Source organism: Cydia amplana, chromosome 21, assembly GCF_948474715.1.
Source record: "Cydia amplana chromosome 21, ilCydAmpl1.1, whole genome shotgun sequence".
NCBI lineage: Eukaryota > Metazoa > Arthropoda > Insecta > Lepidoptera > Tortricidae > Cydia > Cydia amplana.
In genome coordinates, this window is record NC_086089.1 from 11,996,976 (window position 1) to 12,053,410 (window position 56,435).

Sequence of the window (56,435 nt, forward strand, 5' to 3'; positions counted from 1 at the left end):
TTACTTTTTTTTTATCAGTGGGGCCCCTTATTAATAATGTTTAATAAGAAAATTAGCTTTCAAATACTTCATAGCCCTTAACTTACTCACAGTACAGACATTCATGAACCAAATAGTTGTGTATAACGTACAAGTTAATCGCGATTGACGTTCAAGTGATTGATTGTACCACAGAGAAAAAAATACATAGATTGCTCACTCCATATATCAGGTTTGCCACCAAAAAGACTATTAATTTCAGTGTCTACATCCAGCATCGAGTAGCGGAACTATCAGTACTGCTACTTGACAATAGATGTAGCACCAACCGGAAAGTCTTATCTCAACAGCATAAGACTTTCCGGTCGGTGCTACATCTATTGTCAAGTAGCAGTACTGATAGAAGAGATGCACCAGATATCCGGTTACTATCCGGTATCCGGCCTATCCGGCCGTTATTTTAGTATCCGACCTACTATCCGGCCAGATACCGGATAGTAAAATAAACACAATTTGGGGTAAAAAATGGAATCTAAAAAACAGTCACGGTCATAGTGCTAACGACACAGTAGATAGAAATGAATACGTAACCAATGTCACACAATATACTTATTTGTTTACACAAAAATACGCGCGCGCACTTGTAACCATAAACGAACTTACTACGTAATGACATGATAAAACTCGCTACGATCCTAGAAATGTGTCCGCGCGTACGTTCACTACTTACAAAACAGGTCGAAACCTGCACGACGCGCACCTGCAAAACTCAAAATATAGGTATAGTTCCGCCGGCCGAATATCCGGCGGCCGGATACCGGATATTCGGCCAGTATCCAGGCCGGATATCCGGTATCCGGCCAAACAACTATCCGTTGCATCTCTAACTGATAGTTCCGCTACTCGATGCTAGATGTAGACACTGAAATAGTCTTTTTGGTACTAAAACTGATGTATGGAGTGAGCACTCTTGTCTTACTATATTTCTCTATGATTGAACGATTAGTTGGTCGATTGATCGCGAGATTAAGGCGAGTTCTCGTCGTCCACTTCCGCGATGGCCGTGTCGGCCTCCCAGCGCGCGCGTTCAGCCACCAGCGCCTGCAGAGTCTGCCGACAGATAAGATATAGATAAGATAAAGATAAGATAAAGATAAGATAAAGATAAGATAAAGATAAGATAAAGATAAGATAAAGATAAGATAAAGATAAGATAAAGATAAGATAAAGATAAGATAACGATAAGATAAAGATAAGATAAAGATAAGATAAAGATAAGATAAAGATAAGATAAAGATAAGATAAAGATAAGATAAAGATAAGATAAAGATAAGATAAAGATAAGATAAAGATAAGATAAAGATAAGATAAAGATAAGATAAAGATAAGGATAAGATAAGGATAAGATAAGGATAAGATAAGGATAAGATAAGGATAAGATAAGGATAAGATAAGGATAAGATAAAGATAAGATAAAGATAAGATAAAGATAAGATAAAGATAAGATAAGGATAAGATAAAGATAAGATAAAGATAAGATAAAGATAAGATAAAGATAAGATAAAGATAAGATAAAGATAAGATAAAGATAAGATAAAGATAAGATAAAGATAAGATAAAGATAAGATAAAGATAAGATAAAGATAAGATAAAGATAAGATAAAGATAAGATAAAGATAAGATAAAGATAAGATAAAGATAAGATAAAGATAAGATAAAGATAAGATAAAGATAAGATAAAGATAAGATAAAGATAAGATAAAGATAAGATAAAGATAAGATAAAGATAAGATAAAGATAAGATAAAGATAAGATAAAGATAAGATAAAGATAAGATAAAGATAAGATAAAGATAAGATAAAGATAAGATAAAGATAAGATAAAGATAAGATAAAGATAAGATAAAGATAAGATAAAGATAAGATAAAGATAAGATAAAGATAAGATAAAGATAAGATAAAGATAAGATAAAGATAAGATAAAGATAAGATAAAGATAAGATAAAGATAAGATTAAGATAAGATTAAGATAAGATTAAGATAAGATTAAGATAAGATAAAGATAAGATAAAGATAAGATAAAGATAAGATAAAGATAAGATAAAGATAAGATAAAGATAAGATAAAGATAAGATAAAGATAAGATAAAGATAAGATAAAGATAAGATAAAGATAAGATAAAGATAAGGTAAATATAAGATAAAGATAAGATAAAGATAAGATAAAGATGAGATAAAGATGAGATAAAGATAAGATAAAGATAAGATAAAGATAAGATAAAGATAAGATAAAGACAAGATAAAGATAAGATAAAGACAAGATAAAGATAAGATAAAGATAAGGATAAGATAAAGATAAGATAAAGATAAGATAAGATAAAATAAATTGAGCCTATATACGTCCCACTGCTGGGCACAGGCCTCCTCTCATGCGCGAGAGGGCTCGGGCTATAGTCCCCACGCTAGCCCAATGCGGATTGGGGACTTCACATACACCTTTGAATTTCTTCGCAGATGTATGCAGGTTTCCTCACGATGTTTTCCTTCACCGAAAAGCTAGTGGTAAATATCGAATGATATTTCGTACATAAGTTCCGAATAACTCATTGGTACGAGCCAGGATTTGAACCCGCGACCTCCGGATTGAAAGTCGGACGTCATATCCACTCGGCCACCACCGCTTAAAGATAAGATAAAAGATAAATTTATTGGGGCGTTATCTATGAAAAGGGACTGTTCAGCGGTGCGGAGTTTCTGTTTTTCTACCTCTACGAACCAGCTACAACCACCGCACCGGACCTCATTGTCGATGGCGCTTACGCCGCACGGCGTCGCGTGGCCGCGTATTTATATCGGAGCTTCGTTATGTATGACGTAAGCGCCATCGATAATAAGGTCCCTTTTCATAGATAACGTCACAATTTTGTAAGCAGAAACGTCTGCGAACGATGCTATTAAGCTTCGAAATAAATTGTGTCTCCCTCCGCGATTTCGTCGCTTTGCTACAGGTAGCTAAAAGTACATCCGTTCCACACCAATTTTGTGGCTAGCCATAAGCCGCACATGGCGCTGTCGCCACCTAGCGGCCATATCTGTCCTGATCGTAACAGACGCGTTTTGTTAGAGAGTGAGTCTTCTGTACCTAGTACTATTATTTATTCTGTGGTCAAGGGGACCCTAGCGACATCTACCGTAAGAGGGCGTTTTTTTTTGTTGTCCCAAACACTTTTTTTTTTCAAATTTGGGATTTTTTATGTTATTTCTACTCAGAATCACGAGCTCTTTCTATCCTAATAGGAGAAAAAAAGTGTCCCAAAATTTCCATACATTTTTCGATCTTTCCATTACGCGACCGCCATACAAAGTCTATGAAAAATGGTGACGGAATGGAAAAAAAAATCTTAGGACACTTTTTTTCTCCTATTAGGATAGAAAGAGCTCGTGATTCTGAGTAGAAATAACATAAAAAATCCCAAATTTGAAAAAAAAGTGTTCGGGACATTAAAAAAAAACGCCTAGCTATTAATGTTTACCTCGGGTTTGTCGATGAGTATGATCCTGTTCTCTATTTTGGGCGCGAGCTCGCACGACTGCTGTTCTAAGTCGTCGAGCGACGCGCGACGAGTCAACCTGCGCAGTAAGTTGACAATTTATATCAAGCAGACATGTTTGTAAGCGTTAATAATACAAATATAAGGTCAATGTAAATTCTAGAATGTTCATAACTTTGGGAACAAACCAAATTATTTTAGTAAATATTTAGATTTGTGTTTTTTTAAGTCGTCACACGTCACACTACTATACTTATATAAATTATAAACTGAAATAGATGTCATATATTAAAGAAAAAGTGTCGAAGCCCTCCAGTGGTGAAGGCCAGATTCGAACCGGCGTCTTTAGCAATCCGGGCTAACGGCTTAAATATAAACGGAAAACGAACGGCGGAAATTGGGACGGATTCCACCGTGGCGGGGTGGCCAAGGGGTTTAAGGCGTTAGTCCGGATTGCTAAAGACGCCGGTTCGAATCCGGCCTTCACCACTGGAGGGCTTCGACACTTTTTTAGGGTTCCGTACCCAAAGGGTAAAAACGGGACCCTATTACTAAGACTCCGCTGTCCGTCCGTCCGTCTGTCACCAGGCTGTATCTCACGAACTGTGATAGCTAGACAGTTGAAATTTTCACAGATGATGTATTTTTGTTGCCGCTATAACAACAAATACTAAAAACAGAATAAAATAAAGATTTAAGTGGGGATGCCATACAACATGCCCTATGGCTAAACATAGTGATACCTTATATATACAATTGTGTGATCTATGAAAACCTATGTTTACAAATAAATATATGATTTATGATTTATTTATGAACAAACGTGATTTTTGACTGTAGTTAAGCAACGTCGGGCGGGGTCAGTACTTGGATGGGTGACCGTTTTTTTGCTTGTTTTGCTCTATTTTTTGTTGATGGTGCGGAACCCTCCGTGCGCGAGTCCGACTCGCAAATGGCCGGTTTTTTTTTTAAATAGTACCTACGTAGCTCGTAGCTGGCATGTGTACCGCCGGCGGGACGAGATTCGTAGGCATAAATCCGAGCTCGCGCGGAGAGTTCATAGGCCTGGTTTTACTAAGTTACTCACTAGGCTCTAGACGCTTAAGCTTTGGATTCCTCCGAAAACGGTGCCGTAATATGACGGCCGTCATATAGCGGCCGCAAAAGACGGCCGTCTTTACGGTGGCGACATGTGGAAAGTACCACGGCGTCATAACACACCGTCAGCCACCAAAGTCAAAGCGGCAAATTTGAAAAATGTAGGCGCGAAGGGATAACGTCCCTTCCTACTGACAAGATTTGCTTGATCATCTATAATTTACTTGGAGGATGAAATATCATCAGAAGAGGAAAATAATCGTAGTACGGAATCATTTATTCAAATCTCGTGTCATTTATTCAAAATGGCGTCACCGCTATCTAATAAAACGTTCACGAAACTATCGACACCGTCATGACGGCCGTCATCTTACGTTACGTTGACAGTCAACGTAACGTAACGCCGTCTAGGAAACCGCGCCATCTTGTTTACATAGACAACGTTCTAGTGACGTCAGTCAACGCTATACAGTGTGTAAGTCCAATACGGGCAATAAATTAAACCAGATATAAGAATTTACCCGTCTAATCATTAATTAAGAAGTTTTTTAAAGTTACACTTAATACGACTCCGTAATTAATTTTTTTCACATGTACCAAGCAGCAATGTACTGCAAACATTAAGAAACAGAAGATGACATGACATTACGAGATACGAGCTTTTTATTGTAACTGCTAACAAACGTTGACAGTTACTTTAAAAAGCTCGTATCCCGTAACGTGTGGTGTATTACATTGCGGGCCGAATTATTTTGTATGGTTAAAATTTTCATTGCATTTCTAACTAAAATGTATCTCAATATACTTTTTAGGTCCTATGCTAACCACCGTTTAAATATTCGCCCGTATTGGATTTACACACTGTATAGCGGCCGTAATATGACGGCACCGTTTTCGGAGGAATCCAAAGCTTTACCGGTGGTGCGGGTGCGGGTGCGGGGGCGGCTCGGCGGCGGAGGAGGCGCGGCGCAGCGGCGGCGGCCCGTCCAGCTCCGACACGTCCAGCATCTTCACCAGGCTGTGTCTGCGGTACAATATATATTGGTCAAACCAAACCTTACTAGTGGCTCTGTGAGCTGTAGACCTCGCGAGCAGAGCTTAAAACTGAATAAATGTATGGCAAAAATATTTATTAAAATATAGGTATAGTACATGTAATATAAACAAAAAATTAAAAACTACATAAAGCTACAAACAAAAATTAAACGAATACGCTTAACCCGCGCTTGATAAATAAAAAATACAAGATTTTTAATTTTTTCAAAATAAAAAAATTCAATAAAAAACAACTATACGAAATTTAAGTATAAAAAAGCGGCCAAGTGCGAGTCGGACTCGTCCATGAAGGGTTCCGTATTTAGGCGATTTATGACGTATAAAAAAAAACTACTTACTAGATCTCGTTCAAACCAATTTTCGGTGGAAGTTTACATGGTAATGTACATCATATATTTTTTTTAGTTTTATCATTCTCTTATTTTAGAAGTTAGGGGGGGGGGACACACATTTTACCACTTTGGAAGTGTCTCTCGCGCAAACTATTCAGTTTAGAAAAAAATGATATTAGGAACCTCAATATCATTTTTGAAGACCTATCCATAGATATCCCACACGTATGGGTTTGATGAAAAAAAAAATTTTGAGTTTCAGTTCGAAGTATGGGGAACCCCAAAAATTAATTGTTTTTTTTCTATTTTTGTGTGAAAATCTTAATGCGGTTCACAGAATACATCTACTTACCAAGTTTCAACAGTATAGTTCTTATAGTTTCGGAGAAAAGTGGCTGTGACATACGGACGGACAGACAGACGGACAGACAGACGGACAGACAGACAGACAGACAGACATGACGAATCTATAAGGGTTCCGTTTTTTGCCATTTGGCTACGGAACCCTAAAAAATACAAAAAGTTATGTAGCAGTATACAGTTACTGGGGATGGAACCAGGGACCTCCCGATGCAAACAAAATAAGCGAACGTTTGCAAAATACGCCATTATAGTTCTTACTAAAGCTGACGAAATTTAGCTACTCATTCTCAAGTAAAAACTAAATATCGAAATATCGCCAAAACCAGCGATACAAATTTTCTGAATTTTTGGCCATTTAATCTATAAACATATCTCAAAAAGAAAAAACTCTTATGATACCGATACGACTATTTGTTTAGGCGGGAGCTATCACGACTCCGCCATTTTGAAAAATTTCCAAAAACCGGATCGACAAAAAAAAATTATTTAGTCATAGAATTCGGTCACAAAATTTCACGAAAATCGGTTAAGAATTGCGACCTGTAGAGGAGAACATCCGGACATACAAAAGCAAAATGCCCGAGTCAAAACGTAGACCTTCGCTTCGCTTCGGTCAATCAGTAAAAAAAGGCGCGAAATTCAAATATTCTATGGGACGATATCCCTTCGCGCCTACATTTTTCAAATTTGCCGCCTTTTTCTAGTGTCAAGATCTGGTTGACCGAGTATATTTCATTTCTCATGCTCTGAAAGAGGGTCATTGTTGTTCTAAAAGATGTGCAGAAAGTGATACGTTTCTGCACTAGAGCATTTAACTTTCCAATTACGATTTTTTAAGATAAACAATTGAAAGTTGGTTTTAAATGGATTTGTTATAAAATCTCCATTCTAATTTTTTACTCCCCATTCCATAAATAACGATTATTTTACCTAAATTGTTAATTGGAATGAAAGTCCCCTCGAATACGCATGCACTTTTGCAGTCATGTGTACACGACGTACCTGCGGCTGAAAGTGACTACAGTTCGTTTTTAGCATTAGAAAGAACTTGAAAGAAAATAAGCGATTTTGACATATCTTTTAATTGAAAAACACTTTTTAAACAAATTAATAACTATTACTTATTAAAGCAGAAGACTATAAAAGATCGTATTAGATTCATAATTGTTACATATTTACCGTTACTTATTTTTAAAATGTGTTTTTCAATTAAAAGACACATCAAGATTGTTTACCTTATTTCTAATGCTAAAAAACGAACTATAGCGACTGCCGATGCTTAGAAGCCCTCGCTCAGCGTAAGCAACGTTTTTAGCTAATATAAGACTTCTAGTACCTAATTGTCTTATTAAAAGTTACTTTTAATACCAACGACTAATTAAGAGTACAGCGAGCTGCAAAAATTAATTATATTCATAATGTGGGTATGCACTTTTGCAGCCATGTTAGGGTTGCCAGATGGTCGGGATTTGGCGGGATTCTCCCGATTTTTAGCATGTGTTCCCGATTCCCGACCAAGTGCAAATTGTCCCGAAAAACAGGTTCACGTTATAAAACAATGATTTCAAGTTCCGAACTGTCGTCGAGCGAGCGCGCGGGGCGTACGTGGCGAGAGATTATGCGGTGAGGGAGCGATGGTATTTTTTTCCCGACTTAAGTCCCAAAATCCCGAAAAAATTATATTTTTTCCCGATAATAGCGCCTTATGATCTGGCAACCCTAAGCCATGTGTACACGACGTACCTGCGGCTGAGGGTGACTAGCGACTGGCGGTGCTTAGAAGCCCTCGCTCGCCCGGAGCGCACGTTGATGGCTGCGAAGTGGTTCTGCACCGCCAGCCCGATCTCCGGGCACAGGTCTTCTGATACCTGTCAATAGTAGCAAAGAGAATAGAGTGACGACCGGTATGGCCTAGTGGGTAGTGACCACAGAACAAGTAGAATGGCGATGCGAGCAGGGTACGTGTCGCCGCCGGTTATGAGCAAACGCTCGCATGCTAGTACTCGCCCGCGCTGACCGAAAAACGTAAACATGCCTTTTGCGCCACAATAACGTTCAGATTAAGAAGCCAGACATCAAATCTGTCTAAAGGAGGCGTAACCATTCACCAGGTACACAAGTTTTTACTACCGTTGCGCGAGAAATGTGGAGAGGAACGAGCGGCGACACCGGTTCCGATACTAACTGCGCGCGATAGCCGTTCTAACCTCTTTAATATGTTCTGTGGTAGTGACCCTGCCTGTGAAGCCACGGTCCTGGGTTCGAATCCCGGTAAGTGCATTTATTTGTGTGATGAACACACATATTTGTTCTTGAGTCATGGCTGTTTTCTATGTATTTAAGTATTTGTATATTATATATATCGTTGTCTGAGTACCCAAGCCTTCTTGAGCTTACCGTGGGGCTTAGTCATTTTGTGTAAAAAATGTCCTATAATATTTATTTATTTTATAGAGAGTTACTGTCACAGTACATTTACTCCCATCTTTCGACAGAATATTAAAACTGTTAGAATAGAACGCTATTTGACTATGATCCTTATTCTTTCACTAATATGTGTCAATTTGTTAAATGTCAAAAATTATAAATATAAAGTCGATTAGCAATGTTTGTGTCAGGGGGGTGTCACTCCGCAGTTTAGGTACATTTGGCCGGCGCGCCCATCGGACAGGCGTATGGCAGTGGGCTGCCGCTCGGCGCGCACGATAGTCGTGTCACGCGGCGCTCGCGCAAAATTGAAAATACACAATGGCTTCGAAACTTACTTCCGTGAGAATCAGACATGCTATCTTCGGATAAAAAATGTATGTTTACATAATCAACGTTTGTAATTCCTACATATTTATCTTAAAAACAATAAATCAGTGGGTATAGGTATAAAAACTTGTCAAGTGATAACCCCGTGCCGACACTCACCACTCGGTCATAAAACTGCGGCGCGCAAAGGAGATTCACGGTTCGTGCGCGGTTATAAGTTTCAATTTTGCTCGCAGGCGGCGATATAGGTGTAATTTTATACCTCAACCTGACTTTTGTGAAGGAGTGAATTTTCTGTACGGTAGTACTATTAGTTATTCTGTGGTTTGGCTACGTATTACTTGGTTGTATAGTTCGTTTTTTTAGCATTAGAAAGAACTTGAAAGAAGGTAAGCGATCTTGACATGTCTTTTAATTGAAAAACGCTTTTTAAAAATCAGTAACTATTACTTATGAAAGCAGAAGAATATAAATGATCGTATTAGATTCATAATTGTTACATATTTACCGTAACTTATATTTAAAATGTGTTTTTCAATTAAAAGACACATCAAGATTGTTTACCTTATTTCTAATGTTAAAAAAAACGAACTATAACGGAATAATAAAGTTGCGTAGAAAGTAGCGCCATCTATTGGCGTATTGTTGAACTAAGATATCAGGTAGAAGGCTTTGGAAGGTCAAGAGGTTTATCTTGGGTGAACGTAGGCACGAGTTGGCATTTTTGTTGTTATGATGGTAGACTTGTCGAGCAGGTTTGCCAACTGGACTTCGAGGCGGGAGCGGTAAGGCTCCCCCGGCTGAGTTGAACAGACCGCGCTAGAGATCGGACCTGTGAAGTAATACATCGAGGTACTACGCCCACCCGCCATCGCTCATGCCTCCGTCATATATTATCTTATGTTAATTATTGTGTAATTTGTGATTAATTGTATACTGTTTTCTTTTTCTTATAATATTCTGTGTAAGTTAGCAGTGGTTTGATATTTATACTGTTATGCTGTATAACTTGTTTTAAATTAAAAATTAAGAACGGGTCACACGCAGTGGCGGATTTGCAGTCTTTGCCGCCCTAGGCTCAGACTCTGTAGCCGCCTCTTCAGCATCAGCACCCATCATATTGACTACATTTAGGTCAGGCAACGAAAAGGTGTAGAGGGAAATGCTTCTGACACACTTTTAACTTAGTAACTTTGTTTGGACTCGTTAGAAGGTGAAAATATCAAAAGTCCCCGGCCGTAGCCCTTGAGCGGGGGTGTTTGATTTGAAGGTTCCATTTTTCGGTTTTTCGCGTATAATATCTTAGAAACTATCTATGCGTCGTTGTGACATGATCATTACACAAAATGAAAGTTGATTAAATTTGCTACAAGTTTTATACAGTCGAGTTTTTCGATAGGTATCTTGTTTAGTTTTTGAGATAGCCGCTCTTGAATGTCTATAATTTTGCATTAAATTTCCATCAATAATACTCACGGTGCTCACGAGTCACCCGAAACCCGAAAGATTTTAACAGTGTAGCAGATCTGCGAAATCGACTCCACATTCGCGTTCGCGGCTTCGCGCTGCGATTCGCGCACGAGTGTGGAGGGCCCTATACAAGCCCCCCTCCAGACTATTGTGCGTGAATCGCGGCGCGACTTCGTCGAGCGAACATATCGCGACGTTGACGTATGACTCCACACTCGCAAACTTCTCGGTGATTTCGCAGTTTAGTTCGGGCCAAGATGGCTGAAAAGCATTAGCTGATCGAGTTTAACTGTTATTTATCTAAGGCATCATACTTGCTGTAGCTATTTTTCCATTTTGTTTTGTTGTAAAACCGTAAAATATAGCCGCTATATATAATAGAATTAATATTTATCTTGCAACTGATGAGCCAAAATAGTGTGTATTGTGGAGTCTTGAAGTTCGCGCTTCGCGCCTCCTTTGACGCTGGCCGAAAAACCGACAAAAAACGGGGAACAAGGCGCGAAGGCGTGAACAATCTGTGAAATCGACGCCACACTTGCGTTCGCGGCTTCGCGCCGCGATTCGCGCACAACTGTGCAGAGCCCTCAAGATATCGAAAAACTGTACTAAATAAGACTTGTAGCAAATTTAATCAGCTTTCATTTTGTACAATGATCAGTCGTTAGAACGCATAGTTTCCGAGATATAAGCTAAAAACCGAAAAATAGGACCTTCAAACCTCCCTCTGCCCCCGGCTCAAGGGCTACGGCCGGGGACTTTTGATATGTTCACCTCCTAACTAGTTGAAACAAAGTTACGAAGTCAAAAATTGTGTTCCAAGCATTTCCCTCTACTTATACCTTTTTTTGAGAATTCGTTGCCTGGCCTAATTTTAAGTTATTTTCACCTCAGCAGCTCGAACAAGGGTACTTTGATTCTTAAAAACAGTGAGCAAAATGCGATTTTGCTCACTGAGTGAGACAAAATGACATTCAAGTGACATTTATTGTCAAATGTCATTTCAACATGCGGGGTCTAATAAAAGTTCGAAATACTTGGGTTCTATTATCTCTGTCCCTTTCACACTGTTAGCAAAAAGAAACAGACAAAAAAAAGTTAAAACGACATTCAACAGTATATTCACGGTTTATAATAGACCCCCGAAAAACTTCAGACCGCATCGTTCCAAACCACGTACGAGTATGAATTCTTAATAATTAATAAATAAAAATAAAGTTTAAGATTTGATAAAAACTGATAAAATACTATATTTTAGGTATTTTATTGTACAATTCAAATAATGAACTCAAAAAATACACAGATCATCACGCAAAAATAATTATTTTACTTTTAAGAATTTCTACCATAGTTGACAAATAGTACGTATCCGCAATTCGGACCGTATCTTATAAAGATTTTTTTTACAAAAAAAAGTTTGAAGTGTCAGTTAATGTTTGTTATTTCTATATTATTTTAATGGAATTTATTATTACGTTTTGTTTTTGTGTTCCATTGCGGTAATTAAACTTAATTGTTTGTATATCTTAAGAAAACATGAGTGCAGGTATTAAGTGATGAACAAGGATTACATTTTTCAAGTTGTCTAATAGGTATGTTCTCACTGCGCTGAGGTGAAAAATGTTGTGTACTACACGAGATCAAAGTTATTTACATCTCGTGCGCTTTTGAGTCCCTTACTACGCTCAAGATTCTAAATTAGATTCACTCGCTACGCTCGTGAATCTATTATAGAATCTTTCGCTTGCACGGGACTCAAATTAAGCACTCGAAGAAATATCAAACTTTGATCACTTGTTGTACAAATAACTATTCTTGTTATCATCAGCGATTTTTTTGTCACAATTTGCCGCCCCTAATATCTCGCCGCCCTAGGCTCGTGCCTACTGTGCCTTATGGGAAATCCGCCACTGGTCACACGTATTTAAGTCTTACCAGTAGCCTGCAGCCGGGTAGCATGTTAAACCCATCGTTTCCCCTGTACAGGTAGTCTTTGACGGCGAGTCTGTATCGCTGTTCCCTCTGTAAGTACTCATCTCCGATCTTAACGACTTGCTCGGCGACGCGCGCGCCGGCGGGTTTAGTCGGGTCGAACGCGAACGATATGCCCGCCACCTGCAACACAGGTCAACACAGGCTGTAACATGTTACGACACAACACGCAACCATAGAGAAAAAAATACATAGATTGCTCACTCCATACATCAGTTTTAGTACCAAAAAGACTATTAGCATCTGGCATCGAGTAGCGGAACTATCAGTACTGCTACTTGACAATAGATGTAGCATGGACCGGAAAGTTTTATGCTGTTGAGATAAGACTTTCCGGTCGGTGCTACATCTATTGTCAAGTAGCAGTACTGATAGTTCGGCTACTCGATGCTAGATGTAGACACCGAAATTAATAGTTTGGATGATGTATGGAGTGAGCACTCTTGTCTTATTATATTTCTCTATGACGCAACACACATAGCAACATGCAACAATATGCGGTTAAACCGTTAACCCATTGCCAAAATGTACCGGTAACCATGGTAACTTCAGATTTAATCGGTTAACCCCGGGTTACTGGAATGGTGCAAGTGGGAATAAGTAATATGTATAATGCCAATTATTTAGCATGTTAGGTTTAGCTGTTAGTGCTGATTAATTTAAATAAATAAATGAAATGAAAAATATTCCCCCCAAATAAAAAAACACGGGTACTAACAGCATATCAGTGATAAAAACTAACCTGCCTTTTACACTCGGCTTTTGTGTTAATTTTTTTTTTATTTGATTAAGAATAAGAATAATTTATTAAGAAAACCTTATTGCTAATGTTACATAATGCGTGAACTTTTACATATTACGTACATTGTTACATGCGCCTGAACTAGGAATATAATCCTGTATCTCAGGCAAAGAGATAATATACTAATTTAATGATCAATATAGCAAATTAAAATCATGAACAAGAGACATAAATAGGTATTGAGATATCTTACACTTTGTAACCAAGTATTGCTGTGTCAGTGTCTATAATATATTGGATTAAAACAAATTCATTTTTATTGTTATCGATTTAAACAAATAATACTTCAATTATTTTATACAGGGGTGGCAATACAACTAATGTAGCCGTTATTTTGCATCTAAAAAAAGAAGTAATCATGCCTATAATTATTTCCTTTAGCTATAAATTGATAAGTTTCCATGAATAGATTCCTGAAACTGACCCTTAAGGAAAATCAAATTAAAACAATTAATGTTTACAATGCCAATCGATGTTATAGATTAACTTACTTGTGGAAACCGACCCTCCAGGCTCAGGTACTGGCCGACTGAGTTCTCTAAGGCTTGAAGTATGACAGCCCCTGTTGCCTCCACGACCACTATCGGGTCCCGCATGGGGATAATGGACCCCAGGTCTCTCAGGGTGCACCTAGTGCACAACTAACTTACTTGTGGAAACCGACCCTCCAGGCTCGGGTACTGGCTGACTGAGTTCTCTAAGGCTTGAAGTATGACAGCCCCTGTTGCCTCCACGACCACTATCGGGTCCCGCATGGGGATAATGGACCCCAGGTCTCTCAGGGTGCACCTAGTGCACAACTAACTTACTTGTGGAAACCGACCCTCCAGGCTCGGGTACTGGCTGACTGAGTTCTCTAAGGCTTGAAGTATGACAGCCCCTGTTGCCTCTACGACCACTATCGGGTCCCGCATAGGGATGATAGACCCCAGGTCTCTCAGGGTGCACCTAGTGCACAACTAACTTACTTGTGGAAACCGACCCTCCAGGCTCGGGTACTGGCTGACTGAGTTCTCTAAGGCTTGCAGTATGACAGCCCCTGTTGCCTCTACGACCACTATCGGGTCCCGCATGGGGATAATGGACCCCAGGTCTCTCAGGGTGCACCTAGAGCACAACTAACTTACTTGTGGAAACCGACCCTCCAGGCTCGGGTACTGGCTGACTGAGTTCTCTAAGGCTTGAAGTATGACAGCCCCTGTTGCCTCTACGACCACTATCGGGTCCCGCATGGGGATAATGGACCCCAGGTCTCTCAGGGTGCACCTAGAGCACAACTAACTTACTTGTGGAAACCGACCCTCCAGGCTCGGGTACTGGCTGACTGAGTTCTCTAAGGCTTGAAGTATGACAGCCCCTGTTGCCTCTACGACCACTATCGGGTCCCGCATGGGGATAATGGACCCCAGGTCTCTCAGGGTGCACCTAGTGCACAACTAACTTACTTGCGGAAACCGACCCTCCAGGCTCGGGTACTGGCTGACTGAGTTCTCTAAGGCTTGAAGTATGACAGCTCCTGTTGCCTCTACGACCACTATCGGGTCCCGCATAGGGATGATAGACCCCAGGTCTCTCAGGGTGCACCTAGTGCACAACTAACTTACTTGTGGAAACCGACCCTCCAGGCTCGGGTACTGGCTGACTGAGTTCTCTAAGGCTTGCAGTATGACGGCCCCTGTCGCCTCCACTAGCGGGTCCATGGGGATAATGGACCCCAGGTCTCTCAGAGTGCACCTAGTGCACAACTAACTTACTTGTGGAAACCGACCCTCCAGGCTCGGGTACTGGCTGACTGAGTTCACCAAGGCTTGCAGTATGACCCGTCGCCTCCACTAGCGGGTCCATGGGGATAATGGACCCCAGGTCTCTCAAGGTGCACCTAGTGCACAACTAACTTACTTGTGGAAACCGACCCTCCAGGCTCGGGTACTGGCTGACTGAGTTCTCTAAGGCTTGCAGTATGACCCGTCGCCTCCACTAGCGGGTCCATGGGGATAATGGACCCCAGGTCTCTCAGGGTGCACCTAGTGCACAACTAACTTACTTGTGGAAACCGCCCCTCCAGGCTCGGGTACTGGCTGACTGAGTTCTCTAAGGCTTGCAGTATGACCCGTCGCCTCCACTATCGGGTCCCGCATGGGGATAATGGACCCCAGGTCTCTCAGGGTGCACCTAGTGCACAACTAACTTACTTGCGGAAACCGACCCTCCAGGCTCGGGTACTGGCTGACTGAGTTCTCTAAGGCTTGCAGTATGACCCGTCGCCTCCACTAGCGGGTCCATGGGGATAATGGACCCCAGGTCTCTCAGGGTGCACCTAGTGCACAACTAACTTACTTGTGGAAACCGACCCTCCAGGCTCGGGTACTGGCTGAGTTCTCTAAGGCTTGCAGTATGACCCGTCGCCTCCACTAGCGGGTCCATGGGGATAATGGACCCCAGGTCTCTCAGGGTGCACCTAGTGCACAACTAACTTACTTGTGGAAACCGACCCTCCAGGCTCGGGTACTGGCTGACTGAGTTCTCTAAGGCTTGCAGTATGACCCGTCGCCTCCACTAGCGGGTCCATGGGGATAATGGACCCCAGGTCTCTCAGGGTGCACCTAGTGCACAACTAACTTACTTGTGGAAACCGACCCTCCAGGCTCGGGTACTGGCTGACTGAGTTCTCTAAGGCTTGCAGTATGACCCGTCGCCTCCACTAGCGGGTCCATGGGGATAATGGACCCCAGGTCTCTCAGGGTGCACCTAGTGCACAACTAACTTACTTGTGGAAACCGACCCTCCAGGCTCGGGTACTGGCCGACTGAGTTCTCTAAGGCTTGAAGTATGACAGCCCCTGTTGCCTCTACGACCACTATCGGGTCCCGCATGGGGATAATGGACCCCAGGTCTCTCAGGGTGCACCTAGTGCACAACTAACTTGCGGAAACCGACCCTCCAGGCTCGGGTACTGGCTGACTGAGTTCTCTAAGGCTTGCAGTATGACAGCCCCTGTCGCCTCAACGACCACTATCGGGTCCCGCATGGGGATAATGGACCCCAGGTCTCTCAGGGTGCACCTAGTGCACAACTAACTTACTTGTGGAAACCGACCCTCCAGGCTCGGGTACTGGCTGACTGAGTTCTCTAAGGCTTGAAGTATGACGGCCCCTGTTGCCTCTACGACCACTATCGGGTCCCGCATGGGGATAATGGACCCCAGGTCTCTCAGGGTGCACCTAGTGCACAACTAACTTACTTGTGGAAACCGACCCTCCAGGCTCGGGTACTGGCTGACTGAGTTCTCTAAGGCTTGCAGTATGACCCGTCGCCTCCACTAGCGGGTCCATGGGGATAATGGACCCCAGGTCTCTCAGGGTGCACCTAGTGCACAACTAACTTACTTGTGGAAACCGACCCTCCAGGCTCGGGTACTGGCTGACTGAGTTCTCTAAGGCTTGCAGTATGACCCGTCGCCTCCACTAGCGGGTCCATGGGGATAATGGACCCCAGGTCTCTCAGGGTGCACCTAGTGCACAACTAACTTACTTGTGGAAACCGACCCTCCAGGCTCGGGTACTGCCTGACTGAGTTCTCTAAGGCTTGCAGTATGACCCGTCGCCTCCACTAGCGGGTCCATGGGGATAATGGACCCCAGGTCTCTCAGGGTGCACCTAGTGCACAACTAACTTACTTGTGGAAACCGACCCTCCAGGCTCGGGTACTGGCTGACTGAGTCTCTAAGGCTTGCAGTATGACCCGTCGCCTCCACTAGCGGGTCCATGGGGATAATGGACCCCAGGTCTCTCAGGGTGCACCTAGTGCACAACTAACTTACTTGTGGAAACCGACCCTCCAGGCTCGGGTACTGGCTAACTGAGTTCTCTAAGGCTTGAAGTATGACAGCCCCTGTTGCCTCCACGACCACTATCGGGTCCCGCATGGGGATAATGGACCCCAGGTCTCTCAGGGTGCACCTAGTGCACAACTAACTTACTTGTGGAAACCGACCCTCCAGGCTCGGGTACTGGCTGACTGAGTTCTCTAAGGCTTGAAGTATGACAGCCCCTGTTGCCTCTACGACCACTATCGGGTCCCGCATGGGGATAATGGACCCCAGGTCTCTCAGGGTGCACCTAGTGCACAACTAACTTACTTGTGGAAACCGACCCTCCAGGCTCGGGTACTGGCTGACTGAGTTCTCTAAGGCTTGCAGTATGACCCGTCGCCTCCACTAGCGGGTCCATGGGGATAATGGACCCCAGGTCTCTCAGGGTGCACCTAGTGCACAACTAACTTACTTGTGGAAACCGACCCTCCAGGCTCGGGTACTGGCTGACTGAGTTCTCTAAGGCTTGCAGTATGACAGCCCCTGTTGCCTCTACGACCACTATCGGGTCCCGCATGGGGATAATGGACCCCAGGTCTCGCAGGGTAAAGTCTCCTGCCGGGTGCACCTAGAGAAGGAAAAACTTTTGGTAACTAACATAGCCCGGTTTTTCGAGGCCGAAAACTATTATTTACTAGCGACCCGCCCTGGCTTCGCACGGGTAAACCTTAAGAAACTATACACCTAAACCTTCCTCAAGAATCACTCTATTGATAGGTGAAAACCGCATGAAAATCGGTTCAGTAGTTTTTGAGTTTATGTATGTATGTATGTAAACACTTTACATAAAACAGGTTAAGATACAATTAAAAGTATACAATGTACAAAGGCGAACTTATCCCTATAAGAGATCTCTTCCAGTCAACCTTTGAGCAATTGAGAGTAGACAAATGAAAGTTTATCGCGGACAAACATACAAACAGACACGCGGCGGTGGACTTTGTTTTATAAGGTGTGACATGACATGAATAGACTGTAATATGTGACGTTATCTATGAAAAGGGACCTTATCGTCGATGGCGCTTACGCCATTATTAACGATATAAATACAATGCCGCGCGACGCTGTGCGGCGTAAGCGCCATCGACAATAAGGTCCCTTTTCATAGATAATGCCCCATATTCGCATGCTCAATTTTATGTCACAATCTACATATATGCCATGTATTCTGGGAAATAAATAATTGTATTAAGCTTCGAATAAATTTAACAATGTATAATTTTTTGGCAAAAAATCATTTTTGGTACAAGCTTTTATCGCTGACCGTATTTTTCTTTCCACAGGCAACTAATACTCATCGAGACAATTCTAAAAACCCCAAACACAATTAGGTTGCGTTGTTTTATCACAGAGTTCCTATGGCCACCCTCTGTCTCCATCATCAGATCAGCTCGATGGTACCAAAATATTGCATTGTCACCCGACTTACATATGTATGCAAATTTTCAGCTTCATTAGAAGTCAGGAAGTGGGTCAAATTTAACTTGTAAGATTTGACCCGTACAAACATATTACATAAGTACATATGTAGTTACATAAAGTCATGGACTAACCTATAGGTTAGTCCATGATAAAGTCTATTTTTTTATTCGGTAGACTGAAATGACAGTTAATAGTATGAACATGAAATGTTATTTCATACTATTAACTGTCATTTCGGTCTACCGAATAAAAAAATAGACTTTAGGTACATTGCAAGTTAATAATAAAACCGGACATGTGCGAGTCGGACTCGCCCACCGAGGGTTCCGTATTTGTTGTTACAGCGGCAACAGAAATACATCATCTGTGAAAATTACAACTGTTTAGCTATGACGGGTCATGAGACTCATGAGATACAGCTGGTGACAGACAAAATCAAAATCAAAAAATCAAAAATATCTTTATTTGCTAGAATATGGTACAAGGCAAAATCTTATGGTTAAGTTTACGTCCATGCATATTCAACCTGCATGCAGGCGTGCAAATTATTTACACCTTCATTATTATTCAATAACATGTCACTACAAATTCTAAACTAAAATATAATATTAAAATGACAAACAACTACATACGAATACTGGATAAAATATTAATCTAAATTACGAACAATTACAATTTCACTATTATCTAAATTTCACATGTCAAATACTCTTTAACGCTATAAAAACATTTGTCTTGTAGCCATTTTGATAATTTAGTTTTAAATGAAGTATTATTTTCTAATTTTAAGTGTTCCGGCAGGCTATTGTAAAGGACTATACACATGTAGTAGCAGTTTTTTTTATAAATGGCTGTTTGGCAGGAAGGTTGATGTAAAAGGTTTTGATATTGTGCCCGTGTATGTCTTGTACTAAAATCGCAACGATTGACAAAGTGAGAGGGGTTGTTCTTAACGTGGAGACATGCGTCTCTGATATAGAGACACGGAAGTGGAAGAATATTAAATTTCTTAAATAGAGGTCTGCAGCTCTCTAGAAACCATGCGTTATCTAGCGCTCTTATACATCGTTTTTGAATTATAAATGCCCGGTCGGAGTCCACGGAATTTCCCCATAACAGTAATCCATAGTTCAACACCGAGGAGACGTAACCATGATATGCTATTATGGCCGCATCAACTGACACCGTTTGCCTTAGTTTTTTGAGCGCAAAGATAAATCGGTCTAGTTTTTTGCAAACTTGATCAACATGAATTTTCCAGTTTAAATGAGTATCGATATTAAAACCCAAAAACGTAACCCTGTCGACCATCTCTATAATTAAATTATCATATTTGATTTGTAACGGCAATGGACTTGAATTATAAGAACAGAAATTCATGGCTTGAGTTTTTGTTATATTAATTTTAAGATTGTTCTTTTCAAACCATTGAATTGCATCTGCTAATGTATTGTTCGCTATTGATTCAAGACTGGTATGATTCTTGCTATCGTCTTTTATTATAAGAGTAGTGTCGTCAGCGAAAATTATGCAATCTTGTATTATGGCCTTTGGGAAATCATTAATTGCTATTAAGAATAGCAGCGGTCCGAGAATGCTTCCTTGAGGGACACCAGTTTTGTTCATCAATACACCGGACCTATATTTTTTTCTTATAAGGGTGGTATCATTTATTCTAGCTATTTTTTCAATTTCCGTGTATTGCGTTCTTCCCCTTACATAACTTTCTATCCAGTCAAGCGCTTTACCTCTTATTCCGCATGTTTCTAACTTTTTTGTAAGTATTGAATGGTCAACAATATCGAACGCTTTACTTAGATCTAAAAAAAGAGCCATTATTGGGTGTTTGCTATTTAAACATTCTGTAACAGTTTTTACTAAATTAAACCCGGCCAGTGTAGTTGATTTTCCTTTCCGGAACCCGAATTGCTTTGATGTTAAAATGTTGTATTTGTCAAGAAATTCATTTAGTCTATTTAATATACATTTTTCAAATACTTTGGACAAAATAGGTATCATGGTTATGGGTCTATAATTGGCTGGGTCTGACTTGTCCCCCTTCTTAAACAGTGGCTTCACTATCGATAGTTTTAATTCAGCGGGAAAGACTCCATCCGTAAAAGATAAATTAATTACATGTGATAGCGGTCGGCAGATTGTGTCAGCACATAACTTAAGAACCATTGTTGTAATCTCATCATGACCTGTTGTTCTGGTGTTCTTTAAGGACATAATAATTTTATAAACTTCCTGCTCTTTTGTAGGCCTCAAGAAGATCGTTTTTGTGTTGTACAAGGAGCTATCCAGTTTTACATCAGATGGTTTTGACCGTTTAATATCTGTTTGATCTATGAGATATTTGTTAAAGCAGTTACATATTTCACCCGGATCTCTGTGAGATTTATTTTCAAAATTTATGTGATTAATTTCGTGTTTGAAAAGGTCATTTGATATGGACGTTGAAATTGTTTTCCAAGTTGCGCGACATTTATTTTTGTTACTTTGTATGAACTTATTATTGCAAATCTGCTGTGCTCTACGTTTACACGATTTAAACACACGATTGTAATGGTCAAACTTAAGTTTGCTTGTTTTATTGCTACTCCCAGATGTTCTATATTTGAAATATAAGTTCCGTTTGGTTTTACTAGACTTTTTTAAACCTGGCGTTAACCACTTAATTTTCCTAGGTCGATTATTTATTTTTACTTTGATAATTGGAAAGCATAATTTGTAAAATAAAATGAAGATATCGTAGAAATTTTTAAATGCTTCTGGAGCCGATTGTGACTTGTAAACATCATTAAAAGATAACATTGAGATATAATTGGAAAACTTTTGCAGATTATCCTTACTGTAGTCTCTTTTATATTCGAACCATGTGGTTATTGCCCTTTGTTTATATGCATTCACTTCTAATATTTGCGCTGTTTCATGGTCTGATAATCCTAGGTATGCTAGTTCTGAGTCTGCATTTTTAATATTACACGCTATTTGGTCTATACACGAGTTTTGTCTGGTTGGAGACTTTATGTGTGTTTTAAAATCATAACTGTGCAATATACCTAATAGTTCTTTTGTAGTTAGATCATCTTTCAGTATGTCCAAATTCCAATCACCGCAAATTATAATTTTTTTTCGTTTATATTTTTCCGTAGTAAAGTGAAGTAATTTTTCCAAACTATTCATAAATAATTGTATATGCGATTTATCTCTATAAGGTACTCTGTATATACAAAAAACTAGGATATTTAGGCCAGTTACTTCTACGCCACAGCATTCAAAATTGAATTTCATTGCTAACTCTGTTGGAATAGGTACTGGTTTGAAATTGAACATTTTGTGGACTAAAATACAAGTTCCCCCTCTACTATTTTCCCTACCAAAAGATGCAGCCAATTGATAGTTGCTCAATTTAATATTGCTTTCGGACCCTTTCTTAACAAAAGTCTCGCTAAAACATATGATATCGACCTCTTTGCCCTTGTTGGATAACTCTTTTAAAGCTAATTCAATTGTGTCCAATTTATTACAAAGACCTGCAATGTTTTGATGTAAAGTTCTAATTGTACTTAAAATTACGCTAGATTTAAGAGTCCTGTCAGTTTCATTACTATCATTAGTGTCTAGAAAACTATTGGCTACGAAATAAACTATTTGAATTTTCCGTCAGACAGACGGACAGTGGATTCTTAGTATGTAATAGGGTATGGAACCCTAAAAAGCTTGTAATAAAAAGTTAAGTATCTACACTCACGCTCCGCAATTGTTACGCCATATAGGGTTCTAGCTAAATTGGACACTCCATAGCGTAAGTATGGTACAACCAATTTAGATAGGACCCTACTGTAGTTTACACCAGGGATGTTGCGGATGCCGATTTTTTGACATCCGCGGATGCGGATGCGGATTTTTAAAGGCTCACATCCGCGGATGCGGATGCGGATGTCAAGATAGGTACATAAAAAACGTCAAATATTACATTTTAGTCATTTTTATTTCAAAAAACCGGCCAAGTGCGAGTCGGACTCGCGTTCCAAGGGTTCCGTACATTAAGTCCCACTCACGCTTGACTGCTAATTTCTAATAGGTTTTTTTGGCTAATGACTAAATTACCTAGCAGTCTAGCACTTACGCCTATGCTAAGACGTTCCTGTACCGAACTGTTCCACATCCGCATCCGCATTAAATCCGCATCGATTTTATGCGGATGCGGATGTTGAAAATAATGCGGAAGTTCCGCGGTTGCGGATGCGGATGCGGATATTCGCAACATCCCTGGTTTACACGGTTAAAATTAAATAATACCTGATCAGATCTAAAAGTGCCCGAGTTAAGCAGCACCAGGTCGGCTCCCGTGGCCGCCAGCAGCACGTCGCAGATCCAGTTGCCGAGGTTGCACTCCTGCCGTCGGATGCAGGAGAACCTTCCTTCTAGAGGGACGCAGAACTTGCCCAGAACTTCGTCCATTTTGCCTTCGATCATTGCTGCGAAATTCAACGTATTATAATAGTTATTTGTACAAGAAGAGATCAAAGTTTGATATTTCTTCGAGTGCTTATTTTGAGTCCCGTGCAAGCGAAAGATTCTATACTTCTAATTTAGAATCTTGAGCGTAGTAAGGGACTCAAAAGCGCACGAGATGGAAATAACTTTGATCTCGTGTAGTTCACAAAACTTTTCACCTCAGCAGTGAGAACATATTAGAGAACCCGAAAAATGTATTCCTTCTTCATCACTTACCTCTATTCACTCATGTTTTCTTAAGATATACCAACAATTACATTTTCACCTCAGCAGCTCGAACAAGGGTACTTTGCTACTTAAAAACAGTGAGCAAAATCGCATTTTGCTCACTGAGTGAGCAAAATTGCATTTTGCTCATTTTGTCTCACTCAGTGAGCAAAATGCGATTTTGCTCACTGTTTTTAAGTAGCAAAGTACCCTTGTTCGAGCTGCTGAGGTGAAAAATGTATTCCTCCTCTATTCACTCATGTTTTCTTAAGATATACCAACAATTAAGTTTTCACCTCAGCAGCTCGAACCCCTGGTACTTTGCTACTTAAAAACAGTGAGCAAAATCGCATTTTGCTCATTTTGTCTCACTCAGTGAGCAAAATGCGATTTTGCTCACTGTTTTTAAGTAGCAAAGTACCCTTGTTCGAGCTGCTGAGGTGAAAAATAATTTAACTTATAATAGTGTAGGGTAGGGTAGGGGGGGTAGGGGAGCGTTCAAGTATTACGTAACGCAATTTTTGGGCATTTTTGATGAAGTTTTGTCTAAAAATAACTGCTGTTTACGTTTCTCTATTAATCTTCTGGTGCTTTATTTCTTGCATGGTGTAAAATAATTTCTTTTAAATACAGTCAAATACCCGATTCTTTTTGGTATTAAAAAACTCGTCTTTGACTTGGGTTAACGGTTTACCGCTTAACCCCGGGTCAGTGGGATGGTGCAAGCGGCGCTTACCTGAGTACTTGTCTGTCTTGGCCTTAAGCACGGGGTCCTCGGGGAATGCGCTCGTGACATGGACATCGGCAATGTCGACACGGGTCGAATCGGGCCCGAAGCTGATATTAATCTTAGAGAACTGGCGGAAGTCTGTGCCACTCTTGACTATGTATTTGTTGTTTACCTGATGTGGGTAAAAATAAGTTAAATATTAATGCAATTTTCTGCCGCCAGAGTGCAGCACTAGCACCCTTCGTAAACCATAGCCTCCTAAGGCCCAATTACAGTACTTCTTCAGTTCGATGTAATTTAAACCATGTTAATTGGAACAGAGTCGCTTTTGCTTTGTTTCGTTTAATTTTCCAAATGAAACGAATACGTACGTACGGGCCACGTGAAATGTATGCGTAACGTAAAAATAGCCATGTCAGATAAACATCAGTCCATACCATAGACTAGGAATCCTCTAGACGGAGTTTAGAGCAATTATTTCATGAAACCGATGCTGCCAAAAATACGGGGGTGCGGGGGACGAGGTGAGCGAGTTCAAGTTCAAACACACGGGCCAATCACGGCACGGGATTCTGACACTTTGACTCGAAGATGGAGTAAAACTACCGTATATAGTGGCAGAGGGGGTAGCGTTACTATGCTCAGTCTAGAGGATGTCTTGTCTGTGGTCCATACATTGTGTATGACCATTGGCCGCCTATTTTCGACAGAGTTTAATGGCTACTCCGTTTGGTTGTACCCTCTAACCCCTTTATTCATAAACGCGCTACAAACCCCAATTAGCTAATAATCGTTTGTCCTTATCTGTCATTCTGACTAATGTATTTATAAGAAAGGGATAAACATAATTTAACTAAATCAGGCCCTTAAAGTTTAGTCTATTACGGCGGTTAGTCTATTACCAATAAAGAATGAGTATGAGTATGAGAGATGACATTAAATAATATCGTCTCACCTCAATAACCTCATAAAAGTGGTCGTGCCCGCCCAGTATGAGGTCTATCTCAGTGTTGCGTAAATAGCTTCATTATCTAACCTCAATAACCTCATAAACGTGGTCGTGCCCGCCCAGTATGAGGTCTATCTCAGTGTTGCGTAAATAGCTTCATTATCTAACCTCAATAACCTCATAAACGTGGTCGTGCCCGCCCAGTATGAGGTCTATCTCAGTGTTGCGTAAATAGCTTCATTATCTCACCTCAATAACCTAATAAACGTGGCCGTGACCTCCCAGTATGAGGTCTATCTCAGTGTTGCGTAAATAGCTTCATTATCTCACCTCAATAACCTCATAAACGTGGTCGTGCCCGCCCAGTATGGGGTCTATCTCAGTGTTGCGTAAATAGCTTCATTATCTCACCTCAATAACCTCATAAACGTGGTCGTTCCCGCCCAGTATGAGGTCTATCTCAGTGTTGCATAAATAGCTTCATTATCTCACCTCAATAACCTCATAAACGTGGTCGTGCCCGCCCAGTATGAGGTATATCTCCGTGTTGCATAAATAGCTTCGTTATCTCACCTCAATAACCTCATAAACGTGGTCGTGCCCGCCCAGTATGAGGTCTAGCTCAGTGTTGCGTAAATAGCTTCATTATCTCACCTCAATAACCTCATAAACGTGGTCGTGCCCGCCCAGTATGAGGTCTATCTCAGTGTTGCCCTCCGCCAGTTTTATATCGTTCGGGGTCCGCATGTGTGTGAGGGCTATCACGTACTCGCAACCCTGTGGACAAAAAAAAAACTTTTATTAAAATATCTGGGAGACTCAACTTTGCTTGGAAAACATATTAAAACTTACAAATGCGCGTTTTCCCAGTGATAAGACCTAGCTAGATCGATTTCTCGCCCCCGAAACCCCCCATATAGCAAAGCAAAGTTCATCGAAATCTTTAGGGCCCGGCCACATGTGCGCGGTGCGGCGCCGCCGCCGCCTCGCGGCGCGGCACCGCAGAAATCTGCGGCGCCGCAAACCGCTCTGCGGCGACGCCCGCCGCAACGCAAAATTTTGCGGTGCCGCGCCGCGGCGCCGCAAAGCGGTGCGCGTCGCCGCGCGCGGTGCCGCGCGCGGTGCCGCAGCGCGGTGCGCGGCGCCGCGCGCGGTGCCGCAAAGCGGTGAGTTTCGCCGCGCGCGGTGCCGCCAAGCGGCGTGCGGCGCCGCGTGCGATGCCACGCTGCATAGTAAAGAATAAAATTCGACTACCAGTTGTTTAATCAGACATGGATCCCTTCACACGTGTTCTGCTCTTGCTGTTGTTATAGCGATAGCGGTTCGCCAAAAAACGCTGTAAATGGTGTTAAAGGTATCAAAATCGGTACGATTGATCTTTAGGACATTTGAAACAATTTGACCCGAAGCACCAACAAATAAAAAAACGAGAGGAGTTATGACGTCATCTTTTTTTGTATGAAATTAAAAAAAAATTGTTTAGAAACCTATCGTGTGTAGTATTAAACGAAAGGGCTTTCTAAGACGATTCCAAAAATATATCACATCATTACATTTGAGTAATTTTTTTTTAATTATAATAAAAATATTTTTTAAAACATACCAAGTTTGGGTTTCTCCAGATACAATACCGTTAAAAATTTTTTTGTTAAATATACCTCAAATTATACCTAATATCCTCATATCTAATTCTAATAAAGCAATTTTGAAAATATTTACATTTAGTATATTTGTTTTAATTTTTTCTACTCCCGTACCTTTATTTGTCATTTAAAAGGTCATCTCATACACCTTTAAACCCCTATGTTATAGTTGTCAAGACAAGTCTTTAGTCTATTCCCCAAAAAAGTATTTGTGCATACACGCAGTATCTTTTTGGTACTTTTACGATACTTCGTGTAATCACCACTTAAAAAATATTGTATTAAATACATTGTTGCCAACCTAATTTTAATTGATTGATGAGTACTAAGTGCATTGCTGCTAATTTACAAAATATTCATTAGGTTCTATAGTAGAAACAATAAAATTCCTTCAGAAGTCAGAAACGCGCATGTGACACCCGTAATATAGCAAGATCCATAGACTACGAACACCGCTTAGCGTTGCTTGTTAGTCTCCATAGGCTACTGTGGCCAAAATCGAGAAAAAAAAACTATCCAAAATTGTAATTTAACTAAGAGCAAGTACCAGGGCCTCACGAGTTACTAGAAGGTGTCGCTGACCATCCGGCCGTGGGGCGCGGGGCGCGGTGGCCGGGTCGCGTATCTTAGCTGTATACTTTTGGTTTGTTTACCTACATATATGTCCTATATGATTCCACTTGTTTAAAGTATTATTTTTGTTGAATGAAAAATATTTGTTAAATTTACAATTTTTAATATTTAAAGGTGAGATTTTTCAGTTAATTCTTACATAAATAATTTTTACTACGAATTATAGATTCCGAGATATAAGCGACTTTCTGGAAAACCGTTATACTTATATTAATTTTATGCTTTCTATTTAAATATTTAATTGAGAAATTCATAGATCACACTTTGTAAAATTGAAAAATTAAAAAAAAGTACTTCATGTAATTATTTTCAAAATTGCTTTCTTAGTGTTAGATACCTAATATCCTCGTAGGATATTAGGTATAATTTGAGGTATATTTTACAAAAAAATATTGAACGGTATTGTATCTGGAGAAGCCCAAACTTGGTATGTTTTGAAAATTATTTTTATTATAATTAAAAAAAAGCGGCCAAGTGCGAGCCGGACTCGCCCATGAAGGGTTCCGTATTTAGGCGATTTATGACGTATTAAAAAAAACTACTTGCTAGATCTCGTTCAAACCAATTTTCGGTTGAAGTTTACATGGTAATGTACATCATATATTTTTTTTAGTTTTATCATTCTCTTATTTTAGAAGTTAGGGGGGGGGGGGGGACACACATTTTACCACTTTGGAAGTGTCTCTCGCGCAAACTATTCAGTTTAGAAAAAAATGATATTAGAAACCTCAATATCATTTTTGAAGACCTATCCATAGATACCCCACACGTATGGGTTTGATGAAAAAAAAAATTTTTGAGTTTCAGTTCGAAGTATGGGGAACCCCAAAAATTTATTGTGCTTTTTCTATTTTTGTGTGAAAATCTTAATGCGGTTCACAGAATACATCTACTTACCAAGTTTCAACAGTATAGTTCTTATAGTTTCGGAGAAAAGTGGCTGTGACATACGGACGGACAGACAGACGGACAGACAGACAGACAGACAGACAGACATGACGAATCTATAAGGCTTCCGTTTTTTGCCATTTGGCTACGGAACCCTAAAAACCGGCCAAGTGCGAGTCGGACTCGCGTTCCAAGGGTTCCGCGCATTACACAATTTTTAACAATATGTTTTGTTTAATGAAAAGTCAGTAAAATGTCTTTAAAAAACCCGTAGGGGCCGGATCAAAAACTAAGTACTTAAGTCCGACTCACGCTTGACTGCATATTTCTAATAGGTTTTCCTGTCATTTATAGGTAAAGAACTATTTAGTGTATTTTTTCAATATTGTAGACCCAGTACCTAGTTTCAGAGATAAGGGGGGGAAAGGGTCATTTTTTGCCTATTTTCTTGAATAACTGCTAAACTATTTATCTTAAAATGATCATTCCAAAGTTTAATTAATAATTAAATTAATAAACTTTATTTTGAAACACTTTTAGGTACAGAAATTTACAAACTTTTCTCAAAATGAGCTCTTTCATTTGATATGTAACACGATATCTTAGTTTGAAAAACTTTATTTTTTAATTTGCTCTTTTACCTCCCAAAAGTGGCCTACATATTTAAAATTCATTTGTTTACGTTACATATATGTCCGTCTTTGGGTCACAAACTTACATAGGTATGTGTGCCAAATTTTAACTTCATTAAAAGTGAGTAAAATGTCTTTAAAAACCCCGTAGGGGTCGGATCAAAATCTAAGTACTTAAGTCCGACTCACGCTCGACTGCACATTTCTAATAGGTTTTCCTGTCATCTATAGGTAAAGAACTATTTAGTGTAATTTTTTCAAAATTTTAGTCCAGTACTTTCAGAGATAAAGGGGAGGAATGGTAATTTTTTGCCTATTTTCTTGAATAACTGCTAAACTATTTATCTTAAAATTATAAAAAAAATATATTTGAGATTCTCAAAATGAGCTCTTTCATTTGATACACACACGATATATTTTGAATAACTTTATTTTTTTATTTGCTCTTTTACCCCCAAAAAGTGGCCTCCATATTAAAAATTCAGTTGTGTACGTTACATGTCCGTCTTTGGATCACAAACTTACATATGTGTGCCAAATTTCAACTTATTGAAAAGTGAGTAAAATGTCTTTAAAAAACCCGTAGGGGTCGGATCAAAAACTAGTACTTAAGTCCGACTCACGCTTGACTGCACATTTCTAATAGGTTTTCCTGTCATCTATAGGTTAAGAACTATTTAGTGTATTTTTTTCAATATTTTAGACCCAGTACCTAGTTTCAGAGATAAGGGGGGGAAAGGGTCATTTTTTGCCTATTTTCTTGAATAACTGCTAAACTATTTATCTTAAAATGATCATTCCAAAGTTTAATTAATAATTAAATTAATAAACTTTATTTTGAAACACTTTTAGGTACAGAAATTTACAAACTTTTCTCAAAATGAGCTCTTTCATTTGATACACACACGATATATTTTGAATAACTTTATTTTTTTATTTGCTCTTTTACCTCCCAAAAGTGGCCTACATATTTAAAATTCATTTGTTAACGTTACATATATGTCCGTCTTTGGGTCACAAACTTACATAGGTATGTGTGCCAAATTATAACTTCATTAAAAGTGAGTAAAATGTCTTTAAAAACCCCGTAGGGGTCGGATCAAAATCTAAGTACTTAAGTCCGGCTCACGCTCGACTGCACATTTCTAATAGGTTTTCCTGTCATCTATAGGTAAATAACTATTTAGTGTAATTTTTTCAAAATTTTAGTCCAGTACTTTCAGAGATAAAGGGGAGGAATGGTAATTTTTTGCCTATTTTCTTGAATAACTGCTAAACTATTTATCTTAAAATTATAAAAAAAAATATATTTGAGATTCTCAAAATGAGCTCTTTCATTTGATACACACACGATATATTTTGAATAACTTTATTTTTTTATTTGCTCTTTTACCCCCCAAAAGTGGCCTCCATATTTAAAATTCATTTGTGTACGTTACATGTCCGTCTTTGGATCACAAACTTACATATGTGTGCCAAATTTCAACTTATTGAAAAGTGAGTAAAATGTCTTTAAAAAACCCGTAGGGGTCGGATCAAAAACTAGTACTTAAGTCCGACTCACGCTTGACTGCACATTTCTAATAGGTTTTCCTATCATCTATAGGTTAAGAACTATTTAGTGTATTTTTTTCATTATTTTAGACCTAGTAGTTTCAGAGATAAAGGGGGGGAATGGTATTTTTTTGCCTATTTTCTTGAATAACTGCTAAACTATTTATCTTAAAATAATAAAAAAATATATTTGAGATTCTCAAAATGAGCTCTTTCATTTGATATGTAACACGATATAGTTTGAAAAACTTTATTTTTAAATTTCTATTTTACCCCCCAAAAGTGGCCTTCATATTTAAAATTCATTTATTTACGTTACATCTTCGTCTTTAGGTCACAAACTTACATATGTGTGCCAAATTTCAACTTTATTGGTCCAGTAGTTTCGGAGAAAATAGGCTGTGACAGACGGACGGACGGACAGACAGACGCACGAGTGATCCTATAAGGGTTCCGTTTTTTTCTTTTGAGGTACGGAACCCTAAAAAAAATGACTAAAATATAATGATATGATATTTTTGGAATCGGCTCAGAAAGCCCTTTCGTTTAATACCACACACGATAGGTTTCAAAACAGTTTTTTTTAAATTCCATACAAATCAGAAATCAGAAATCTGCGGCGCCGCAAACCGCTCTGCGGCGACGCCCGCCGCAACGCAAAATTTTGCGGTGCCGCGCTGCGGCGCCGCAAAGCGATTTGACCCGAAGCACCATTAAAAAAAAACGAGATGAGTTAGCTTTTTTTTGTCAAAAGGAAAAAACGGAACCCTTATAGGATCACTGGTGCGTCTGTCTGTCCGTCCGTCCGTCTGTCACAGCCTATTTTCTCCGAAACTACTGGACCAATAAAGTTGAAATTTGGCACACATATGTAAGTTTGTGATCCAAAGACGGACATGTAACGTACACAAATGAATTTTATATATGGAGGCCACTTTTGGGGGGTAAAAGAGCAAATAAAAAAATAAAGTTATTCAAAATATATCGTGTATGTATCAAATGAAAGAGCTCATTTTGAGAATCTCAAATATATATTTTTATTAATTTTAAGATAAATAGTTTAGCAGTTATTCAAGAAAATAGGCAAAAAATGACCATTCCCCCCTTTAACTCTGAAACTACTAGGTCTAAAATAATGAAAAAAACACACTAAATAGTTCTTAACCTATAGATGACAGGAAAACCTATTAGAAATGTGCAGTCAAGCGTGAGTCGGACTTAAGTACTAGTTTTTGATCCGACCCCTACGGGTTTTTTAAAGACATTTTACTCACTTTTCAATAAGTTGAAATTTGGCACACATATGTAAGTTTGTGATCAAAAGACGGACATGTAACGTACACAAATGAATTTTAAATATGGAGGCCACTTTTAGGGGGTAAAAGAGCAAATAAAAAAATAAAGTTATTCAAAATATATCGTGTGTGTATCAAATGAAAGAGCTCATTTTGAGAATCTCAAATATATTTTTTTTATAATTTTAAGATAAATAGTTTAGCAGTTATTCAAGAAAATAGGCAAAAAATTACCATTCCTCCCCTTTATCTCTGAAAGTACTGGACTAAAATTTTGAAAAAATTACACTAAATAGTTCTTTACCTATAGATGACAGGAAAACCTATTAGAAATGTGCAGTCGAGCGTGAGTCGGACTTAAGTACTTAGATTTTGATCCGACCCCTACGGGGTTTTTAAAAACATTTTTCTCACTTTTAATGAAGTTAAAATTTGGCACACATACCTATGTAAGTTTGTGACCCAAAGACGGACATATATGTAACGTAAACAAATGAATTTTAAATATGTAGGCCACTTTTGGGAGGTAAAAGAGCAAATTAAAAAATAAAGTTTTTCAAACTAAGATATCGTGTTACATATCAAATGAAAGAGCTCATTTTGAGAAAAGTTTGTAAATTTCTGTACCTAAAAGTGTTTCAAAATAAAGTTTATTAATTTAATTATTAATTAAACTTTGGAATGATCATTTTAAGATAAATAGTTTAGCAGTTATTCAAGAAAATAGGCAAAAAATGACCCTTTCCCCCCCTTATCTCTGAAACTAGGTACTGGGTCTACAATATTGAAAAAATACACTAAATAGTTCTTTACCTATAAATGACAGGAAAACCTATTAGAAATATGCAGTCAAGCGTGAGTCGGACTTAAGTACTTAGTTTTTGATCCGGCCCCTACGGGTTTTTTAAAGACATTTTACTGACTTTTCATTAAACAAAACATATTGTTAAAAATTGTGTAATGCGCGGAACCCTTGGAACGCGAGTCCGACTCGCACTTGGCCGGTTTTTAGGGTTCCGTAGCCAAATGGCAAAAAACGGAAGCCTTATAGATTCGTCATGTCTGTCTGTCTGTCTGTCTGTCTGTCCGTCTGTCTGTCCGTCCGTATGTCACAGCCACTTTTCTCCGAAACTATAAGAACTATACTGTTGAAACTTGGTAAGTAGATGTATTCTGTGAACCGCATTAAGATTTTCACACAAAAATAGAAAAAGCACAATAAATTTTTGGGGTTCCCCATACTTCGAACTGAAACTCAAAAATTTTTTTTTTCATCAAACCCATACGTGTGGGGTATCTATGGATAGGTCTTCAAAAATGATATTGAGGTTTCTAATATCATTTTTTTCTAAACTGAATAGTTTGCGCGAGAGACACTTCCAAAGTGGTAAAATGTGTGTCCCCCCCCCCCTAACTTCTAAAATAAGAGAATGATAAAACTAAAAAAAATATATGATGTACATTACCATGTAAACTTCAACCGAAAATTGGTTTGAACGAGATCTAGCAAGTAGTTTTTTTTAATACGTCATAAATCGCCTAAATACGGAACCCTTCATGGGCGAGTCCGGCTCGCACTTGGCCGCTTTTTTTTAATTATAATAAAAATAATTTTCAAAACATACCAAGTTTGGGCTTCTCCAGATACAATACCGTTCAATATTTTTTTGTAAAATATACCTCAAATTATACCTAATATCCTACGAGGATATTAGGTATCTAACACTAAGAAAGCAATTTTGAAAATAATTACATGAAGTACTTTTTTTTAATTTTTCAATTTTACAAAGTGTGATCTATGAATTTCTCAATTAAATATTTAAATAGAAAGCATAAAATTAATATAAGTATAACGGTTTTCCAGAAAGTCGCTTATATCTCGGAATCTATAATTCGTAGTAAAAATTATTTATGTAAGAATTAACTGAAAAATCTCACCTTTAAATATTAAAAATTGTAAATTTAACAAATATTTTTCATTCAACAAAAATAATACTTTAAACAAGTGGAATCATATAGGACATATATGTAGGTAAACAAACCAAAAGTATACAGCTAAGATACGCGACCCGGCCACCGCGCCCCGCGCCCCACGGCCGGATGGTCAGCGACACCTTCTAGTAACTCGTGATGCCCTGGTACTTGCTCTTAGTTAAATTACAATTTTGGATAGTTTTTTTTTTCTCGATTTTGGCCACAGTAGCCTATGGAGACTAACAAGCAACGCTAAGCGGTGTTCGTAGTCTATGGATCTTGCTATATTACGGGTGTCACATGCGCGTTTCTGACTTCTGAAGGAATTTTATTGTTTCTACTATAGAACCTAATGAATATTTTGTAAATTAGCAGCAATGCACTTAGTACTCATCAATCAATTAAAATTAGGTTGGCAACAATGTATTTAATACAATATTTTTTAAGTGGTGATTACACGAAGTATCGTAAAAGTACCAAAAAGATACTGCGTGTATGCACAAATACTTTTTTGGGGAATAGACTAAAGACTTGTCTTGACAACTATAACATAGGGGTTTAAAGGTGTGTGTATGAGATGACCTTTTAAATGACAAATAAAGGTACGGGAGTAGAAAAAATTAAAACAAATATACTAAATGTAAATATTTTCAAATTTGCTTTATTAGAATTAGATATGAGGATATTAGGTATAATTTGAGGTATATTTAACAAAAATTTTTTTAACGGTATTGTATCTGGAGAAACCCAAACTTGGTATGTTTTAAAAAATATTTTTATTCTAATTAAAAAAAAAAATTACTCAAATGTAATGATGTGATATATTTTTGGAATCGTCTTAGAAAGCCCTTTCGTTTAATACTACACACGATAGGTTTCAAAACAATTTTTTTTTAATTTCATACAAAAAAAGATGACGTCATAACTCCTCTCATTTTTTTATTTGTTGGTGCTTCGGGTCAAATTGTTTCAAATGTCCTAAAGATCAATCGTACCGATTTTGATACCTTTAACACAATTTACAGCGTTTTTTGGCGAACCGCTATCGCTATAACAACAGCAAGAGCAGAACACGTGTGAAGGGATCCATGTCTGATTAAACAACTGGTAGTCGAATTTTATTCTTTACTATGCAGCGTGGCATCGCACGCGGCGCCGCACGCCGCTTGGCGGCACCGCGCGCGGCGAAACTCACCGCTTTGCGGCGCCGCGCACCGCGCTGCGGCACCGCGCGCGGCACCGCGCGCGGCGACGCGCACCGCTTTGCGGCGCCGCGGCGCGGCACCGCAAAATTTTGCGTTGCGGCGGGCGTCGCCGCAGAGCGGTTTGCGGCGCCGCAGATTTCTGCGGTGCCGCGCCGCGCGGCGGCGGCGGCGCCGCACCGCGCACATGTGGCCGGGCCCTTAGAGCAGTTTCCGAGATCGTCGAAATATATATAGGTACATATAAATAAATAATAAATATACGATATAGATTTGTAGACGGGTCTATCGCGAAATTTCGCTTAATAAATGTGAGTTAATAGAATTAGTAATAGGGTTCCGTTTTTAACAAGCTTTTATTAGGTCGACCTGTATGTAACTATGTAATGGAATCTTGCAAGTTAAATTTGATCTACTTCCTGGTTTCCGATTGAGCTGAAATTTTGCATACACATGTAAGTCGGGTGACAATGCAATATTATGGTACCATCGAGTTGATCTGATGATGGAGACAGGAGGTGGCCATAGGAACTCTGTGATGAAACAACGCAACCTAATTGTGTTAGGGGTTTTTAGAATTGTCTCGATGAGTATTCGTTGTCTGTCGTAAGAAAAGTACAGTCAGCGATAAAAGCTTGTACCAAAAATGATTTTTTTGCTAAAAACTTATTTCGCGTAGCCTCCATCCGCCAACCATCCCATAATATTTTACGTTTCATTCGAGGCATAAAATCCTAAAAATTCACCTCTTGTTTGAGTTGTTCCGACAGTTTGGCCCCAGCCTGCAGAAAGTCTATGAAAGTCACTTCCTCCGGGTTTATCGTCGCCAGCGTCTCCAGCCACTCCTGGGAACAAAATAAGATAAGATAAGATAGAATTTATTTCATTATAAAATATCCAAAAATTAAGTAAAACAATCACATTACGCTTAAATAGTTACTTAAATATTATAAATGTACAATCATGGTTTAGAAAAGTAAACATATTTCATTCGATAGCGTAACGTTATTATATTTATTTCTGTATGGCAGCGGTCGGCAACCTTTTAGCAGCCAAGGGCCACATAATAGGTAACGAATTTGACGCGGGTCGCACTTTGTTAATATTTATGACTAGACAATGTCTAGTCGTTTGTCAATATTACATACAAAATAGCCAGGGAGGCTCGCGGGCCGCAAGTGACAGGTTCACGGGCCGCATGGGGCCCGCGGGCCGCGGGTTGCCGACCGCTGCTGTATGGGATTGTGAACAGCGCGCCAAGCGGATCGTTTTGGAAACTCAAAATCTCATACAAAATGACACTTAACGCAAACGCGTACGTCACGTCACGCTATCGAATGAAATTTACACTAGGGGTACTGCTCACTAAATTTTACGAGAACCGGTTGCGGAATTCAGAGAATTGCGAACAGGGGACATTCTCACCTGAGGGCCTACCTCCAAAACCGAAATTCGCAAATTGCGGGGATCTTTCTCTTTTACTCTCATCAAGACGTAATGAGAGTGACAGAGAAAAATGCTCGCAATTGACGAACTTCGATTTTCGCGGTTATAGCCCTGTTCCCAAGCCCTATAACTTTGATCTTGTGGCCGTTACACAGGAAAGCATGAGTGATGGGCCCGTCGCCCAGGGGACGGTCGGTCTTGTTATTGCCAGGGGACGTTCTCACCCGTTCCATAAGCTCTAAGAGGTCGATCTTGTGCCTGTTACACAGGAGAGCGTGAGTGATGCGGCCGTCGCCCCGGAGACGGCCGGTCTGGTTATCTATTCATCAGCCAGGGGACATCCTCACCTGTTCCACAAGCCCTATGAGTCCGATCTTGTGGCCGTTGCACAGGAGAGCGTGCGTGATGCGCCCGTCGCCCAGGGGACGGCCTGTCTCGTTGTCTATCACGTTGGACATCAGCCAGGGGAAGTTGCATTGAGCGACTAGCCCTGAGAGGACTTCTAGGCCGAAATCTGTAACGCAAAAATATAAGTATTGTATTTCTTCTTGTAAAATTTAAATAGGCCACTTAAATGACGATTTTAATCACTTACCAAAATCATGGTTACCAAAAACAGCACAATGTGTTCCGATTTCGTTTAAAACTGGCACCATCTGTTCTCCCTTGGTATATGTGCTTACTGAAACAAATGATTGTGGCTAATTTCGGTGGCTATAAATAGTGACCCAAGGGACAGGGACAAAATATACAACAAGATACCGCCGAATATAAATAACATGTAAGTGCGAGGACAATATTTTTTAAGAAAAACCTAAAAGCTTTTCTTACCGAGAAAGCATTCCTAACTGACTATGGAACCTAAAGCTAGCTTGCTAAAGCGTGCCTCGGAAAACCAAGAAAAATGTATGCTCGAATAGATGGCGCCATACCTTTGGCCTATTCTCGGTTAGATGGCGTAGCCGTTTGATATTTAACAATTTTAACACATATCAGTGAAAAAACATGGGTCAAATGGCGTTCTAAAAATAAAAAATAATTTATCCATATATAAATACATAAATACATTTAATGATAATTCATTTTCATTTTTACTTTTAATCCTGTGTTGAAAGATGGCAGTAAATTTACTGTGACTACACAATTGACTATGGCAATAACCCTCTATACATTCTATTCTCTTTGATATTACCTACTCAAAACAGAAATTTTCGACTGAACATATAAATGATTAGAACTTTGGAGGTAACCAAAAGTTGGACAATCCAGTCACTTACGCATGCTAGGCGAGAATACGTCTCCGCTGAACAGCACCAATGGATTCAAGTGCTGCATGGCTTTGACCGCCGTGCTGAAGCGTAGGGCTCCGCCCACCGGCTCCGTTTCTGAAAAACATACAATAGGCTCAGTCAGAGGTCGGTAAATCGGTCCCTTATTATAAATAACATGCTAACACAGGTTACACAGGTCTAGATATTTGCAGATAGGCCGGGGAAGTTCATCAAAGCCGCCATAACGGCGCCCCCCTTACTAAACTGTATTTGATTGTGACGACACGATCACTTCGTCGACATGACGAGGTATGGAAAACAAGAAAATTGCTATTACGGTGAAACATGATGACCTGTGTTGCTACCACTACTACTACCACAGTTTGGGACTGACATAAACGCTAGCATGAACATGATTTACTTTCTGACATATTAGTGCGAGCGAGATGTATAAAAACTAAATTACGTAGACATTTCATTTCATTTCATTTCATTTATTCATAAACAATAATACAATTGTATCTGAATGTTACATTATTATCTAAATAAATCATGCCTATTTACAATTTACAAATATTCATTTACAATTTTACAATAATACCTATAGTCATAATACATATATAATTGAGCCTATTATTAAAACTAATTTAAAATACATTGGCGTATATGTCAGTGTGGACTCTGTCAGTGACTCATAGTACGGGTACTGGCGTACTTCTAACGCCTGTCAACATACTTACTGGTGGTCTGTTCAATGTTGTAGACATCGTTGTAGTGGATGATAAGCACATCGTCCATGCCTCGGCCAGAGAGTTGGCTCACCGCGCGCCGCCCCACCTGGCGTACTTCTAACGACGCCTGTCAAAACATAATGTAAATTAGCAGGTCTTAGAAAACTTAGGTTACAACCGGCTTCAACTAAATTGAGCTAACATATGGGACTCTTATTATTATTATTCTATAAGCAGGCAGACAGTTGTGACAACTGATATTGCCTGTATCCAGTAATCATTGACAGTTGTCATTGACAAGTAGATGTATATGTGTGCTTGTCTAGTTTATTTTTAAATTGGTTCACATTTTGTGCTGAAACCACATCTTCAGGGAGTTTGTTCCAAGCCTTGTTGCCGAATAATTAAAATTAATTTCTTTGTTGTTGATGTCTCCTGGGTCACTTTAGGTAAGTTAAGTAACCCATCGAAAGCGTTCCGAATAATGGGCGTATACAAAATTGATTGACGTTGTATTTTTTAAGAAAGAATTTTTTTTTTGTATAAACACAGTAAGATTATTTGAAGTCGGTTGTTATTCCTTATGAAGTTTTTCAGAGACATGCGAATACATCAGAAGCGAAAGACGTGCCAGAAGAATAATAAACTACAAACAAAACTAAAAACAAATTACAATCGACATTTTTATAAATAAAGTACTTAATAAAAAGAACAAGTATAATATTAACTACTAAAACCTCTTAATTACGTGACGGGACAGCTTGTACAGTCACCATCAGATATATCGGAGCGGCTAAGGCACTCACAAATATCTGAACACGCCTCTATTGTCTGGGCGTTAGAGTGCTATATCTGCTAGAGCTCCGATATATCTGATGGCAACTGTATTTTCACAAAAATGAAAATAGAATTCAAAAGTTTCCCAGGAGACTTTTTTTAACAGATTGTCCTATTTTTCGTAGCGTGACAATATATTATAAACGTGAGCCATAACAATTTAGATCACACATTTACCTAAAATACAGTTTAGCCATTGGTACTCTGTAAACATCCTGTATGTAAACTACCGAAAAAAATGTAGCTATCCCATAGAAACCAAAAATATATAAAATAATAAAAGTTGTTCAGTATTTACACATTCATAATGCCCTCGTAAACTACGGCTAAACGTTGCAAAAACATATTTATAGACATTAAAAACAGAACATTTCTACAACTAAAAATACATAGCAACGTGCGAAATATGGCCCCCCCAGTGCATTCAAGGTCATAAATATCTACACAACATTGAACCTTACTGCCCAGACATAGGGCCTAAAACGTAGTTTGGGGACGTTCGACAAGTGCGAAATAGCCAGGGTTGTCAAGGTCGAGTTATTGGCGTCCTCAGACAGCAATTTACACCCATTCGGGAGCTAGGGTTGGCAACTGGTTTGATTGGTAAATACGTAGGGAAAAAAACGAAATGTAGTGATAAAACAGCGTTCTGCAATTAAATCGTTTAAATGCGTAATTTAATATTTAAAATTAATTGTTACGGTTTTTAAGCCCTTGCTACACGGTCGCCGACAAGCCCCTCAGACCGCGTGGCCTTGGTCTGGACGGACCGTGTAGACAGTTGTTTCCAACAAAATTTGACCAAGGTCAGGCCAAGGTCAGACGGTTAGAAGGCTTGTCGGCGACCGTGTAGCAAGGGCTTTATACACAGCATGGTACAGTTGGTACACGGCCTAGACCTTAGGCCGGCTTAAAAAAATATAACAACAAAAAAATATATAAATACCTACATAGAGGAGAAGATATAAAAACATCGCGTTATAAATACTAAAGTACAACACGCAGCAAAATTCAAACGTTGTTGAGTTTCGCTGAGAAATATTATTTTTAAATTCAACCCTTAAGGCGACGATGAAAGCTTAAGTTAAAGAATTTTCTACGCGACCGAAATCTTGCAACTTAAAAAATAAAGGATTAATTTTTTACGTCGCAATATTCCATAAAAATAAATAATTCTGAAATAATCATTCATAAAGGTTTTCAATTTGGCTATCTAAATGTTTGCAAACAAATGCATAATTACGATACTACAAAGGTAAACAAAATGAACTACACACCCGCTTTTGGCAACCCTGGATCATACATCTGCGTGCTGTCGGGACACCGAACTTAACCGTCGTAAAGTAGAGTCCAGACAAGCTGGGCAAATCGACCGATTTGATCAGGAAAATAATTGGCGCCAATCTTATCTAGCGTCCACACGTACACAAATTTAATCACAAATTGGACAATTTCATCAGATTGGAGAAAAATTGTCTCGTCTGGACTCCACTTAACATTCGTAACCCGACAACACACACACGCCTTACCTCACGTACTCTGATATATATAGATCCAGACTGCGAAGAAGTCTTAGCTATTAATCAGCGCTATATGAGATCAGACGGTCTAGCATGAGTTGCGTTCTAGCGCGCGACTCCAGCATACTTAAAGTCGCGCAAAATGACTGGAGTCATGCGCGAGAACGCAACTCATGCTAGACCGCCTGATATAAGGTGCAACTGGGGCATAACACACTGCTTCACACTTCAGAACGACGTCCGAAGCTGCGATTTTGAACTTTGTACTGTAGAATCTCGATTTGTATGCAAAAATCGCACGGTATAATAGATTGGCTCCGTCTCTCCGTGCGAAGGTGCGAATCGCACGACGATTCGTGCTTTCGGACGACGGATGCCTTTGTTTGACATAATGATCGAAAGTCATAATGTAATGATTGTCAGATTATCATTAATCATAATTCTGAAACCGTTAACTTTTCAAGAATTTCCTAAGGTTATCCTATAGAGGCTATAGATAGGTTAGGTTAGGTTTGTTTTATGGTAATTCTGAAAAGTGGCAAAACGAAAATGCGGACAAACAATACATTATGACTTAAAACTTTATGAGAAACAATAGAGACCCTTCGGACGAAGATGCGGTGCGCGCAGAGTGCCACACCGAGCTCCATAGTAGGTACCGTACGGATTTTTTCACGTAAACGCGATTAGTCGCCAAAAATGGTGTGGGCCGCATGTACTTGTAGCGACGCGACGAAATCGCGGAGTGAGGCACTCCTGCTTGAGGTATAAATTTCAAGTACTTATGTTAAACATATTTACGGACCAACCATACAGTCTTCTTTAGAAGTCACTGAACACTTTGCCGCAGCAAGATATTTATGGCAATGTCAAATTCAGTATGACTTGATAGTTCAAGTTCTAGGTTCAAATAACGAAGAAACAAACGCATCCAGGTACTTACAATACAAATAATACAATTCTGTGCCGTGAAAAGCCTAAATGTGCTACTGAAAACAAAACGTCAAAAGCATAATTATATGTACTGAAACACACCCAACTTGTCAGTAGAAAAACTTTCTACCTATAGGAAGTCAACTCTTCGCGCCAATTTTTTTTAAAGTTGCCGCTGTTTTCTACTGACAAAGTGACTGTGACTGAGTAATAAGAACACGCCTGTTTAAGCCATCCGACGACGGAGCGGACCCCGTCGGTGACCTCGCCGGGCACGTCGACGCTGGTGGACTCGATGAGGCTGGACCAGCGCGAGCGCAGCGCCGCCTGCGCCGCGAACGACGCCATACCGCGCACTGCCATCATTCACGTTAGCTCTCGGCGAGTTATGCGAGCCTGGTACTTTTGGACTGTTTGCACGATTTTATACGTCCAAAAATTACGATTTTCCTTTCATTTTCATATGTTTCACACTTGGAAACTTTAAAATAACTTTAAATTAATAATTTTAATTACATAATAAAAATAATTTTAATTTTAGGACCTGAATTGAACTCTAAGGTTGTGAGGCGGTGAATACAACACAATTTTATGCTTTTTGTTAAGTAAAATTTTTATGACACTTGTTCTATGGTCAGAAATCAGTTTGTTCAATGGGGTTGGCCGGGCGAAGTATTTAACAGATGGCGCCATCATACCTTGCCCTGTCAATCCCTAGAATTGTCCTGGATGCCAGCCCTTTGAGACAAATCTCACAGAAAAAGGGGCAAGCTATTATGGCGCCATCTACGCAAACCTATGACAGTTGCCAACCGCATTGTAAGGGCCACCCCACATCTGGCGTCTTTCGAGCGTCGGCGTCGGTCAGCGCTATGGAAAATGACGTCGCTGCGCAGTTGCGTCGACGGTGCGTCGACGTTGCGTCGAGCAGGGCCATAGAGTTGTAGACGCCGACGAGACGCCGACGCTCGAAAGCCTAAGTATACCAAATATCAGGAAATGGGTCAAAATTAGAATCAAGATTTTAATCAAATAAAAAATTGTGAAAATAAGTACAGGTAGTAAAAATTTAAAAAAAATACTGTCTCATCAACCTAAGTATAGTCTGTCCGGAAAGAGAAGAGTCGTGGAATGTATGGGGCCCAATACATTCCACGACTCTTCTCTTTCCGAACAGACACATTTAACCTCTTCTTGATATATGGTATTGATAAGGAACATGGCCAATTTTCTTTTGTATTTTCCCATTTTATTCAAGAAGATTTTTTTTTCTGCTCTCATCTAAACAACACAACTGTGTCTAGATGAGGTTTGGACCTATGATTTTTGACCACCATACATTTGAATGGTAAAATGAGACTTTTTTTAAAGTAATTAAGATCATACATGGTATATCCATCTCTTTGGGAGCTCTAGTGCCCTAGTCACATATGTATAATATTTAATATAACATTATTTTTGAGTTGGGGGGGTCAAAAGTTATGTAATTAATTAAATAATCATTGACTCCTGGTACTAAAGAGACATAACATTCAAATGTTTTGACTGCAAAGACAGGTCACTTGGTTAAAATTAGAATAACCTTGATACAGGCAATTCTACAAGTGTCAATATCTCTTTACATTAGATGTTTTATAATATTCAGCCTTAATATGCTACCAATTCACGAAATTCACTCAGAAGTCACATTTTAATTGCACTCAACACGATTTCTTAATTTTTAATCCAACACACATAATTTCACAATTTTCACATAATCATAGTATCTGGCACAAAAATTATTCACTGAACTTTGATTTAAAAAAAACATGTATAGAATGTTGTATATTTCGAATTTCGAATAAAGTCGGTCTGCGCAGTACCGCAGTCGGAATACCAATGTCGGTAGCTAGGTCAAGGTATAAACTTGAATCTATTTCGGTCCATAACCACAGAGTTATCTACAAAATCGTCTTTAATATAAACACAACTGAGCCAATTTGTTTACTCTTCTCAATTATTACGTGTAAACTGCATTCCTTTCCTCAAAACATAATCTTACAGTTGTTACAAAATAATTTCGGAAAACACTTACCGAGTGAACTGGTGTATTGACGATTAAAGTAATTGATTTCTTGAGCAGTTTATAGGACGTTCTCATTCACAATTTTGAGGTTTTCTTGGTTTAATTCACTAATCACTGTTACGAAAATTGGATGGAATAATAGATTTTGCAAAAGCACACCCATGAACGGAATACGGGAGTGTTCTAGTGTCAAGTGTCACAGTCACAGTGCACCTGTCAGCTGTCAATAATACATCTGCCAAGTTCGCGTTTCGTTTCTCGCAAACTTATTACACGGTGTATGTAAATGGTGTAGAAGTTCGGATGTGATACGATAGATGGCGCATTTACACTAAAATTTAACCGTCAATGCCGTATAGTTGGTCAAATTTAAATTGTCAGTAAATAAGAAAAAAAAACTATACTCATCCTTTTCTTTTGGATGCTAGTAAGTAGAATCTTTGAAATGAGACATTCCTTTGACAAACTATATCTGTCACTGTCATTTCATTACTGACAGTACTAGCGTTGGTACTAGCTTGGTACTAGCAAGAGTAGCAAGTAGTTAAGTAAACGTAGAGATTTATATTATTCTCTTTAGTTAAGTACGCTTGTTTTGTTAAATCTTACACAGAAACGGCCCCCCTTTGGTACAGCCTGACCATTAAATTGTATGTTTTGGGATCATTATCACCATTAGAATATCCTTGCGCACCGCGCGGTTGGCCGGTTGCCGTGATGGACTTGAATTACAGAGAGGATCAGAATAAGAACAAGTGAGAGACTTGAGTTTAGATCTGATTTACAGAAACACAAATTGATACATGCTAATAACGAGAAGCGTTTTCAATGCAGCTACTGTGATTACAAATCCAAGTATAACGCAAACTTACAAATTCACCTCAGAATACACACAGGCGAAAAGCCTTATACGTGTACTTGTGTGATTACAAATTCAGTCGAAAAGAATACTTGCTCGCACACCAAAAAAAACACACTGGTGAGAAATCTTATACATGCAATGGCTGCGATTACAAATGCCGTCATAAATCCAATCTACGTCGTCACCGAAAAAAGCATGGGACGAAGCCTCAAAATGTAACGATTGCTACTACAAATGCAGACCCTCTTGTACAATGAGATCTACATCTCTATCGCTCTTCCAATGTAGAAGGGACAGAGATGGAGATATATACACAAATTTCGAAGTTCGCGGTGTCACAAAATAAGTAATAGTATTATCATACAGAACGGCCACGCACCGCCCCGCCCCGACTCGCATTACCTCGCCCCGCGACTGGCCGCGACATGAATCTGGCGGACTTCTGGCGTGCTCTCAGTAAAGCGACTTACCCACACATACACAATGACGCGTGTACAAACGTGCCGCGCACACATATAAACGCAAATGATTTTTGATGTATGGCGTGTCCGCTGTGGCGGTGTCCAGTGTGTCCACTATGGCTCGAGTATTGTATAACACGCAGAAAGTATAAAGAGTGACTATGTTCGTCTATGACAGCATTTCCCAAACTATGGGTCGCGAGCGAATATTAAGTGGGCCCTGTAACTACTAGGGAATCTGAGCATTACCTAAATATTTTATGCCCCCTTTTTAAGACGGCCAAGAGGTGGGTTCCGTCTTTTTAGGGTTCCGTACCCAAAGGGTAAAAACGGGACCCTATTACTAAGACTCCGCTGTCCGCCCGTCCGTCCGTCCGTCCGTCTGTCACCAGGCTGTATCTCACGAACCGTGATAGCTAGACAGTTGAAATTTTCACAGATGATGTATTTCTGTTGCCGCTATAACAACAAATGCTAAAAACAGAATAAAATAAAGATTTAAGTGGGGCTCCCATACAACAAACGTGATTTTTGACCGAAGTTAAGCAACGTCGGGCGGGGTCAGTACTTGGATGGGTGACCGTTTTTTTGCTTGTTTTGCTCTATTTTTTGTTGATGGTGCGGAACCCTCCGTGCGCGAGTCCGACTCGCACTTGGCCGGTTTTTTAATTCGGTCGGAGCCCAGTCAACTTTGGAAACCACTGGTCTATGATATCAAGGTATTCATTGAAAATATACAAATACAAGCTAAGTACTAGAAATTTTATTTTCTCTCACTATTCCTGCACTAAAGCAAATAATCTAGATTCAGCCTCATTGACGACTCGTCTGGCCTAGTGGGTTGTGGTTGTGACCCTGCCTGTGAAGCCGATGGTCCTGGGTTCGAATCCCATAAGGGCATAGTGTTTAATTTTAGTTAAACCTAGTACAATTGCATGATAATTACTTTAAATAATTTATTATACTATTATAATTAAGTAGTGTAATTGTGAATTGTATTTAGTTATTAAGTTTAGTTATATATATCCTATATTGTACGCCCTAGCAGGGTGTCATGCACCTACGAAGACTATTTAAATGTAAGACCTATTGTACTGATGAGCATGAGAACAATGGATTAAATGAATATGAATATAAATTTCATAGTTCTAGGTCAACGGGAAGTACCCTATATATTTTAATTCCCTTGAGTATCGAAATATATTTTTTGCGGCATAAATGGCCGTATCTTTTTTTACGTTACCTAACTTAGAAGTTTGATTTTTTTACAGCTTCAAGGAACTAGTCCTAGGGGTAGTGAGTGCAGAACCTTCGTAGGGGACTTCAACTAAGTAAGTACCTACACGCGTTCTCGAGATAAAAGGTCTTGACTGACAGACAGACAGACGGTCGGACAACAAAGTGATCCTTAACCTTTTGGACGCCAATGACCGATATACAGGGTGGCGCATTCAGATCGGTCAGTATGGGAAAATCTGAAACTATAAGACATACGACGATCTCTTCTTAGGAACCATGTCATCGATTTTAGTAACAAGAAAAACTGCATTCATACATTTAAAAAAAATGTGTACTCAGCTCGGGAATCGAACCCGGACGTTTTGAAAAAAAAAATCTAAGATTATTTCTATTTAGATATCGATTGTGTAGGTCTTAAGCAGTAAATGTTACTATGAAACATGATGTCTGAAATGAATAAAATGCATTGTTTTCATATGCTTTAATTTATTTTAGTATGTTTTCGAAATGGCCACCATTTTTTTCAATACATTTTACATAAAAAAAAATTAAATGTATGAATGCAGTTTTTCTTGTTACTAAAATCGATGACATGGTTCCTAAGAAGAGATCGTCGTATGTCTTATAGTTTCAGATTTTCCCATACTGACCGATCTAAATGCGCCACCCTATATAAGCACCGCAGGTCCAACGCCAAAGACGTATTAATCGGTCATAGACCACAGAGCAACATAGACCTAGGTGCATATGCATAAAGTTCAATTTCAGTTTTGTTTCCATGTATCTGTTTTGTTTTTATTTTAATATTATTATTATAGTTTTTTTATGTAATTCGACATTAAGAGACCTTATACATCTCTAAGTAATTGTATTACGTTAGTTTGATTTGGTAGTTGTAGTTGTATTTCATAATTGTTGATGTATTATTATTGTTATTTTGCTTGTATGTCAATTCAATGTTGACGTGTAAAAGTGCCCTTGTGGCCTATTTGCTGAATAAATGTTGAAGTTGAAGTTTGACACTTCGGTGACGTGGCGTCTGAGAGACAGCTTTTGTGTTTGACACGGCGTGGAAAAGGTTAAAAGGGCTCCGTTTTTTTTCCTTTTAAGATACGGAACCCTAAAAATGAGGTAAAAAAGGGTTTTTCAATAAAACTACTTAAATGGCAAACGTGACCATAATGGTAAGTACACCCATCTGCAAAAGTGGAAAATTCCAGTGTCCATGCAATTGCAGTTCGCTGTACAAACTACGGTAAGTAAAAAAATACGATTCTTAGGCTTTATATATATTTATTAAAAAAATCTGTAAACATTGTGGAACTTACATATGTATGTATGCATGTTTGAATATAAATAAATGGATGTATATATTGCTATTGTTTTTATATGTGTAAGTGTATAATTAGAATATTGTTTAGAATAACCTGATTTGTATTTCATGTTTCTTCTCGTTGACTGGTAGAGAATGCTTTCAGTTAAGGCATTAAGCCCGTCATTTGTATTTTTTATCGTGCAATAAAATTTTATTTAAATAAATAAAAACAAACGTACGTATAAAAACATAGACCTTGGAGTAAAAAAAAATACAAATCGCTCGGTTTCCGAGTAATTAGAATTACAGTAGTTCATGAATAAGGCTTTTCACCGGTGTGTATCGACTGATGCCTGAGTAGGGTTTTCTTCTGCTTACTCGTAGTCACAATCACTATATACGGTACCTATACTTGGTCAACCAGATCTTGACAGTAGAAAAAGGCGGCAAATTTGAAATATGTAGGCGCGAAGGGATATCGTCCCATAGAAAATTTGAATTTCGCGCCTTTTTTGACTGTCAAGATTTGGTTGAACAGCTATATTTATATATCAATGGGGTTGGCTGGTCGATGTATTTAGCAGATGGCGCCATCGTAGCTTGCCCTGTCAATCCCTAGAATTGTGTAATTTTTTTGTTCTTTTAATGCCCTGGATGTCAGCCAGCTTTAAGCCAAATCTCATAAAAAAGGGGCAAGCTATGATGGCACCTTGGGGCTGTGCATAAATTACGTGATCTATTTTTGAATATCCCCCCCCCCCCCAAATCGTCTAAAAATCATGCCTCGAATGACCCCGTTTCCTCCTACGTCATCACGTCATCATCCGATGTCCATACCCCCCCCCCCCCCCCCATTTGCAATGACGTAATTTATTAATGGGGGCTATTAATTTGACAGTAACCAACCCCATTGATGCGTTTGTATTGCATTTGCAATCACGTAACTACAATAACCCTTAAATGCATAGTGTAGGATGCAGCCTACACAAAAAAACATCTAATTTTATACATTATTAGAAAAACCTATATATGTCTATTTATATATTATTTCAATAGTAAAACTAATCCGTTTTCCGATTTTTTGTATAAATTTACGCAATATTTTAATTTTTGAAAGTGTCATTCGTTTTAAGACGAAACGTCAGAAAATTTGAAAAAATCCAGAATTTGATGATTATCAGTATGTGATTTTGGATGTTTTTTTTGGGTATGTAATTATTTTATATTTAAAAACTCTTATCATAGGTGTATCACAAATAGTGTACCTTTCTGATGTTAGTAGGATTTATCATATATCTCTTACTGAAAATTATATATTTACATTAATATGATTTAGCCTATGCAACTTCTAACACTGATTTCGCAGTCAAAATCGATGTTATAATTTTTTTACCATTTTTCCCATAATCAGCAAACAATTACGTAACACATATTAATTTCGGGCAAAAAGAAAAAATCATGCATTTAAGGGTTAACAAGGCTTCTCATTCTGTTTGTAATGTTTCAACATATGTCTGTGTAGGTTCGATTTCTGCCTACACTCGTAGCCACAATCGCATTTAAATGGCTTCGCTCCAGTATGTATCATTTGGTGTTTTTTTAAACTCGACCTATCACTGCATTTGAAATCACAGTAGCTACATGAATAAGGTTTTTCACCGGTGTGTATCATCTGATGCCTTAGTAGGTGTCCTTTCTGGCTACACTCGTAGTTACAATCGCTACATTTAAATTTCTTTGGTTCGTTTGTATGCGTCATTTGATGTTTTCGTATGGTCGATTTATGACTGCATTTGAAATCACAGTAACTGCACGTGTATGGTTTGTCCCCGGTGTGTGTCCTCTCGTGAGCACGTAAGTTTGATTTTCGAATGGAATTGTAATCGCAATGGCTACAATTATACAGTTTCTTACAATTATGTCCTCGATGTTCCTGTCCGGACGATAAATGAGTGTGTTGTATGTGTTTACTTAAAGTATACTTATTTCTATAATGTTTTCCACAGTCTTCGCAAGCGTATGGTTTTTCTCCACTGTGCATCGGCGTGCTTCCTTCAAGGGTGCGAGAACACTCGGGCCCCGGCCCCGCCATCACTGGACACACAAAAAAATGAGATGACCCCTCTGGTTAAGTAGTATTTTACAAGAAAGAAAGGATGAAATATGACTTCTAAACCTTAATATAAGTTTTTTTTCTACTATTATTATAGTTGTAGGTCCTCGCGGGCGGCCTATAAGTTATAACTATTATTATTTTGTTATAAGTATACAGTAATAAGATAAGTATACTTTACTAACATTATTATACTCGAACAAGAATAATCTTGCCAAGCGGCATCGCCTGAGACAGAAGTGCATACTGCTGCGTTCTCCATACATACCTGCACCACTAAACTAGTAAACATTTGGGGCACAGAATAAGTAATAGTATTATCATACAGAACGGCCACGCACCGCCCCGCCCCGATTCGCATTACCTCGCCCCGCGACTGGCCGCGACATGAATCTGACGGACTTCTGGCATACTCTCCGTAGAGCGACTTACGCACACATACACAATGACGCGTGTACAGACGTGCCGCGCACACATATAAACGCAAATCATTTTTGATGTATGGCGTGTCCGGGGCATGTTTGTGGTGTGAACTGTGAACTCACCTGACCCCGAGTCACTCTGCACATCGTTACACGCCTCCGACTTTATTAGAGGGTCTTCATCTGAAACAATATAGGGTTGTAGACACATGTTGAATTTTATAACAAAAATTTGGAATAGTAAAAAAATACACAAAGTTTAAGTTTTTTTAAACATCCAAAAAGGAAAAAATAATGGTAAGTACTATTCGATTCCTTACATTTTAAAATTAATGTCTTGGGGGCTATTCATGAATTACGTCATTTCAAATTAGGGGGGGGGGGGGAGGTCTGGACATCGGATGATGGTAGCAAGACGTAGGAGGAAACGGGATCATTCGAACCATGATTTTTGGATGATTTTAGGGGGGGTCAAAAATAGATGACGTAATTTATGGACAGCCCCTTGGGTGTGACTTGAACTCATGGCCTCTGGTTCGATACTCCAGCGCTCTGTCATCTGAGCAACTACGAGTCCCCTTGACCCATATAGTGGAAAGATTTGCTGGCTATGGATGAGGTCTTGGTTGCTCAGATGGCAGAGCGCTGGAGTATCGCTGGAGTGAGTTCAAGTCTCACCCAAGACAGTAATTTTTCCAGTTTTAAATTTATTCTAAGCTTAAACTATGTTGCTTCCTAAACATTTCCTTATACAACGAGAACTTACCCAACACTTTTCCCGTCTCATCTTCACCAAGCGTATCCAACTCCAACTTTATGGGCACTTCATCTGAAGCAAAATAGTAGATTGTTAGCCAAGGGATGAAAGGCACTCAACACACTCCCGCCGAGGTAGTTTGGCGCTCGAACGCAGTGAAAGCGCCAATGGTCCGAGGCTGAAATGATGGCTTTCACCCGAGTTAAGAGCCAACAGGAGCTAAGATTAAAATATTTTAGGTAAATATACCCGTCTCGCTAACGGAAGCGGCTCCTAAAACTAGTGCGATAAGGACAAGGCGAAAAATCCTGCGTAAAAATATCAAAAATCGAGGTTTCGTACTCGACTGTTTCCTCCTCTAAAACTTAACCAATCGTAACCAAATTTGGAAATCTAAATGATTATGACATTATCTGTGTCGGACCGTTTTGCTTTTTTGACTAATTGATGTCAGTTTTGAATAGCACGCCTCTCATTGCGGCATAGTCAATTAGGCCATTTTGGCCATTTTTGAAGGGCTCTAGCGCCTTAAAAAACAAAAATATCAAAAAAAGCAAAACGGTCCGACACAGATATTGACAATATTAATCTGTGTTGAAAAAATCATTGCTCTAGCTTCAAAACCCACGGAGGAAACAGTCGAGTACGTTTGTATGGAGAAATGACCACTCCTGTTGGCTCTTAAACACTCTACTTTTCACTTCTAATACGAGGAAAGTAAAACCCATTGTGTTTTTTTAAACATGACTAAGTAGTATTTATTGAGGGTACTTTCAATTAACAATTTAGGCAAAAGTATCGTTATTTATGGAATGGGAAGTTAAATATCAAAATGGAAATTGTTATTGGTACACAAATCCATTTAAACCCAAATTACAATTGGATTTCGTAAAAAAATCGTACTTGGAACGTAAAATGCTCTAGTGCAGAAACGTATCATTTCCTGCACACCTTTTAGAACAACAATGACCATCTTTCAGAGCATAAGAAATGAAAAAGTATTTACATGAATACCGGGACATGTCAGTCACATATATTCAATTCAATATCTCTTAACCGATTCGGTGCGGATGGCACGACAGGCGTTTCATCAATGTTTTTAACGTGTGGCGTATGACACGATATAAGTTTGAATCCTATAAACCTAACCTAGTCTTTCATTGTGTTAATAACGTACTTACTAAAAAATCTTCCGTCGACTACCTACATAGTATTTTTCCCTCTTAAAGATGTTTTTGGGTAATTCACATCACTCAAATCACTCATATTCCGTTGTGATAAGACTGATAAGGGACCCTTTATGGAACTAGAGTGTCGTTCTCTGGAACTTGCTAACTATGTAAACAAAAGTCACTATAGTAAATTGATAATCAGAGATGATATATTATCCATATATCCACACAACAGAGACTTGTCCAGATATTTTTGAGCACCTAAGCCACTCCAATATATCAGATGGTGACCATCTGGTGAACGTGCATTGACCAACTGGATATCCAACCAAATTATACAAAAACACTTGTATAAAGCAATTTTTTTTCATAAGAAACAAGCACTTACATAATCCATCGGACACAGAGTCTTCATCCGCATCATCGGCCTGCTCACCGCTGCCCGCAGGCTCCTCTGAACAACACATGCAACACCATACATATAATTATTTTACTCTCTTGCTAATTATACTATTTATATTGTGAGATTTAGATAAGTTTTTAGCAAAAATTAATTTTTTAGTACAACCTTTTATCACAGACTACTTTCCTCTCAACAGGCAATTAATACTCATCAAGACAATTCTAAAAACCCCAAACACAATTCGGTTGTATTGTTTTATCACAGAGTTCCTATGGCCACCTCCTGTCTCCATCATCAGATCAGCTCCATGGTACCATAATATTGCATTGTCACCCAACATACACACGTATGCAAATTCTCAGCTTCATCGGAAAGTAAGTGGGTCAAGTTTAACTTACGAGATTTGACCCCTACAAACATACATAGTTACATACAATGCGAGTTAAGTAAAAGCTTGTAAAAAATAGAAATAAGTATGCTTATTAGAATGTGATCGGAAAGAGAAGTCATAGAATGTATTGTAGCCATATTGATTCACTTATATTCCACAACTCTTTCTGCACTCAGATTCTAAGGCCAAAACTGTTCACTAAAAACTTACCTTTAACTAGCAGTGCCTCCTGCAGAAGCAACTGGCTGTTTTTCACTTGCAGCTTGAAGTCGCTCGCGTCTCGCAGGCGGCCCACGCACATAGAGCAGATGCCGCACGGGCCCGAGCCGCCCACCACCAGCTGCAAGTTCAATTGACATATTTACTAGTGTAAAAGGCCATACAGATCTAACATAATCATCTATACTGCTATCCGACTAACTAACGAACTCCGCTAACCCGCTCATCTATCCTCTAACTGCCGAATCCGACACAAGACCAAACGATTCAACGGAGCCAAGACGTTTTGTCGCCCAAATAGTGTTTACTTTTTTAAGTTTATATATGCATATATATGTTAGTCTGTAAGGTATATGTAATATCGCCGCTATACTTACTCAACCTCATATCCTGGGCCTTGTTGCCTGATTTCAAATGTTAAATAAATAAATAAATACCGTAATCCAGTAAAGGATTCGTATAGGACGTGCATACACTGCTCGCCCTTAGAGTTGGTTAAAGGCACCTAACCTTTCAAAGATAGCATACACCAGGGAATTTGGGACGGGTACCGCCGTGGCCGAGTAATCTAGTGGTCAGGACGTTAGCCGCGTAATGCTGAAGACGCGGGTTCGATTCCCGCCTGGACATTTTCTGGTCACATTTTCTTTGGTGTATGATATCTATTTCTACACGAATATTTGGTTTGTTTAGGTGTAGCTACATTAATCAGATTGTTGTACTTACATGTATATCGAAGCACTGTTCGAGCATATCGGCGTATGTCTCCGTTTTGCCGAGATGTGTGTACGGCGTCGTCAGGTCCAAATCCGGAGGACACCGCAGGCAACAGCGACACGCATACATCACCTCCATCACTGCAACTGCTATGTTGTTTGTAAATACTTCTTAATGCCCACTAGTATGACAGGCAGCGCTTTATCTGGCAAATTCCCACAACGGGAATGTCTTTACGAAATAACAATTTAATCAACAGAAAGTTCTACTTCTAACCACTCTGTGATGTAGCCATCTGAAGGGAATATATCAAAATCAAATTAAACAAAATTGATCGTAATTTTGTTTCGTGGTTGTTTTTTTTGTTTTACGAAACCAAAACAAATAAACAAAGTAACCTAACGGCTAACCTCAAATTCTAAAAATACATACTTGACATTGACAGATACCACATACTTGATATATGTAATGTCCAGACGGGACGATTTCCCACGCAATTGGATTTAATTGTATTGCATACAATAACCAATAGCCAATTTCAATATTGGGTAGGTACACATCATAATGTGTACCTACCCAATATTGAAATTGGCTCGTCCATCCTATTTGACTCGGTCATATTGTTATAAATCAAATCTGAAGATTTGGGCGCACATTGTCGATTTCCCAGTTTTTCGACGCTAACGCGGTTGGGGGTAATTTTCGATCCCATTAAGCGATTTATTAGTGATTCCATTTTTTACATACGTACATAAGTACCACTAAGTACTAATAGTTAGGGAGGCGAATAGGGGAATTTTCGGCAATACTCGAGCGTGGCAGTTTAAGATATGAGAGATACCTTAGACCTAATAGAACAACCTTGTAAAGTATTTAGCTCTATATGTAGTGACGCGCGCCTAGGATAGACGATCAGATTAGTAAAAAAAAATGGATAGTCTGAAATACTCGAGCGCGTCAGATTAAGATATTGGGGGTTGATTTTAGTGTTTAAAGACTAAATTTAACTAATCTGACGATAAGTCCTTGACGCCGCCGAGTTATAGGGTCGCGAACTTGTAAAAAAAAACGTTAATCCGGCATTCTCGAGCGCGATTTTTTATTTTTTTATTTTGAAGAATATAATCTAAAACTTACTAAAAATACAAAATCTGCCGGTTTCCGCATGACCGGAAGTGTGGAGGAGCCATTTCGTCTTCCTAAGAACGCGTTGCGGCATATAAGTCGCGAACGATACATTTTACAAAAAAAAAGTTTAAATAAACAAAAAAGGTAATTTTATTTTACACAAAAAAGGTCTCTTTACATTTTTGTCCAAAGTTAAAACTTTTTGACTTGAAGCATCATAAAAACTCAAACTCCCGGTCAGATTAAGAGAACCCACCAACATTTTTGTCAGATTAAAAAAATATGCTTTCAGGATACCGAGATAAACCTCCCCTATGAAAATCTGACGCGCTCGAGTATTTCAAAAAAACTTTTTTTTTTGCATTTTCAAAAATTCATCGTAACTTATCGTCACGCCGAAATCGTCAGTTTTTTTAAAGGAAGCTTCCTTGGGGCCTACTTAACACCCCTTCCGAAAATCTGACGCGCTCGAGTAAATTTTTTTTTTTGCATTTTTGACTACTTTATATGCCTACCCCCACCACGCAAACCGGCAGATTAGTATACCGTTGTTATCAGAGGCACTCGGGGCATACGTAGTATGAATATCTAACGCGCTCGAGAATGCCCAAGTAACTGTTTTTTTTAACATTTTTGAAAAACCGTACACGCCAAACCCACCGCTAAAATGGTTTTTGCCATACGAGCTTTTCTTTTCGAAATTATTTTATCTTTCGATTTTGATAGGTCTCGACGGCGCCGTTGAATTACGCCATTTAGCTACCTCGCCTCCCTAACTATAAGAAAATACTACGATAAGTACGCTAGCTATTCCCGGCAAGAGAAAGATGCCCGCAATTTGCGAACTTCAGTGTTTGCGGAAGGCTTTCTGATTTGATCGATCACAATTGAGTAAATTGAATCTAGTGGATTTTTTTTACTTTCACAATACACAAGCTGACAGTTTAATCAGATTGTGCATAAAATTGTTTTGTCTGTATAATGTTTAATATGTCAAGTCTGTGGTAGTGGTAAGTGGTAACTGTTAGAAGGTGGAATAACTCGTGGTCTAAATCCAAAGAAGTCAAAGGGAAATGGCTAGCTGAAATAGTCCTGGCACCTAGTACAAAGTCGTGGTTTGAATACCAAAGAAAATATGTAGAAAGGGGATTTAATACAACTATGTGTAGATTGCGCATTGGTCATGGTCGTTTTGCTGCACATCTATTCAGATTAGAGCTAAGTGATTCTGCTGTTTGTGCACATTGTAATTTTAATTTATGTGATCTTGATCATATTTTTTTCCATTGTCCTTCATTTAATTTACAAAGGCTATTGTTTGTTGCTATGTGTATGGATACAGGTTTGCAAGTTCTGCCAAACTCTGTACAGGGCCTTTTGAAATATCAACAATTATATCCTGTAATCTATGAATTTGTTATTCACACTATTGGCAGTCTGTAATTTTTTCATCAATGATTGAAATAACCATAAAATGTATGTCTAATGTAATGTTAAATTTTAGGTAT

At 39.1% G+C, this 56,435-nt stretch overlaps 2 protein-coding genes across 2 annotated transcripts; both read right to left on the reverse strand.

Moving 5' to 3' along the window:
- Nucleotides 1–988: 988 nt before the first annotated feature.
- On the reverse strand, nucleotides 989–42,082 carry LOC134657968 (snake venom 5'-nucleotidase). Its single transcript, XM_063513574.1, has 15 exons — nucleotides 41,886–42,082; nucleotides 38,383–38,500; nucleotides 37,649–37,756; nucleotides 36,967–37,053; nucleotides 36,719–36,885; nucleotides 35,672–35,770; nucleotides 25,759–25,881; nucleotides 24,162–24,327; nucleotides 23,000–23,178; nucleotides 17,682–17,837; nucleotides 12,540–12,719; nucleotides 8,121–8,245; nucleotides 5,543–5,650; nucleotides 3,511–3,607; nucleotides 989–1,089 (listed from the first exon to the last, which is right to left on the reverse strand). The coding sequence occupies exons 1-15, from the start codon at nucleotides 42,027–42,029 to the stop codon at nucleotides 1,006–1,008; spliced, it is 1,941 nt and encodes a 646-aa protein (XP_063369644.1). The 5' UTR covers nucleotides 42,030–42,082; the 3' UTR covers nucleotides 989–1,005.
- A 6,994-nt stretch (nucleotides 42,083–49,076) lies between these two features.
- On the reverse strand, nucleotides 49,077–53,937 carry LOC134658237 (zinc finger protein 782-like). Its single transcript, XM_063513849.1, has 6 exons — nucleotides 53,809–53,937; nucleotides 53,074–53,203; nucleotides 52,458–52,523; nucleotides 50,907–50,969; nucleotides 50,264–50,323; nucleotides 49,077–49,699 (listed from the first exon to the last, which is right to left on the reverse strand). The coding sequence occupies exons 1-6, from the start codon at nucleotides 53,935–53,937 to the stop codon at nucleotides 49,077–49,079; spliced, it is 1,071 nt and encodes a 356-aa protein (XP_063369919.1).
- Nucleotides 53,938–56,435: the final 2,498 nt, after the last annotated feature.

What these genes read in the sequence shown, in the direction of transcription:
- LOC134658237 (XM_063513849.1), bottom strand. Translation starts at nt 53,937, where the DNA reads ATGGAGGTGATGTATGCGTGTCGCTGTTGCCTGCGGTGTCCTCCGGAT. An exon ending in AACAGTGCTTCGATATACAT is followed by an intron (nt 53,204 to 53,808) that starts GTAAGTACAACA and finishes TTGAACTTGCAG; the next exon opens with CTGGTGGTGGGCGGCTCGGG. An exon ending in TGAGACGGGAAAAGTGTTGG is followed by an intron (nt 50,324 to 50,906) that starts GTAAGTTCTCGT and finishes ATATTGTTTCAG; the next exon opens with ATGAAGACCCTCTAATAAAG.
- LOC134657968 (XM_063513574.1), bottom strand. Translation starts at nt 42,029, where the DNA reads ATGATGGCAGTGCGCGGTATGGCGTCGTTCGCGGCGCAGGCGGCGCTG. An exon ending in TGGAGGGTCGGTTTCCACAA is followed by an intron (nt 12,720 to 17,681) that starts GTAAGTTAGTTG and finishes CCTGTGTTGCAG; the next exon opens with GTGGCGGGCATATCGTTCGC. An exon ending in TACTCATCGACAAACCCGAG is followed by an intron (nt 1,090 to 3,510) that starts GTAAACATTAAT and finishes ATCTGTCGGCAG; the next exon opens with ACTCTGCAGGCGCTGGTGGC.